Raw genomic sequence first — 72089 nt, forward strand, 5'->3', positions numbered from 1 at the left:
CTTTCAAAGTTTGTCAAGAAATACATGATTAGGCAAGCGATCTGCTCATGTGGTAAACAGAGTGCGCCGTTCATGACTAGACTGAAAACGGGCAGATCTACTTCAAGGAGTGTCTACAGAAGCGTCTGCTTCCTCTGTTGAAGCAACACGAGGGTCCTTCGATCTTCTGGCCGGATCTAGCTTCGTGTCACTATTCAAAGGATGCCCTGGTGTGGTACGAAGCCAACGGGGTTACTTTCGTTCCCGAGCACATGAACCCCCCCAACGCGCAATAACTAAGGCCCAATGAAAAAAAATGGGCTATTATGAAGCAGGTACTACGGAAGCATCCTAAGGAGGTCAAATCTGAGGAAGACATGAAGAAAAAGTGGGTTCCCGTACAGAAGAAGCTGCAGCGAGATGTTGCACAAAACTTTTTGAGTGGAGTTAAGCATAAGGTACGACGTTATGGTTATGGTATTGAAATGGAATGAAATAAATATGCCAAAAGCTTACTAATGGGTTATATTTTATTGTCTGAAAGTTTGAAAAGGATCGGTCAATTAGGTAATTTTCTACAGCGTTTCTTCCGTGACGCAATTTGTTTTGAGACACCCTTTATTCTAAAAATTTCATTTTAGACTAACTATTTTATTTCTATATGGGAAACTCTTCCTCCCTCTTCTACGATGGGATGCCATGGATTACCGCTCGGGGGTTTATCCTGAATGAAAAATTTCCAAACGACTTGAAAGTATATCTTCTTCTTCTTCAACTCTGTTCGAACTGTCATCGGACAGTTCTTGGTAAGGGCCGAGTGACTATGACTATAATGCCCTGTGGTGTTTTGTGGAAAGTATATCTTAGAGAGAATTATCTCTTGTACTATCAATCCTTTTTGTTTTGAAATTCAAACGCATGACAAAGTAATGGACATTCAAACATAGAGGTCACTTTTTTAGTCAAAAAAGTTAACTTGTCTAAAAAATATTAGAAGAATATTGTTGCATATATTGTTGCACATACGATGTATTCCGTGATATCACGTGATTTATAACACGTATGTAAGAACGCCACAATTCACTGATTAATCTGTTCCTTGCCCAAAAGATGAATTTGATTTCTGAACAAATCTCAGCATTTAGTGAAATTTATGACTTAGTAAGGACTGTATCGAAAAGTATTTAGCAACATCTATCCGTGAATTAAAATGAAATACGATTATTATTTCAATTTCTGTTTTCGGTTTATTGAAGATCAGTACGATTTGAAATAATAACATGGCTTACATCAGTCAAAATATTAGGTTCTAAAGAAAGAGCGCACTTTTCATGAAACCCCTCCCAGCAAGTTCTGCACACTAGCTTTTGTGCATTTTCTGGATGCTGCTGTTCAATTTTTCTTGCATTCCTCTATGCTTTGGGCAACTGTTCCTTCCCTCCTGAAGATCCTCTTCACAATCGACCTAACGTTCAATTGGTCAGATCTCTGGACAATTTGGTGGATTGATGTTTTTCTCGCCGAATTGGATATTATTGTCTGAAAGGCACTGTAGTACAGGCTTAGCGCAATGTACAGATGCCAAATTCGGTCAAAAGAGAGGGGGAGACTGATACTGTTTGTAGACGGGCCACAATATTTTTTACAATTATTCATCTTTGTAAATTTGAGCATTTATTGCACACTTTGTGAAGAAAATACGCATCGCAGACCACAAGTACAAATAGCATACCATACTAAAACCTTCTCTCCAAACTTTTCCAGCGCAATCGTACTGTCGGTATCGTCCACCACCTCGTCCGCCGATTTCGTGTAGAATTTCGGCCCTAGAAGCGCTTTTGAAACCTGTTTGACGTAAGTTTCGTCGTCCATATAGATGCACTTGGTGCCGTTGTCTAATATCCATCTATAGTTACCGTGCCCTTATTTAGGCTCGTGATTGTTGCTCTCTATTGTATTGTGATTGTTGGTTCTATTAATGCTGATCACGGCTTTGAAGGTTTAAACTTTGTCATACTTCCCATAATGAAGTGTCTACAAAGCTATAGGAAATTCAATCTAATTCAATTCAATTCAATGCGACATTTGAAAGGAATCGCTTATCCTTTCCAGTATATAAATCTGGCGACCGTCTTAACACAGACTAACAGACGTAACACTGAAGCCTCATTCCATCGCCAATAAAAACGTTCATTTCAAATTTTATCTTAAGCCAAGACTCAAACAACAGTCGCTGCGTGAGGACGCCACTCGCATACGCTGGCGCTATTGTCAGATAATATACAAGTAAATTTATAGCATTGCCAAATTTATAGCAACCTACTCTGGCGTAGCGCGAATACTGCACCAGGAGATGCTAGTGTTTTTTCCAAGTTTTAGGGGTGTCATTGAAACGATGTTTTGTTAGAAAATTTGTTCGAAGTGTTACGTCTGTTAGTCTGTGGTCTTAACGTATAAGGAATTATCGAACCACTAGCCTTACCGCAGCTTGTAAACTGTTCGAGATAATTGAGAGTGGTGTAATACTGTCTCACACTAAGAACTATATTTCAACGGTGCAGCACGGTTTCATGCTTGGTAGATCTGTTTGCATTAATTTATTGATGTTTATCGAATAAGGAGCACAAGAAGCTAAGAAGTTGATCTATATTATCTTGAAAGCAGCTTTTGATCGAATTGACCATGCAATTCGACGTCAGGGCCAGAATTTCAGTAAAAAAGCAAAGCCTCGGCTACATTTCGATTTCGAAACTTGACGTTCTGTGTTTACACGACAGATTTCACAACCAGCTGTAAAGATACGGTAAGATCGCGGGTCTAGTGCGACGATTCTATTGACTGTTACAACCTCTGCTAGTCGAAATTCGGATATACAGCGCCTGCCTTATTAGACCAGTGTCGTATCCCGAGGCTAGCCGAAGTCAACTGAACTTCTGTAAGAAAAAAATACTACTTTAGAAAACGAGAGAGCGCCACAATGCCACGCTAGGCTCTGCTCATATCATGTGTTTACCGTGATCTCGCTACAATCGAATGCTGCTCAATTGTTCATTTCCTAATTTGAAGAAAACACAAACAATCATTCTGCAGAAAATGTAACATACGGCCGCGAACTCCAATTATGTTTTCTTTAGTAACGTCATTTACTGTGCAGAAATGCCTGCGAACAAACTATGACTTCATTGCTGCTTTAAAGTGAAAGTATGGCAGTATATAGGCTTCGTCCAAGAGAATCGACTGCGCCTTATACCCTTTTCCATGTTGGGTATTTATACCCTTAGTTTGACCAACCAGGTCTAGGTGAACCCACTTAGTAATTCCATGATAAATAGTGCTCCGGGTTTGTTCAAACCTTGTTTACTTGTTATTTTTCTGAAAACTTTAGTTTCGTATTTTTTATTGTGTTATTTATTTTTATTTTCATTATTATTACTAGCTGATTACCCGATTTTACTCGGAGCCCCTTTGTCTCTCAATCACTTGTACAACTGTAGTAACGAAAATTCTCATAATGCGAGAAATGAATCATTTTTTCTTCATTTGAATGTGTCTACTCCCTTTTGTCAGTTTCCCTCCTGTTGTCCCCCAGCCACTTGTAAATCTATCTTCTTCTCGGTAACCCTTTAAATCGAGACAAAGCCTTTTTTACGTTTTTGGACCTCCCCCTTGTTAAAGGCCACCCTTTTCTCCCTTTCAGAAATCCAACCACTTGCACAACTGATATCGTTCCAAATGCCAAAGTAACGCACCCCTTTTCCATTTGAACCTTCCTCCCCCCCTTGTAAGAGGCCATCTTCTTCTTTTGTCAACTCTCCGTGTTGAGTCTTTTATGTCATGTGTTTGACAAATGACGTATGATGAAATTCAGACGTTCCGGAATTATGACGGAACATACAATCATAGTTACATTCCATGTCCCCTCCGCCTTTCCTGTCGGCTCCTTCCTAACCAGCTCCCCCTTCGGTCACGAAGTTAATCATGCATCGTTTTGCTCTCTACAAAAATTCCTGTAACAGAAACGAAACAAATGTTTCTTTCATATACCTCTTTTCGTTGGAATTTCTCACAGTCACTTGCACAACTGCATCGACCGGCAAATGCAAGAGGCGACCCCTTTTACTTATCTGGACCTCCTCCTTGCTGGAAAGCCCCCCCTTCAAGTGCTGATCAAGGCGTTATAGCCTCCCCCGTATTAGGGACCTGCCCCCTTTTTATCAACACTCCAGTGTTTATTCCTTTATGTCAAGGAACATGTATGCCAGGTTTGGTAGAGAACGGTCAACGGTTCTGGAGTTATGGCGGAACATTCAAATATACTCACGCTTACTTTCGTATACCTAAATATAGATAAACGTAGTGAGTTGGGGTGGCCCTAAAAATAATCGTGACTCTTACTTTTTCACAGACAAATAAACTTTTTTGAATTCTTGATGTTATGTAAAAGACTTTCAGATCAAATATAAAAACCGAGATCTTTTTGAGTATTATTTTGTGATATATTCATTCATTTGAATCCCATATTTTTCATAAAAAGCGCATTTAGGTTAGAATTTTAACTAAAAGCTCATTAACATACCTTTCATTTGCTGATGATTTTTGGGATCACCGTCAGAAGTCAGAAGGGCGGACCCTAAGTGTCAAATAAATTAAACAGGTCTAAAATTTTTAGAAAACGAACAAGTACACAAACTTTGACGTAATTCAGAGCATTTTTGCAATGAGTACACCTGTTCCCGGTTGATCAGATTGCGTTGATTTTTTGGTTAATCAATTGAGGATTGAAGCCTCATTGCCTAAAATTCTCATTGCCTAAAATCGTTACACTGTGCTCTGGTTCGACCGCTGCTTGAAAATTGTAGTATAGTTTGGTGTCCTCAGCAAATAACATGGATCCTGCGCATCGAACGAGGGCAAAGAAAATTCATCCGGCTTGCCTTGCGACATCTACCATGGCGCAATCCCGAGAACCTCCCGCCATACTCAGATCGATGCCGTTTACTTGATCTTGACTCATTAGACTACCGACGAAGACCCCAGCAAGCTGTATTCGTAGCTAAAGTCATCCATGGTGAAATCGATTCTCCCAGGCTTTTGTCACTACTGGATTTTCGTGCTTCACAACGGACTCTACGTTCTATTGGCATACTACAAGTTCCATTCCATCGTACTGTTTTTGGATATAATGAACCAGTTACCGCATGTATTAGAACCATTTTGAAAGTTGAAGAGTTATTTGAGTTCGATGATCCTTCGCATAAATTTTTGCAGAAGATAAAAGCCTCTAATCTGTTATAGTAATCAGACTTCATGTAGACATTAGTCAGATGAATTACAAATATAAACATAAAAGCAGATTTCAAATAATCAAATGTTATTTTTGAGCGCCCTAATAGAATTTCAAATATCAGTAAAAGAAATTTTTGCTGTTTAATTCTTCTATTATCATAGTTGCAGAGCAGAGTGTAACAACAGTAGAATTAAATGGATAGTTTCTTTTCCTGATATGAACCAGATTTGTTCATTTGCCATTTGAACAAACCTCGGAAGTTCCTGTTTTTCTTGTTAATAAACTTGACATTATATTTCAAAATGGTATCTCCAATACTTAAGAAATATTATAATTTTATTTTCGTATTCACCATATCGAGCCGACATATATAATCTAGACAAAAAATTTCGACACTCTATAAATATACACTAAAACACAGCCAGCACTGCGGGTGGTGGAGCATTTTCAAATCCACAAACCATAACATCAAACAGCATTACACCGAATAAGACATTCGCAAAAAAAACAGCTGCAACCAGAGAGAAAAACAGCCGCATCACCAAATCACCCACCCTTTTACACAAATGGTTGCGTTTTTATTGACAAATAATAAATATTATTACCAACGATACATTGATATATATTATTATAACCAACAATATACTAATACAATACTCGTTCAACGATAATTATTCCGTTAAAATTGCGTTTCCTATATACTTAATGGTCACTAAGAAAGACAACACCAGGAAAACTCTGTTCCGAAAAAGAAAAGGCACGCTAGAAAATACGGAACGATCGAATAATCAATCACGAGCCGAAAGCACTCCGAGGCGATTTAAAACTACACATGTCGGACTATTATAGGTTCGAGCAGAAGCAAACGTTGTTCTACCTAAAGAATGTGCCACTCTCAGAGCCGAACTCTCAAAACCGAGTATCGCTTCGCTCTCAACCAAAAGGAAGAGTGATCGAGTTGGTACGATCGACTCGAGATTGCTGTGTTGCTTCAATAAAGTTTACATTCAGGTGAGGTGATGTTAGTAAAGTGGTTAATCAGAGCATTGGTTTAATCATAGTACTGGAAGTTTAATCATAGTCATTGGAGAAATCGAAAATCACGATCAAGCGTGATGTGTATCTATCAGAAGCAGAACAAACCCCATTGTTCAGTGCATTTTTTGTGTGATGTTTTTCGAGAGGAACTTAAAAAGGAACACTTAAAAGGAAAAAAAGATCATAGACGTAATATGTACCGTCAAGCGTCGAAGTCCTACGTCAAGCCTGCGTTTTGTGTCCTGAGACACAAACCCTTCTACTTTTAAATTTGCAGGAAAAAATAGGGGGCATGTGTATAAAGTGGCACAGCTGGGCCATACGCCCTAGTTCGTGTCTTCCTAAACTAGCACAAAATAAAATGCAAAACTAATAAGAAACCTTAAAATTCGATGAAAACAGCCTACTATGCAAATATGACAGTTGTCACTGGCTGTCAACCCAAAAGTAAAATAAATTGTTTTTTTAACAGCTTCCGATGTAATTTTTTGCGTCGTTTCCGTAAGCTTTTTTGTGGTTCAAATCTGTAAATATCCTGTTGTTGCGATTCGATTGCGTGAAGTGAAGCCGTAAAACATTAAATAACAAAAGTCATTTTTGGGGAGGTCAAAGTAAATTTTATTGCAAACATTTGCAATAAAAGGTGGTGATTTTAAACAGCAAACCGCATATTTAATCTAAATTGAATTTACTACATGGTATCACATACTAATGAGATGAAAATATAAAAAATATGACAATCGAATTGTTTGCTAATACCACTATTTCACTATTTTTCATAAAACATTCCTATTTGGAACAGTGAGACACACAGACAATGCTCACGAAATGCGAATTTTTTTTAATTTTTGCGTTAAATTGTAAATCGATCCATATGAATATGAATTGTAAACGAATTCTGAAGTGTAACTTAAAAGTCAGATGACTAGCATTATTCCTTTATAATATGAATATTATATGTAGATATGAAAATAGTCGGAATTTTCAATCATAGCCAGCAATAATGTATCCTGTATACACACAATAAACAGTACGTCCTCTAAACTATTCTTTATAACCAAAAAATATGGTTTAAATTGAATTCAAATATGTGTCTCAGTATTCAATACTTGTTGTCTCACTCTTCCCACCTATTAAGGAACAGTGAGACAAAAATACACCTTCACATTTGTGGCTGTAACTAATTTAGCTATTAACCAATATGACTGAAACTTTTTCAACTAGACAACTAGAAAGATATACCTTTCAAACCTTTGTATTAGGGATGTCCACGTCTCCAACATCTCCCCTCTAATTCAGCTGGTAAGGGTGGAACCGTTGCGAAGCCCTTCGTGCACGGGAAGAGCGGTGAGGAACCTGAACAGCTGATTCACTTTCGGTTGCAGACATGAAGTCGGATGACGAACTTGACGACGAAGATCATGTTGATGAAGCTGGGACAACAGGTGCCTCAGCATGTGCTTTTGATGATTGCAAGCTTACTGGTGTTGACGGTGTTGTAGAATTGACACTATCGGGAATACTGGTATTCCAAGCATCTAGCAAGATACGATCGTTTACCAAAACATTATACATTACATGACCAACAAAGCAAAGCAAAGCCTAGGTGCTACATTCCATACAGCGCTTTCGGCAGAATGAAGCTGTAGCTGATATATCGTTCATGTTTCGCCGTTACCATTTTCCGCATAAGCAAACGACCTTTTGCTTCATCATGTAGTCGTGCCGCATCTTTCTCGAAAAGATCATCGTATCGAGTATACCAAGCAGCAAAAGTGATGTTTTCTTCCGGACTGTAGTGGAATTCTTTGATGTTATTCACCAGTGAATCGAGAATTATTTCAGGGTTTGGTGGGACCTGGACATGTATTGATGACACAACGTTCCTGAAGAATTCATGTTGCTGGTGCATTAGCTGCTGCAGTTGCTGTTGCATGAAGATATGCTGCTGCATCAATTACTGGAAGAACTGGGCAAACGTTGCATCTGGAGATTGCCGTCCAGGTGGAATTGCACCATTCTGTTGCATTGTGGGATGCTTTTGTGGGATGCACTGTTGCTTGAAATAGGCCTTGCTGCTGACTAAATTCCGATGGTTGCTGCTGCTGGTTGGGGTTATGTCTTGATGAACCCGCTTAATTGTCAACGTGAGGGAATTTTAACTGATGAATAAATTCCGCACTTAACTACTTGTCGTCACTGCTACGGTTCGCGTTCGGAGGTGACCGATAAGAATATAAAACACGACCCGTACATTAACAAATTAAAAACTTAATTTTATTAGACGTTGACGTGGTACAAACACGTACAAATGTGTCTCATTATTTGTAAAACGAAACAGGAATGTCCTGTTGTCAGCACTGGCTAGCATCAACTGATGACAGCTGTCACTGTGACCAGAGAGCTTGGCCGTAATGATGTAGAACAGACAAACAGACGAGACACTCGCGTTATTTCCATCGTCCAATCAAAAACCACTCATTTTTCAAAAAAGCATGTTTCGCAACATGGCTACACCGCGGTGCGCGAGTGTTGCTTCGAGTTTTCAGTATAAAACCATTCAAATGTAAAAACCCTGCAAATGCAAGCTACTCCGCGACATGCCTAACAGAGGGTGCTAGTGTGAAAGCAAAATGTGTAGGACGATGGTTTTTAAAGGATTTTCTTCTATGTGTCATGTCAGTTCGTCAGTGGATGTAGGGATGTCCACGTCTCCAACAATAAGGGTTACGAAAAAATTCCAAAATTTTAGTTTCCGCCCGTTAGTTTTCCTACAAATTTTCTGTAGTCAGCAATCATTTCTGACTTAAAATAGAGAAAATATTTTTTGTATCTGCTTATGTCCTAATGTCAGAATATTTTTTCATCACTAGAAAGTGCTTTTTAAATGAAGAAACTTTTCTGAAGCAACTATTATGATATGTCAGGTTTCGAAGCTATTACTTATGTCTCACTTATTTTGAATCCGTCCGGCTACCCCCCGTGACGTTATAACGCGAGCTTCAATCAGTTGTAACTTAGGTTCTACTTAACTTATCTTCATTCTTTAGGCACCGCTTTAAAAGTATTTTTGAGTACAAAGAGAATACGGATTATTAGATTGTTCGAATTTGTTCTTTCTGCGAAAACGAAAAAGTACACCTTTTTCGTGACGCTACACAACTCAAAAAAATGGCCCTATTTCATCCACTTGGAATACAAAATAACTGCAAAATTCGCTATGTGCCCGAAACGGTGCAGCCACCTTCCCAAGTTTGTTCTATTTGTGAAGTCTGTGCACAGGTTTGTTAAAGAGTGAAAAGGATAGACAAAACTTTGCACCAAATGAATATATGGTACTACCACCGCCTTAGCAGAACATCCGTTCATAGCAATGAGCCTATCATGTCAAAAAGAGTTGTACATATTCAACGATGGGTCATGCTTCCCAACTCTTGTATGAAGGGCCAAAAGGGAATTGGTCGGCAAGCAACATCACTTACACGTACCAGGGGTTTAGAGAATCTCCTTCCAAGAGCTAAGTCGCCTGAGTCAATCTTTGAATAAGCCGTTTTAATGCAGAATGACTCCAGCAGGTGGGGAGAAGAGCCCGCTCATTATCCACTATGTGTTGTTAATCGGGCCAAGATTAACCCTACGAAGTTGACTGTTTCACTCTCCCTAGGCACACCGCTTCAAACAAGTGCTCTGATGGTCCCTCCCTCTTCCCGATTCTAGTTTATTTATTTAATACAGGTATTATATTTAATTGTATTTTATAATATAAGTAGATAAGAAAATAAGTAACATTACCTTTTTAAGTCTGTACCTACACATTTGTTTTATTATGTGATACATCTACATCCAATATTAGTTTCTTGTACCAAGAACTCTGTTGCAATTGAGCCCTGTTAGCGTTGTAGACTTCCTCAGAGTGCTTGTAACCTGTTCATACTTGATCCTAAAAAGAAAGTGAAAAACAAAAGAGACCAGAAAACCAGGAGAAGGCACAGCGATGGTGACTTCCTATCCCCGTGACGATTCCAGCATTGTGTATTACCCCTTGGTTCTAGTGAATTCTGTACCTATAATGAAATATTTTACTTGTTATTGTTCTAACTCAGAATACTGATGACTTTTTCTATATATTTTTTTTTTGTTTGCTTTTTCAGCATTTTTGTTTGTTTGTTTTTTTTTTCTTGTGTTAGACAAAACTTTGCACCAAATCTTCACAAACTTTCCATATGGTAGTTCCATGAGAGTACAAGAGATCGATTTGTGCTTACATAGCGAATTTTGAATCCGTCCAGCTACCCGCCGTGACGTTATAACGCGAGCTTCAATCAGTTGTAACTTTGGTTCTACTTAACTTATCTTCATTCTTTAGGCACCGCTTTAAAAGTATTTTTGAGGACAAAGAGAATACGGATTATTAGATGGTTCGAATTTGTACTTTTCTGCGAAAACGAAAAAGTACACCTTTTTCGTGACGCTACACAACTCAAAAAATGGCCCTATTTCATCCACTTGGAATACAAAATAACTGCAAAATTCGCTATGTGCGCGAAACGGTGCTGCCACCTTCCCAAGTTTATTCTATTAGTGAAGTCTGTACACAGGTTTGTTAAAGAGTGAAAAGGATAGACAAAACTTTGCACCAAATCTTCACAAACTTTCCATATGGTAGTTCCATGAGAGTACAAGAGATCGATTTGTGCTTACATAGCGAATTACACAAGCCCCTGGCAGACAACCATGTTCTCGCCGCCAACATCTCGTGTGTGCGAAAATGAGATAGCAATTCAGCACTGCGTTTCACTCAACTGCCAGCAGTCTGATTTGGGCCCGCTGTCAAATTTTGAGCCCCGGACATGCTGTCGCTGACGTTTACTGCAGCTCGATATAGAGATGTCGATGGGGTGGAATTACATCCAAACTATTTTTGGAATGGATTCACCATATCTTCTTTTTTAAGTTGGGTTTAACGCACTGCAGCAGCATTTTTAAAAATATCTCGAAAAATCATTTATTTCTTGTAAATTTCATTTAGCTTCGATACACGTTTTATATAACTTCCGAAAATGCTAGATTATCAGTTTTATAGTAGTTTTGAAAGGTTCAAACATTGCCCAATCATGGAAAAATAATCAACAATGCTAAAAGCAACTTTTATAAAATGTCTGGTTGGTATACCGGCCTGCGGAATGTGTCTTATATACATTTTTTTCGTTTTTCTAGTCTACATGGAATAAACGTTTTACTATACGTTGCCTAACAGTCATACAAACGCATCTTCCACGCCCATATTCAGCACTGTGCTGTTTAACTACTCCAAAACCAACTGTATATTCATTGACCAGAGGTGTTTAGACATACTTCAAAAGCAGCTATATAGCATGTGCTGAATAAAAGCTGTCGGTAAAACGTTTAATAAGCAAAAATTGTTCCTTGGACGGCGATGAATTTGAGGCAGTCGACGAATTACCCTGGTCTACCGTCTACTTTGGCTCACTGGTAACGGCGGATAATGATACTAGTCGTGGAATGCAGAGGCATATTATCAGCAGATGTCATGCTTACTATGGGCTTTACAAGCAATTGCGGTTGAGCAAACTAAGCTCCCGTACGAAGACGCTAATTAGACCGGTTGTTCTCTACGGGCATGAAGCATAGACAATGCTCGACGAGGATCTGCGAGTGCTCGGAGTTTTCGAAAGACGACTATCAAGAATGAACTTCGGCGGCGTAGGAGAACGGAGCATGAAGGCAGAGGATGAACCATGAACTCGTACAGCTCTATGGGGAACCCAGTATCCAAAAGGTAGCTAAATCTGAACAGATACGATGGGGAGGGCATGTTGCAATAATGCCGGAGAACTATCCTACGAAGATGGTAAGGAATAAAACGACCAGGAGCGCATCCAGCAAGATTGTTAGACCAGGTGAAGCGAGATTTGGCGGAGAGTACTTAATGTCTGAGGAACTGGAGAAACCTTGTTCAACAGACTTTGTCTTAGGACGGCATGCCACTTAAGTCAGTAAGACCAGTCGAGCAAAGTGACACCCGACGTGACTTACATAATAAGGCCCTATGCTCCATTTTCTGTTCAATATCAACGTAACTGTTTTGAGGTATGCTTATATTAATGTACAGAAAACCCGAAATTGATTTGCTTTTAACTTTTTTAATTTCAATCTGTGTGTCAGCACATATGGGTGTACTACAAATTTAAAAACATTAAGATGATTTTCGATCGCATGTACATTTTAGCTCTTAGTTTTCTTAATTTTTTTGGAAGAGGACGTAAAATTTCCATCGTTTGAATCATCTTTTGTGCTAGTCTGACTTACTCCTTCTTGATGTACCTTTTTCTTATGAGCTGTTAGCTCCCAGTTTTGGTAAAACCGCGCGTCTCCACATAACTCACATGCAAATGGGCGCTCTCCTGTATGAATCCGACGAATATGCACTTGCAGTTTCGTGTTGCGCTGATAAATTTTGTCACAAAATTCACATTTGTACGGATGAATCCCCTCGTGGGCCAACTGATGCACATTGCGAGCAGAATAGGTACCAAACGCTATATCACATTTATTGCATTTGTAAGGTTTTTCTCGAGTATGTACTTTGCCATGATGAACTAAATGAGCCTTCGATTTAAATCGACTCGAACATATCTCACAAACAAACGGACGTTCATTAGAATGTGAAACCAAGTGAATATGTAGATCCGATTTTCGTAGAAAACTTTTAAAGCAGTTTGGTTCTGTACAAGCAAATTGTTTAGAATCGGAATGCAACAACCGGTGCGACAAAAGGGTACTACTGGTATAGAAAGATTTATTACATGTCTCACAAATGTATGTACGATCAGAATGAGTTTTCATGTGGTTAAGCAGTGACCCACGACAAGTAAATCGTGCACTGCATTGCTCGCAAGCATGATTTCTTTCTCGATATGCATACGTTTGATGAAAATGCAAACGTTTTTCGCTAACGAAACGTTTAAAACATATTTGACACTCGAACGGTTTGGCATTATTACGTATTTTCATTTTCTCGTGCACTTCTGATGAATGATGTTTTAGATCGTCTGTTGTTACAAAGCGCAATTCACATCCGCAACAGATAATGCCACCAATTTGCTGCGGCTCATCAACTTTTTGGACAACTACCTGTTCATCACATGATTCAGTTTCAATGGCATATTGGACTTCTTCACAAACATCCTGAGCTACCTCCAGGTATTCAGCGTATTCCTCATATTCTTCTTCTGCGGAAGGCTGTACTACGGTAATATTCTCGGATTGTGTCAAATGTATATCTAATGTATCGGAGGAAAGATTTTTCGGTGGGAGTTTGTCAACATCCTCTGAACTTTCAAACTTTTCACCATCTATTTGATCCACATTACATATTGATAAATTGATCTCTTGCTTGATCGTTGTATCTGCTTCCTGATCTGCGGTGTGCACGATTAGCATCTCCGCTTCGACCGCTGCTTGGCTATCATGCACTTGAACATCGGCGATTGGTTTTTGAGATCCAAAAATGCTCATTAATTTGTCGTTTTCGGCGACATCTCTAATTACATCGGAAGAAATATTGTTTAGCCCGGTTGCTGCTGAATCTCTAAAAGATATTTTCAATGCTTCTCTCTTAAAAAATGATTCAACTGCTTCCATTCTAAAATATATATAATTTTAGTATATATTAGTATGCAGTAAAATTTATCATACAGACTTGCGACGACTTTTCTCCAACAAGAGACGAAGCTGAGTATCGGAGTCTAGGCATTTTAATCTTATTTTGAAAGATTTTAGTACGTCTTCCGAACATTCTTTACAAATAAATCGTGGAAGTCCATCTCCTTTAGAAATCTAATATATTTTTGATTAGTGATAAAGAAAGCAAGGAAAAATAAAACCTACCTTTAAACCAGTAAGATCGTTTACCATATCCGCTATAGGAATTAGCTCCAACTTGGAGAACAACGATAAAAAGACATCAGCTTCCTCAACCAGACAGATCCGACAAACGTCCATGCCAAAGAATACAGCACGGAATTTATGCGTACAACTCTGAAAATAATGAAGTAATGCAGGTTGCAGTCAGAGATGCCATATTTTCTAAAAAAAATGTCTGCAACTGCTCGAAAACCGGAAAAATCGAGCAGTTTTCCGGCTACTCGAATTTTCTGGTTTGAAAATAATCTGCGAAAATCTGCACACTTTTTTAGGAAGTCTGTGAAAGTTTAACGAGCTTCGAACAAAAATCTGCAACAAAACAATAAAAGTCATAAAAACTGCAAATATCTGCAAATATCTGCAAATTTATAATGATCTGCAAGACCGTTCCAAAAATCTGCAATTTGCAGACAAATCTGCAAATCTGGTATCCCTGGTTGCAGTGGAACTATAGGATTGGGCGATACCGTATCGATACCCGCGATATCGATACTCGAAGGCCGATATTTCGATATATTTCATCGATACTTACGACGTCGATATTATGCTAAATCGATAATTTCATCCCGATACTATTTTGATAAAGCGGGATATGCAGCTGAAAAAATATAAGCTAAAACTCGGCCAGGAAATGCTAAAGAAAGCAATATTTTAAGGATTTTTTAACGCGTTGTTTTCTTTTCAGGTAGCTACACTCAGAAAAATAACCTGACAAAATTCATAAGATTTGCCTTATGAACGTTTGAAAAATCAATAATTTTCAATTTCATAAGGTACGTATGGAATTCATAACAGAACAATATGAATTTGGAAACATGTACTGTTACTTTTTGTACTTACACATTAAGGTAAATATAACTCATATGAATATAAAAAACATACTGGCACCACTTCGGCAAATTCGATGAATTTATAATATTACCTTATGAATTTTACTTTGTTATTTCTTCCCGGTGTCTGTCAACTGTCAGTCGGCCGCGGCCGGTCAAGTCAAGTTCAATTAAAACGCGCACGCGATTTGTTTTGGTTTTGTGTAAGAAAAAGTTAGTTTTTTGTGTTCGAGTGCGTTTCATTTATTTTCACCTGTTTCGGGATGGCCACTACTAAGGAAAAGGCCGCTGAAGTGGTTGAAAAGGTGAAAAATTGAATAAATTTAACAACGCCTTGCAACGCAATGGCGATAATTGTTTTTCCAAGCGAAAAAAGGTGCGAAGGAAGAAACTGTTCCCTTTGAAGGGCCTGAAGATAGTGCGTGACAAGAAGTTAAAAAAAGTTGTTGGTAGTGAACGGAAGGTGTTTCTGAAGTAAAACAAGAGCTACTTGTCGACTAAAGCTATCATCCGCAAGCGTGCGGGAAAACAGTGCTTCAGCAATTACAAGCGTAAGATCCGGAAAACGTTGAACTGGGGTATGGTTTTGATCCTATTGGCCGGTCGTCATAAGGGCAAGCGTATTGTCCTGCTGAAGGTTCATTCCGCAGAACCACATCATCAATAGCTACTTCCGTCGAGTGGTCAAGAAAAAGAACGTCCGCAATGAGACATCTAAAAAAAACTGCGGGTTTGGATGACGGCTGAGCCACAGGTAAGTTATTTAATTTATTTTTTTCAATTCGTTTATTTAATTAGGCTCATATGCGGAAACTTAAAGGAGCCGTGTTTCATTTTTTTACAGTATTAACATACTCGACTATTTAAGATATTTTGTTAGCAGGTGTGATCGTTACGTCCAATTTACTGGTGTTAGTAGGGTTTACAAGCTCAACATTGGATGGACAAAGAGTGATAGGTTTGGGATTTTTAATTTATTCATTTATTTCTCTTTTTGATGATCCTGTTACAACGGCTTCGTATGTAGTCATTGTTGTTCTCGTTGCTTTCGGATCATATCTCTAGTACATGACTTCATCATTATGTGGGGCGGGCAGTCTGAGAATTAGAGCGCAATATTTTAAATATTTGCATAGATATTTTTCAAATATATATATATATATATATATATATATATATATATATATATATATATATATATATATATATATATATATATATATATATATATATATATATATATATATATATATATATATATATATATATATATCCGGGTCACGTACGTGGGATCTCAGCTCGCCAGAATGTTTCGCAAAGGGACGTTAGGTTGTCTTCCTCGGGCCTGAAGAGAATCAGATAGCTTGGACCTAGCATCACAGAATTCGGCACACGACCAAACAACATGCTCGACGTCGTGGAAGCCATCGCCACAAAGGCAGTGGTTACTCTCTGGCAAGCCCAATACGAAAGAGATGCGTGTTTAACGTGTAGTGATTGGACATAAGTCTAGACATCACGCGAATGAAATCTCTACTTGCATTCAATCCCTTGAAACAATCTTAGGAATGATGGAATGTGGCCATCGTTCCAACTCGTCTATATTCCATGATGTTTGCCAACTAATTCGTTAGGGGCCATCCATATACCACGTGGACAGCTTAGAGGGGGGTGGGGGGTACGTGAATGTCCACGCTTGTCCACGGAAGGGGGGGAGGGGGTATAGAAAATGTCCACGTGGACATTTTTTGCAATAAATAGAACTTTCATTTGTGCCTTTTGAATTAATTACGACGTGTATTGTATTTTGCCTTACAATCAAATGCAGCTCGCCACGAAAAAGAAAACCCATTGACAACGTATTTGAAAAATAACTCGTCTTCCTAAAATTTCACGAACCACAACGCAGAGGTTTTGTGATGTGTTAAAGTCATCGACCAAGCTAAGGTACTCTGGTTGAACAGGAATTTAAGCAGATGAATCTTCAAGCGAAGATCAAGCTGGAACAGGCTTTCCTGTAGTCCATCATTTATTTTCAGTGGACAAGACCAGCATGGATAGAAGGACTAGATCTAGATAACATGCCTAGTTTAGCTTGCTTTTACGTAAGCTTTTTTCTTAATTTTTTTTATGTTACAGAATAACGCAAATGAAAACAGAATTAAGGACAGAATTTCACATAAGAAAAAAAAAGTCCACGTGGACAAACAATGGAGGGGGGTGGGGGTTGAGTCGATGTCCACGCTTGTCCACGGAGGGGGAGGGGGGTGTTGAAAATTGGCATTTTTGTGTCCACGTGGTATCTGAATGGCCCCTTATAAGCAATTGGTCTATTGTAAATAATGCCATCAATCGCACCCACCTTAGCTAAAGAATCAGCCTTCTCATTACCCGGCATGAAGTAATGAGAAGGGACCCAGACTAAGGTAACCTTAAATTTTGACGTAGGGCTACGTCTTTGTTTACTGTCCTGGGACTGGGTAGCACTTTGTGAAAACGAAAATAGAAGTGTAACGTTTGAATGAATGATTTCAAATGCTAATAACTGCAAAACTACTGAACGAAACTGAACAATTTATATGTCGTTGGATAGATAAAATGACCAGCAATTTTATAGGGGGTGAGAGAGCCATTTTAAGGAGAGCGTAAGAGGGGGGCTCCTACACAAATGAAACACAAATTTCCTCAAAACTCGAGAACTAATCAAGCAAATGGAACCAAATTTGGCATGTGGAGGTTTCAGAAGGCAGGATATTTTCTATGGTGTACTGAGACCTCTTCCCTTTTTAAGAGGGGGCTCCCATACAAATGAAATACAATTTTCCTCATAACTCTAGAACTAATCAAGCAAATGGAACCAAATTTGGCATGTGGGGGTTTTAGAAGGCTGATTTTTTTCTATGGTGTAATGGAACCAAAATTTGGCATGTGAGGAATTTTGGAGGCAGGATATTTTTCTATGGTGAATTATGACCTTTGCTTTCTTTAAGAAGGGTAGATCCCATACAAATGAAATACAAATTTCTTCATAACTCGAGAACTAATCAAGTAAATGGAATCAAATTTGGCATATGGGGGTTTTTGGAGGCATGAATTTATTTTGAATTTATTTCGTGGTGGTTTCAGACCCCTCACCCCTGTGATAGGAGAATAAGGACTCTCATGCAAATAAAACAGAAATTTTTGCGTATGTGCCATATTTTCTGCTATGTTACAAGCGGAAAGCTGTGAAAGTAAACTAGTAAAACCTTCTCGGAGCAAAAGACCTGTTGCCATTCATGTCAAAAGAGATGAACATTCGAATGGCACGTCATATTTGCGAAGAACGTGCTTTGGCTTTAATGTTATTTGTAACCAATGGCGAGATAAAGTCAGATTGTTAAAACATATCAAGCTACGCATCATCATATTCAAGACAATAATCTGTGGGCTGGTCATTTATTACGTCCACCTATTTTCAAAGCCACTATTGCATTCAATGAAGAATTGAATCTGAATATTTCGCTCTTCTCTTTTAAACATTCACTTAAACAATGGCACTCACAGATTCTTATAAACATACATCTGCCAGAAATGCAGTTTACATTAGTCTTTGATCTGATGATCTGATATAGTCCTACGTGACCCTTTTGTACAACCCTTAGGGCTGTATACCTTGTAGTTTTTTTATCAATTAAAGCACTCAAAACTCATTTTCTCCAAGAAATACGGGGAGTACTTTGCCATTTTCATCAATCGCAGAGCCTCTATGGCACTAAGGCTATCTGTGAAGATGAAGTAGTGGTCTGTGGGCATAGTTTCGATGATCCCAAGGGAGTATTGAATTGCAGCAAGTTCTGCGACATACACGGAAGCAGGAGCATCGAGTTTGTAGGAGGCAGTAAAATTTTCGTTGAAGACACCAAAGCCAGAGGACTCGTCGAGGCAGGATCTGTCAGTGTAAAACATTTTGTCGCTACTAACATTTTTAAACTTGTTGAAACAAATTTTGGGGATCTCCTGCGATCACAGTTAATCCGGGATACCGAAAGCCATTCTCTATGACCCATTTATCTAAGCGAATAATGATTACAGGGTGTGACAGAAATTTTTTTAATATACTTTGCAAGTGACCTAGTGTACGTTGTTAGTCGCACCTAGTACATCATTAAAACACATATGACATCATCCGAACACCCCCAAAATTTAAAGTTATTGCAGAAATACGTTTTTTTGCTAGGTGTACACATACTATCATGAATAACTCAATAATTTTCTAAGCAATTTTAAGTGTTTTATACATTTTTGGAAGGCTTAGAGGACAAGCTTTCAGGATATATACACATCCACTATGGTTCTACAAATTTAACTGCAAAAATGAAATTTTTCTCACTTTAGGGGTGCTTAAAGTGACCTTAAAAATGACCCGCATTTTTCAGCTCAACATCACTTGTTTTATATTCAATCCTAAGATGTTGGTCAAAATTTCAGCCAAATCGGTCAACATTTGCAAATTTAAGACCATTTTTAAGAGTTGTAGAATTTGTTGCTTCTCATATATCACCCGCCTAATCTTACATCGCGTACAAATGCGACGCATGTGTCGAGCGGTGCTCCAAAGAGTGCTCATCACTGTTTCTCTCGACAATCCGTTCACGAACTGGCGCCAATATCCTCGCTTTTTCGCTTTCATCAAGCTCTTCATCTGTCTCTCAAGTACAGTACTGGACAAAATAAAGTACGCACTTACCACATCTTGAAACTTTCATGCTTCTCTCATTATTTATAGTAGATAACTATTCACAGTGATCGAACAAAAATTAGCTTTATAGATATACTTTCAGAAGATGTTTTATACAGAGGCTTTATACTCCAGAGGTTTGACGATATATTTTTGAGCAATTTTAAGACGTTTGATCCTATACAAATTAATATTACTTAAAAACAAATATTGAATGTGAAATAAACAAACCGGTTAACATTTCGGATAAATGGCCTTCGTTGACCAAATCCATTTTTAAATCCCATTTCCTTCAGTCTTCTACGAACAGTTCGTTCGGAAATATTTAAATTCGTATTTTTTCGGATTACACGGCTGGTAGAGAACAGATCTTTAGCCACTTCTCGACGAATCAGGCGATCATCACTGGTTGTAGTCCTCCGCTTTCTTCCTCTTTCAGTCCGGTCTTTCGCGCTTCCAGGTTCCTCATATTTTTTCAATGTTTTTCGTACTCCTGCCTCACTAATTTCATATCTTCGAGCAATTTCTCTATTCGAGAAACCTTTCTTATGATTTTTAACGATAATTTTACGGATATCTTCACAAATTTGCTTTTTTGCCATCGTACCAGATAAAAACGCGCACCAGTAATGAAAAATCAATCACAAACAATTTGTTTTGACACTTCGCTGCAGTGTGATGATGAGGAAACTATTCGTATGCAGTCGGCGGCGTTGTGCAGTCATTATATTAGTAGTGCGTACTTTATTATGACCAACTAAAAAATTGACTTACAATAGCTATACAATAGCTTGATCAAAATAGCTAATGTTTATATTTAACGATACATAAATCGTTTAAAGCATTGAAAATGCTACAATTTGTCCAAATATACCGAGTTCATATGTTTGACAATAAAAAAGATACCGCGTGTTATATAGTATGAGAGCGGGTGCGTACTTTATATTGTCCAGTACTGTACCTTGTACTTCCTGAATAAATCCATTGAACCGTGTTTTCGAAAGGCCTTATACGCCAAGAACTTTTTCGCGTACAATTCCGAGCACTCTTTGTCCCACCAAATGGTGAAAGACCGCCTATTGAACGTTTTCCTAGGTATCGGCTTCGTCTAAGCTTGAGTCGCGGCGTCGAGGATCAAGCCAGCGAGAAAGTCGTATTCTTCCTCCGGAGGAAGTTCTTCGCGCGATTCGTTGTTTTTTGAGATTACGGTCGCGTAGTGTTTCCAATCGATATTTCGTGTCAGGTCATAAGTAACATTGATTGGATTCGCGGGTGGGTAGCCATATTAGTATATAAGGATTGGTAGATGATCACTACCGTGGGGATCATTGATTACCTTCCACTTGCAATCTAGTGCTAGTATTTAGAAGTGCCATGTCATAGTCGTCAATCAGGTTATTAATCAGGAAAGATCGGTGGTCATATAGCGACCCCCATTGAGTACAATGAGAATTAAAATCTCCCAAAATTAGCAAAGGTAAAAAATCCTGGGTGCTATTTCCGTTATCGAAATATGACCTTCTGTTTTTATACGACAGACTTCGCAACCAGCTGTTAGAATACAGGACAGCGCGGGGTCAGTGCTACGATCCTATTGACTCTAACAGCCTCTCCCAGCCGAGATTCGAACATACGACGACTGGCTTATTAGACCAGCGTCTTACCTCGAGGCAAACTGGGAGGTGAAAATTAGCAAAGGTGCGGGTAGCAATTCTGCAATATCAGAAAGTTGCTTCTGCCTAATCCACACCGATGGAGGGATGTATATTGAAGCGATACAAAGGTCCTTTCCTTTTATTCTAGCTTGAATGGCGACGACTTCAATATTCGAGTTCGAAGGGAGGTCTATGCGGAAGAACGAATAGCACTTCTTGATTCCTAATAGTACTCCTCCACTATATGATCCTCGATCTCGTCGGATGACGTCAAAATCGTGGAAGTTGAGATCAAATTGTAAGGCGCGAAACGCAGGGTGTCGTTGTTAACTTGTTGGTAGGAGTGTGGTGTAACCTTTTCGATCGATACTAATAATGCGACTTGAACAGATGGTTTTGCAGGAAGCCATTATTCTTAGGGACCGTGCAATAATTACGTAAGGCTTTTTTCCTCATTTTTGAACCCCCCCTCCCCCCTATATAAGATTTTGTAAGATTTTGGCCAATCCCCCCTCCCCCCGTACAAATTCTTAGTAAGATTTTTTGAAACATCAAAATTCAAGTTTTATTTAAAAAGATAGACATTGAAAGAATATTGAAACAGTCAACAAAGTTCAAACAAATTTATAAAAAAAACAAATAATATCAATTATCTATTGTAAATCCCTTAATCCCCTCACGAACAGAACGTATTTCAGCATTGAGGTTGTCAATAAATGTTGGTGTATGCTCAGAAACTCACTAGCGTTCACTTAATTCGCATTGATCCAATCTAAATCGTCTGAAAACGTGTCCTCGTCAAGTAGTATACAAAGAACTTCTTTGCCTCTTCTAGATGACACGCGACATGGTCTTATGTTGGAATTGGCACTGCGTTGCGTCTAATGTACAGATCTGTAATGACCGCGGTTTCCTTTGAAGCAAAATACTGACCCCACTCTGGCCACATACGGCAGGCAAGATATTTGGGAACAGAAGAACAATATATCCCAAGAAACATTTTTGTTGTATAGTAGCTTATCCTGCAGTTGTTCCATTGGTACAGCTATTCTCGTGATATCATAAGGGATTGCGGCTGCCTTGCGGGATTGAGATAGGAAATTGCAACGAAATATGTTGGAATGATCCCGGGCAATCTGTAGAAACGAATTTGGTGAATTTCACATCGTTCTGCATAAATAGTATGAGCGCCAAAGCGCAAGTGGATACAGTTTATACTGATTTGAAGGCCGCTTTTGATACCGTTAATCATACTATTCTTTTAAGCAAGTTGGAGAAACTTGGGTGTACCACAAGATTGTGCAGATGGTTGGAAACTTACCTTACGGATAGGCAACTCTTCGTTCAACTTGGCAACTGCCGGCCCGCCGTGTTTACAAATGGTTCTGGTGTGCCACAGGGTAGCAATTTTGGCCCATTGCTATTCTGTATCTACATAAATGATGCAGCGTTACTACTCAATGAAGATGGAAGGCTTTTCTTCGCTGATGATCTGAAAATCTATCTTGAAGTCAGAAGAATCGAGGACTGCAGAATGTTGCAGAAGCTTCTGGACTTGTTAAGTGACTGGTGCGTAAGGAATCAATTGTTACTGAGTGTGGAGAAATGTTGCGTCATCAGTTTCCATCGCACTAGAAGCGCAATAGAGTTCGATTACGAAATTTCCGGATCAAAATTGAATAGGGTAGAACAGGTGAAGGACCTTGGAGTATTACTTGACGAGAAACTCACCATGAAGTCCCACATTTCTGCCATCGTTGACAAGTCCAATCGTAGTCTTGGGTTCATATTTAAGATTGCTGGTGAATTCAATGACCCGATCTGCTTCAAAGCTCTCTATTGCTCTATTGTACGGTCAACGCTGAAATTTGCGAGCATCGTTTGGAACCCGCACGAGTTTATCTGGTCCGCCAGACTGGAAAACGTACAGCGAAAATTTGTTCGACATGCACTTCGTCACCTTCCGTGGAGGGATCAGCAAAACTTAACACCGTACGAAGACCGCTGTCGTCTGTTGGGTTTTAGCACGCTAAGTCGACGTAGAGAGGTTTCGCAATCGTTGTTTGGCTGCAAGCTTTTAACTGGCGAATATGATGCACCGGACATCCTATCGCAAATCGGACTCTACGCACCTTCAAGAGTCTTACGACCCAGAATGATTCTACAGGCAGACTTCTATACAACGCAATATGCTGCCAACTCTCCCATCGCTTCCATGATCAGACAATTCAACTGCTTTGCTGACCTTTTTATTTTTGACGAACCATCACGCATTTACCGCTAACGAATTCGTGCACTTGACATTGTAAATACTAACAATTAAGTAACTTTTAAGTATACATTTAGACCCAAATTGTCCTATGAATTATACGAATAAATTATAAATTATAAATAATAGCATAAACTGATGACATCAGAGACTCTGGAACAAGTAGGCCAACTGCTGTTTCCTTGAGTGGACAAGGCTAAAATACTCAGCAGGTTGCTATGCATTTCCTTGCAGCATGAAAGATTTCGACACTTCACAACTTACCTCATCAATTTAAAAAATTTTGTAACAAATAATATAAGTTGCTATTAAAAATGTGACTTTTTCATAATTTTTTCGTGTGTGAAAATCTTACTTAAGAAATGATTAAGCCCCCCTCCCCCCCAAATAAGATTTTGTAAGATTTCGCGGAACCCCCCCTCCCCCCATAATGCCTTACGTAATTAGTGCACGGCCCCTTACTTCTTACTTACTTATTTATTCTTATTCAGCTTTATTCTTACAGTCACCTCACCTAAATTTTTTGGCTAAGACCACAATTTGCGATTCTCAGAGTCACCTAGGTGACTGTACAAATCAAATGGGGCCGGTAAGGTGAGATGAAGGTGACTGTGAGAAAAAGTCGCGTGAGAGAATTGAAGTGAGGTGAGGAGAATGTGAGAATAGGGCCCAAGATCTGGTTCCACCTGGAGGCGTTTTTAATTTAGCTGCTGTACTTCGAGATGAATTACTGGAAAACGCCACTGAGACCGACTTTTAGATTATTTTCGTACCAAATTATGTCCTGATCATCAGGACTCCTGATGTGAGCTACATAGTTTGCTTCGACTGTCGGCTGTCATTTGATTCATCTAGTAGAACTTCTACCCACTGGGGAACTATCGGTGACGAACTGGTACTGGAGAATCTTGATGACAACGAAACAGTTATCGTTGATATTTTGCTACAGCGTCCGATTGATGGTGGTTACCGGAAAACGAAAGGCCGAAACAGGCGGAGTTGTATTGGTCAGTTGAATCGTGGTTGAATCCTAAATATACTTACTTTAGCAGCCGAGAGCCGGGGTGGTTCTTGCCGTATTAAGAATTCCTCTCCATTGTACTCGGTCCTGGGCTACTCGTCGCCAATTCGTTGCGCGTCTCGACACACGCAAGTCGGCTTCAACCTGGTCGAGTCATCTAGCACGTTAGGCCCCTCTATTCCTGGTGCCGGTGGAGTTCTTGAAGAGAACGGATTTCATTGCACAGTCGTCCGGATTCCTTGCGGTTGCGATTTGGCCGCCCCCTCGTAATCTCCCAACTCTCGTCAGGTGTACGATGGGAATCTCTCCAAGCAGTGCCTGTAGCTCATGATTCATACGCCTCCGTTTGTACTTCGCCAAAAATATTCCGCAACACCTTTCGTTCAAATACGGCAAGTGCACGTATGTCTTCGTAAGCAAAGTTACTGTCTCAAGTCCGTAAAGGACTACCGGTCTGATTAGCGTTTTGTACATCGTCAGCTTTATGCGGCGGGGTATGCTCCCGGATTGAAGCATCTTGCAGAGAGAAAAATAGGTTCGATTTCCAGCTTGAATGCGTCGTTGGGTCTCCTTACTCGTATTATTGTCGGCGGTGACCAGAGATCCCAAATATACGAACTCATCGACCACTTCCAGTTCATCACCATCAATAGTCACTATCCGTGGGAGGCAAACGTTGCCTTCTCTGGAGCCTCTTCCTACCATAGAATTGGTTTTCGACGCATTGATTTGTAACCCTATCCTCCTAGCCTCCGTTTTTAGTCTGACGCAGATTGCCTCCGCCGTCCCAAGGTTTCTAGTAATGATGTCGAGGTCGTCTGCGAAGGCTAGGAGTTGGTTACTCTTGCTGAAGATCGTTTCTGTCGTTTCGATGCCCGCTCGCTAGATCGCACTTTCAATAGCGATATTGAATAGCATACAGGACAGTCCATCCCTTTACCGCAACCCTCTACCCGATTCGAAAGGACTCGAGAGTGTCCCCGAAACGCGCACGTAACACATCACTCGCTCCAGAGTAGCTTTGATCAGCCGCGTCAGTTTGTCCGGAAAACCGTACTCTTGCAGTATCTGCCATAGCGGCGGCACATAGTGGCGTTGATCAACGTAATGCCGCGGTAATTACAGTAATCCTGCCGGTCGCCCTTTTTATAGATGGGACAGACTACACCTTCCATCCACTCCTCCGGTAGTTTCTCCTCCTCTCAAATCCTAGCTAGCGGTTCTTGGCCATTTTTGTAGAACTCTGCCGGGAGTCGGTCCTTTCAGGCGACTCTATTATTCTTCAGCTGACGGAATTTTTCGCCGGATCTCTTCAAGATCGGGAGCCGGCACGCTGCTAGCGTTTGTACGCACTCCCAGGTTAACTTCCATTGCGTCTCCTGCTACTATATCGCCGTTGAGGTGCTCATCGAAATACTGCTTCCACCTGTCGACCACCTCGCGCTCGTTTGTAATTAGATCCCCCACATGTCAGGTTTAGGTGTGTAGCCCTTACGAGTTTGGTTCACTGTCTCGTTAAACTTGCGCGTGTCATTAGCCCGGAATTCCATCTCATCACGATCTCTGTCATTCTGGTGCTTTTTCCTCCTCAGGATCGTGGTCAAATCATCCCGCGCTCGTCGATACTTGGCCAAATCTCTCTCGTGGATATGCTTAGATAGTTTTTCCAAGCTCATTTTTCCTCTCTATCGCTTGTTGGCATTCCCCGCCAAACCAATCATTTCGTGCACTCGAGGTTTCCACTCCTAGCACCGCGGTTGCGGCCTCGTTTACGGCCGAGGGTATCTTACTCCATCCGTTTCCGAGGGTCGAAGCATTTAGCTCCACAGAGGAAGGCAGAGCTTTATCCAGTGCGCGCGCGTAGTTTTCGGCAACTGACGGGTTGTTTAGCTGCCGAATGTTTAACCGAAAAGGGTGGCTTTGTCGCGACGTATAAACCGTCGTGTTGAGCGTACACGTGCACGTGCTACTAGGTAATGGTCCGAGTCGATATCCGCATCCTGTAAGGAGCGTACGTTGGTGATGTTCGAGAAAAAACAGCCCTGGATGAGAATATGGTCGATTTGGTTCGAAGTTCGTTGGTCAGGTGATCTCCAGGTGGCTTTGTAAATATCTTTGTGGGGAAAGAAAGTGCTTCTGGCCACTAAGCGTTGGGAAGCTGCAAAACTGATGCATCGCTGGCCGTTATCGTTCGTGTCGGTGTGCAGGTTATGGGTCCCGATCCCCGGTCTATACATTGCTTCCCTGCCGATTGTGGCGTTCACATCCTCGATGACGATCTTGATGTTCCGTCGTGAGCAGCTGTTGGACGTTGCCTCTAGTTTATTTTATTTATTTATTTACAAGTCTTCGACTAATTCGTACAGACTGTCCCTAGATATTACTTATTCTATGTTTAAAGGTTATTTTACTAATGTTAAAATCATAGCACTCTGAGATATTGTCAAACTCTCTACAGCAAACATTAAACGGATTATTTTGGGCATATTGAGTACGATACACAGGAAGCCGAAGGAAATGAGGCTGGCGAGTAGGCCTTGGAGGCACGTTGATTGGAACACTGCTCAGCAAGTCGGGGCAGTCGATATTATTGCCAAGAAGGTCGAAAACAAAAAGCCGTTGCAGCAGTGTCCTTCTAGTTGTCAGCGTCGGTAGATGGATAAGCGCGCATCGGTTTTCGTAATGCGGTAGGCGAACTGGATCGCGCCAGGGCAGGAGTCGTAGAGCATATCGAACAAAGTGGCGTTGGATTCGTTCGATTCGATTTACTTGCACAGCATGATAAGGAGCCCACACAAGCACTCCATACTCCAGTATGCTCCGTACAAGTGCACAATATAACGACTTTAGGCAGTAGACATCTTGGAATTGCTTCGTGTTTCGTTTGACGAACCCCAATACAGCATAGGCTTTGGCAGTAGTAGACGCAATGTGCTGTGTGAAACTCAATTTGCTGTCTAGTAGAATGCCCAGATCTTTCACTGTATTTACACGGTTGATACTTGCTGCAGACATTTTATAATCGAATGTTATAACGTTGCGTCTTTTTCTGCAGAAAGAGATAGCATTACATTTCTGTACATTCACTTCCATCCCGTTCAGCGAGCACCAGTTTACTAATGCGTCAATGTCAGCTTGGATTGCACAGCAGTCAACCGCTGACGTTACTACACGAAAAAATTTGAGATCATCTGCGAACATATATTTAGGAGACTGTATGGTGGTGCACAGATCGTTTACAAATAGTATAAACAGCAGTGGACCTAGATGGCTTCCCTGAGGCACACCCGATTCGATCTCAAACGGAAGTGAACTCGTTCCATCTAAGCGGACGTATGCAGTACGCTCGGTGAGATACGACAGTATCCATCGTGTTAGCCATTCGGGGAATCCAATTTTTTCTAATTTGGCCACCAATATGACATGCGGCACTTTATCGAAAGCCTTTGCAAAATCGATATAAACGGCATCGACTTGTTGTTGTTTATCAAGTGCACTGATCAGCGATGAAACGTAAGCCATCAGGTTGGTCGTCGTTGATCGTTTTTTAACGAACCCATGCTGCCATTCGGAAATAATGTGGTGAATCTCCGGATACAGCAAATCATGGACGAGGCTTTCAAATATCTTTGGTAGACTGCTCAGAATCGAAATAGCACGGTAATTAGTGACTTCATGAAGACTACCTGCTTTATGAATCGGCGTAATTGCAGCGGTCTTCCACACACTTGGAAAAACTCCTTCGGAGATCGATCAATTAAAAATAATACTCGCAGGAATTGCCAGCGTTTCAGCACAATTTTTAAAAAGTAGTGGTGGCAGGTAATCCGGTCCGGCGCCCTTAACTCCATCGATTAAACGCAGCTTCATCGTAACATCATTTAGCGGGAAGTTGAAAAGCGGCAAATTCAAATCGAAACACGGCAGACTATTCAAATACGCTTCAGACGAAGGTGGGCGGTTATTACTTTGCACGCTTCGAAAAAAGGATGAGAATAGATTTGCCGATTGCAAGTGCGACTCTGCTACATTGTCATTGTAACGAACACGATGAGGGACTCCAGTTGGCTGCTTCCTACTTTTCACGTAAGTCCAGAACGATTTGGGATCACTCGTTAAGTTTGCTTCCATCCGATGAATATAACAACGAAAGCAACGTGCATGCAAAGAGTTCAGTCGAAACATTAATCGGTAACAGACAATTCAAATTTTTATCGGGCATCCAACACAACTGCGGCAGATTGTAATCGCCAACGACCAATACCACATCACGATCAAGTGCTTGATCTATAATCTTCTGCACACATGCCGCATGTTGTTCATATAACACCGGTGCACTGTTCGGCGGGAGATAAATACAGCAAATAGTCATATTGAAATTTGGCAGTGAGATCCGAACAATAATCTGTTCCAACCGATCACAGTCAGCAATGCAAACAGCAGTACTATGAAGCTCATTCTTAACAGCTATCAATACACCGCCCCCGTGTTTGTATTTGCTCGTTAGGGAGTTACTATCACAACGGTAAATGGTGTAGTAAGTTGTAGTAGTTGCGCATAGAACGCTTCCTTCTCGTCGTCGGGTCTACCTTCGTGTGGACAATGCACGTTTATGATGGTGTAGTTGAAAAAACGGCCTTTTATCCTCAACACACACATCCTGTCATTGACCGCTTTCCTTTGAATCCTAAATATACTCGGGTTGAATGTCTTCGGTTGATGCTTGAACAAAACCTGCCGACTGATTCTGCTGGATAGACCGACACGGACGTGAGTTGATATAGGGTCTTTTTCTAATTCCCGTCGTAATGAGGAAAGCCATTCTAATTTTCATCATTTGCTGGATGGATTTAGTGAATACTCCAAAAGTTCTTGTACTGATTTGACTAAAACACACCTACCTTCCGATCCGTGAACTTTGAAATCACTGAAAAGCGACTATTAAAGCATATTATTGAAATTACGCAACTGACTTTATTGCTAAAATTCGTCGTACCGTTTTAAAATCCGTCCTACAAAATTTTTCATCGTCCGAACTAAAAATCACAACAATGTTTACGAAGCTAACGCGCATGTATTTGTGTAGGACGGCATGACAAATGTTATTCTACAAAATTTCTGCAGGTCAGGCAAGTTTTTCTGGCTGTAGAATAACAACAATGCCTTGCGTGAGTTATTTTCATTTATGAATGACGGAAATTAAAACGATTAGTCGACATTGTCTTCTTCGTCGCACGAAAAAACGTAAGAAATTTGGCTGGTAGGACTTCTTTAATGATAAAAAGCATTTAAATAGATCTCAGCTCACTTTGATTGATTGCGTATGATAGACAACTAACTAAAATATTAGGGAATAACTAGTTTTGCATTGTGTGCCATAAAAATGCTGATATTTTTAATAATTTGTGTTGGATAGGACGGGAATAGGCAATTACGACAATGTAGCAACATACCCTAGGTACCGAAATTCAGAAACAGCGCAATGCCAAAGGGGAAGTGGAGCAAGCAGAGGACAAAGCTTACGCATTGGCGTACTTTGGTACGGTAAAACGGTTTTCGAGCTTAAGATTCCAAAGATATGGGCAACTCGGTTGCAGAAATGCTCCCAACTCAAACCGGTGTGAGTAAAAATTCAATATTCTCAGCAGCTGGTAAGTCTATTAAACAATAATTTCTCACAGTCATATTTACGTTTACTAATGTACCTATCATTTGTACAACTTGAAACCACAGCCGTTTTTCGTGCACAAAATTGTCCCCAGCCATCTGTATAAACGGTATAAACCCTCCTCCAAAATTAACCTCCTATTAAGCTTGTGAAGCTAATGGAAAATTATGTTAAACTATCAAGGAGACTATGGCCTGTCTGAGGTGAGACCTAATTATGATGATTGATTATTGTATGGAAATGATGAACGATTGTACGTACAGCACCCAAGCGAATGTTTCTTTATTATGCCGCGGTGTCGTCTTACCAGGAGTTTTCATTTCGGAAAATCTATAGCCAAAACTCATTTATCATGCACTTTCCCTATTGATTACTACATGTCAACATTCTTTTCCGTTTTTCTTCCGTAGGAGACAATGAGGATGCTGCTGATGAGCAGCAAACATTACCACAGGAACACCAACCGAACTCCTCATCCGGTAGCGGCAGCAGCAGCATTTGGAGCACCAACACACAACACATTAGCACATCAAACGGCGTGCGTTGATAAACTGTCGTCCGCCATCGAATCAAATCGATCCGGAAGAGGATCCACCAGTAGCACAGCATCCCACCCACGAAGATTCTACACTGTCACCAAAGGAGGCAGCAAGAAGTAGGCGGATATCATCTGTAGCCTCCCCTCCGACAGCTCCAACCGCTTCGACAATGTTCGAATCGATGCCCGCCAGAGACTTGTCCCTTCCAGAAAAGGTGGAAATAAAAATCGAATCCGACCTACTGATTGAGAACCAACACGCTGCACCCAAAGCGGATAAGGAAGAAGCTAAGCTCCGCTCAGTTACCTAAGCTTAGACTAAATGTTGCGATAGCTTCTGACCCGGCAACTAGTCCGGTTGCGAAAGATATTAAAAACATCACCGCTGCAAACGACAGTCAGTTTAAAAAATCGATCTAATCGGACTTCCCCGGCACCGCTCCTCAACCACAGCCAGCTGCAGTCATTCGAAAGCCATGCAAGGCCCAAAACGTCACAATCGCAATCAACTTTCATTTGCCCCCTCGGATACTTCAACAACAGCAGCAACAGGTTCAGCAGCAGTAGCCCCCTCAGGTAGATCGGTACTGCTCTAATTGGGATATTCGATTCTCCAATACCAAGACTTACCGGACGCACAAGCAACACTATTGCAGCTCCTGGCACTGAGAAAGGTAAAACTAGACTAACCCATTCACGACCGATTCTAATTAGTTTTATACTTTTACAGTCAATCCAACAAAATCCACATTGGCGTTACCAACCAATCCTATCATTGTGATTCCCTAACTCGCTGATACGCGGTGCAAGCATCATCCCCGAATTGCTGAAGGTTTAAGGTTAAGGTTTAAGGCTAAAGCAGCGAACTAGAGTGAGAAAAAAGACGAAGCAAAATTTTCAATGGGAGTGCGCTTTTATTAGATGGTTTTGAATACTTTACTGTAGTGGTATATCATATTGGGTTGTTTTACACACAATGATGTACCTATTCGAAAAACTATGTTTTAGAGTTTATGTTTTAGCGTTATTTTAAATTCTTGATTCTTCGTTATTCTTGATCGCACTAACGCTGTTTGATGCTTGCGATACCCTAAGTTTAGCTAAGAGAAGGTTGAAAAATAAAGTCGCGTTACGAATATGCGTACATTTTTTCATAATGTATTTTTTTTATTTCTGTTGAATAATAACGACTGCTGAGCACAGTAAAAATAAAAATAAAGTTATTTAGGCAACTATATATTATCAATTGGCCCAAACAGGCATAACATGCTCTTTTTGTTTCGTTTTTGCGCTTTTGACTACAGCGCCTCAGCCTAACGGAATTCGAAAAAGTGGTGTAGGGCAATTGAGAATTAACCATTATTGACAATATTGCCAAAGAACGTATTTATAGCTTTTCATTTGTATTTTTAGCGCTATAGAGCGGTACATATGTGGTTGGTAACAAAAAGAGCGCTCTTTTCCCCACCAACCGGAAAGCAGTCCCGTCATAAATATAAAAGATTAAGCTATACGTTCTTTGGCAATTTGTCGATAATGACTAATTCTACAATTTCCCTATACACCACTTTTTCGAATTCCGTCTGGTTAAGGCGCTGTAGTCAAAAGAGCAAAATCAAAGCGAAAAGAGGGAGCCAAGCCTGGGCCAAATGGGAATATTCTTTTTTGTGGTGTATAAATTTCATAAGGCGATGTAATGAAATTTGATTTTCACTCAAGTGGTTTCATAAGGTAACGTAATGCATTTTTTTTTTGCGGTTGAGTAATTTCATAAGGTAATGTAATGAAATTTTCTTTTCCTTCGAGTGGTTTCATAAGGTGGTCGAATGAAATCCTTAAAAAAGCATTAAACTATTCATAAGGTTTTAGATAGAATTTCGGAGTGACGTTTCATGAAAGCCATAATCAAGTAGTTACGTTTTTGTTCCATAAGGTAACTTTATGAAAATTTTATTTTTGCCTTGTGGCAAATTTTCATAAGGAATTTTAATGACTTTCACTCTGAAATTTTCCTCACTGATAAGTGACTAAGCTTAATTTTCAAATTTACTTTAATGAATTGACCAAGGGGTCGGTCACTCGGTACAGCCGTTTTTATGTTAGGCGACTTGAAATGAGCCGAACTGTGCCGATGCTGTACCGTAAGTGCCGAACTGCAAGATTTGTTTAATTCGTTATAATCTTATAGATCTGGCAACCGTGCGAGATGATTTTGACACCTGGCAGTGCTCCCATTGCAAATGTAAAATTGAACCGGAGGTGCGCCGCTTGATATCTCTGAAGTACCGCGGCACAATGTGCTGAAGAGTGTCCGACCCCTTGGAATTGTTTCTTATGCAAAACCTTGAACAATGTCACTTAAATGTTTAACGGTTATTGAACAGTAAGTGCATACGATATGCGATTTTCAGCAATTCAAATCTGACCAAAGAGCACAGAAAGTAGTATTGGGCGTTGACGGCATTAACGAAGACTTTCCAGATTTTTACGCGCCATAATAGCGGTGAAAGTGGCAGAGGTGGGACAGAGATCAAGCAGAGCTAGAACCGGAAAGGGGCAACTCCCGGCGGAACTCTGCAGGAATGGCCAAGAACCGCCAGCAACGACACATCACTGAATAGTTTCAGGGGTTTGGGAGAGAGCTGCCGGACGAATGGATTGAGGGTGTGGTTTGTCCCATCTACAGAAAGGGCGATCGGATAGCTTGCTGTAATTACCGCAGCATAACGCTGGTCAAAACCATCAACAGATTTTGTTGCGTCGTCTATGGCGGCAGGAAAGTTCGTAGGGTAGCACCGGGTGGGCTTTATGGAGGCCCGTGCTACTACGGATCAAATTTTTACTCTTTGGCATATCATCTAGATGTGTCGGGAGTACAACCTATCATATTTTTGTGGATTCCGGGGCAGCATAAGATTCAGTCGGGCGCGAACAGCTGTGGTAGGCGGTGCGGTTTTCCGTACAAAGCGACGTGTCCGAAACAGAGCTGCACTGGAGCTAGTGATGTGTTGCGTGCGTGTTTTGGGGGCACTCTCTTTGCTCAAGATGTCTTTTATTGATTAATTTTTTTGAATCTTTTTTTTTGAGTAGAATTTCCTAATCCCAGAATAACGCTTTAAATAGTATCGATAAGTCTAATATCGATGGCTCACGAGCGATATATCGACGGTATCGATAAAGCGGCGGATTTGATATTGATATTCAATAATCGATACTTTCGTGAATTTTGTCCAATCCTGAGTGGAACGACTGGAACGACTAAATGCACAGCAACTGCAATCTGCAAGGAAACAGCCAAAGATCTGCAATTAGTGTTTGTCATTTATTTAAAAAAAAATTGCAGCCATTGCAGTGCTTCGTAATAGAGAATATTATCAGTCGCTTTTCTTCTTCAAACAATATTGTCAATTGCAAGGAAAATTGTACCATCCAAAGTGTGATATCGCTCATAAAAGTGCTATTTTGCATTAAATCGTTTCAGTATCTTCGGCGCACTTTTTCGTTATCTTCCAAGCAATAAGTGCGCCGAAGATACCAAAACGATTTAATGCAAAATAGCACTTTTATGAGCGATTGCGCACTTTGAATGGTACAATTTTCCTTGCAATTGACAATATCAATCAAATTGTTTCCATGCTATTTTCTATTTTCAGAATATTTTGAACAAAAATTGTGTGATAAAATCTAAAAACATCACATGTTATGCTGCAAACATGTTTGTTACATTAATGCAATTTTTTATTCCAAAGTTTTTCGAAACTTTAGCATCACTGGAACTGGATACGAGCACAGCAGCTCTGACAGCTTTTGGTAAACTAAAACATAGCACAGACTAACAGACGTAACACTCAAGTCTCATTCCATCGTCAATGAAAACAATCATTTCAAATTTTCACTTAAACCAAGACTCAAACAACAGTCGCTGTGCGAAAACACCGCCCGCTTGCTCTGGCGCTGTTGTCAAATAATATACAAGTAAATTTATACACTCCAAATAATCCACATTTCGAATATGTTATTTCAATCGACCTTTTTGCGTGCGTAATGGCGGCTAGTGGGTACAATTTTGGGAGAACGTTAGCATGCCTTTGGCAACTTTATTCACATCACGTTGATATTGCCAGCCTTGATTGTTGCTGTGAGCGTGAGCAGAGTTCCTAAAAGCAAATAAACATTGTCGAAAAGGTGGATTATTGCGCTCTTCGCACTCAATTGGACTGCACAGTTATACCAGAGACAGACATACAATTGTACCAGCGTTATACCTGTACAATCGTATGTCTGTTACCGTGTACAACGATAGAATCACACAAGCAAAGTGGTACAACGGTGGTTTCTGTACCTACCTCTTTCACCGTTGTACGAAGCTACAACTGCTCGATTTTTACTGCGCGCAGCGCCAATGACTACTAGTTGTGATAACAAAAACTAAGCAACAACTAACAATAGAGCTTTCCATTTAGCGAACTGATAGGTTATATATTTGGTTCTTTGTTTTAAGTGTCTAAACAACAACGTTTATTTTTAGCTTCTGAGGTAGATATACAAACATCTAGCTTGGTAGTACAGGTTCAACTGCGTTAATAAGAGTAAGTTGATGGAGTGACGAGGCCCTGCTCTAGCTTTATACATGTGTATGTGTGTTAACAAACCCTACGACAGTGCATGTTTGCTTTGAATCAAGACCACAGATAAAGAGATAAATGATTACTATTACACGCTTCTTTTTTAAATTAATAAAGCCATTGTCCATAACGTTGTGGAGATTTTATAGAACGGCCACTACGACTGATGCGACATTTATTTTGTGATTCGTTCAAGGAAAGATCATGTGAATTTGGTGGTGATTGGGGCAAACTGGCGGTAACGTTGAGGTCATGAGCTGGGGCAGTGTCAATGGGAGACTCAGGGTTAGTGACCAGAGCAGGAGCCATTGCTCTTGACGGAGTATCTTTAGTTCCGTCATAATGAATCGGAGTTGGAGACTGATTAGGAACGACTGACGATCCATCTATTACTTCTTGTCGAGGAATCTGATAGTGGTACATATTGAAAGAATTAGTTTCAGGTTGTTCCTGCTTCTGAGAATATCCTGTGAGGTGATCTTCGATTGATATATCTCGTTCATCGGTACCTTCATTTGTAGTGAGCTTCATAAACCTTCGATTTCTTCTGAAATGATTTCCAAATCCATCTCGAACTATATATGAACGTCCGTTAACGTCACGCGTGACCGTTCCATATTGCCAGTCTTTGGAACGTTTTTTAAATATTATTTTATCTCCCACATGAAGCGGCGGTAAAGGTCTTGCAGTTTTATCATAGTTCTTCTTTTGAACGGCGCGTTTTAGTTCAAACTTTTCATGAATGACGTTTTCTGCTACATTTTGACGAATTAAAAGAGATTCTTCTACAGGTAAGCGCGTTTTGAGCTGTCTTCCGAAAAATAGTTGACTAGGCGATAACTGCATACTAGCTACTGGAGTAGTATTGTATTCAAGGAGACGATACTGAAACTGATCTACTTCACCTAGATCGTAACATCGTTTCAATATATTTTTCGCTATTGCCACAGCTTTCTCAGCTAACCCGTTACTTTGCGGATACCGTGGGCTAGAGAATATAAATCTGATATTGTTCTCGTTTCCATATCTTTCACACTGCAATGAATCAAAAGGAATGTTGTCGCTTCGAATTTCAGTAGGGTATCCATAAGCATTGAAAAACCTATCGAACAACAAGCACACACTCCGCATAGTTTTATCATGAAGACGATCAGAACATATAAATCCTGAGTAGGCGTCGATCAACACCAGCCAATCTCTACCACCATACTCGTAGATATCCGTTGACACCTTTTGGAATGGATATTCTGGTGATTCGTCCTGTTTAAGTGGTTCTTTTGGATTATTGCGTTGAAATTTCTCACAAGTTGTACACTTTTTAACCATCTCCAAGATGTCACTGGTAATTCCCGGCCAGAAGAACTGCATCCTTGCTCTAGCTAGAGTTTTCTCTATTCCCAGGTGCGGACCGTGAAGCCACTTACAAATCAAATTTTGTAACTTTGTCGGTATGACCAATCGGTGATCTTTAAATAGTAAACCATTCTCGTAATGAAGTTCATTTCGATATTTATAAAACATTTGACTGAGATCATCTAGCTTATGATACGATGGCCAACCTTGTTCAACATACTGCACAATGCGCCTGTACCGTTCATCATGGCTCAAAGCGTCCACATAAAGATTCAAGTTATCCTCTGACATACAGGCACGCTTCACGAGAGAATGAACTACACCTTCCATTTGAGCATCCGATTCTCCAATCTCAGGTAAAGGAGCTCTTGACAGGCAGTCTGCAACAAGCATATTCTTTCCCGCAGTATAAACAATTGACAAACCAGGATATTTCAGCAGTTTAAGAAACATTCGTTGCAGTCGAGCAGATACTTCATCAATGTCCCTTCCGATTAGGGTCTCAAGAGGCTTGTGATCAGACTGGACTTTAAATTCACGGCCATATAGAAAATAATGGAAGCGTGAACATGCAAACACCACAGCGAGTAGCTCTTTTTCGATTTGAGCCCATTTTTGCTCACTACGGGAAAGGGTTCTTGAAGCAAATGCCACTGGCCCATGATCTTGAAGTAGAACACATCCAAGCCCATCCTTAGAACTGTCGGTTTGCACTGTACATGGCTTTGCTGGATCAAATATCGCAAGAACTGGAGCTTTCGTTATTGACGAGAGAAGGTCTTCTAATTCTATATCGTGTTGAGAAGTCCACGCCCATTCAGTACCATGGTGGGTCAGCTTACGAAGATTTGCCGTACGTTGAGATAGATTGGGGATATACTTTGCAAGATATTTCAACAAGCCAAGCAGCCGCGATACTTCTGCGACGCATTTTGGCTTCGGCATTTGCGTAATCGCTCTAATATCTTTGTCCAAAGGCTGTACCCTGCCCTCACCGATTATACTTCCCATGAATTTCACTTGTGGTGATCGAAATTGCAATTTAGCGGAATTAAATTTCACGTTATTCTGGCGAGCGCGATCAACAACTACAGAAAGGATTCTATCATGGTCCGATTTATCAACACCAGCTATAGCCAAGTCGTCGAAGTAAACTTCAACTCCCTCTATATCACCAAATATCTGAACCATTTTTCGTTGGAACATTTCAGGAGCGTTATTTAATCCGAACGGGACACGATTCCACCGAAAACGACCAAATGGTGTCATGAAGGTGGTCAATTCGGAACTTTTCGTATCCAGTTCCATCTGCCAAAAACCGTTACTTAAATCGAGAACAGAAAACACTCGTTTGCCAGACAATCGACTGAATAGATCTTCTTGTGTAGGGATGAGAAAGTGTTCACGTTTTATGCATCTGTTTAGTGGTTTAGGATCAAGACAAATACGCAGCTTCCCATTTGGTTTCTCCACAATCTGCATATTACTTACCCAGTCCGTAGGATAATGAACTGGTGTAATTATCCCTTGCGTCTGCATATATTGCAATTCTGTCCGCAGACGATCATGGAGAGCAAGTGGAATTCGCTTTTTATAGTGGATTATTGGAACTGAATTATCTTTGAGAACGATGCTGCATTTACCTGGGATTTTACCCAATCCTTCGAAAACATCATAAAATAACTTGACAAATTCCTCCCGACTTGCTGGAAACTCCGAAATGGTATTCAGTCGCTTAATAAGCCCAAAAGACACGCACGATGACAACCCAAGCAATGGTTCATAATTACCATCAACAACCAGAAACTCTGCCACCCGTTTGCTTTTGTCACATGTATCAATACAAAAAAGTTTTACTTTTCCAAAAATTTGAATTGTATTTGCACTGTAATCAAGGACAGGAGTATTCTCGGAATCATGAATCTGAATATTAAGTTTTCGGACAACACTGATAGGGATACAGTTAACGTCGGACCCGGTATCTAATTTGAACCTGACAGGACAACCATTGACGAGATATACTTTCGTCCACCTGTCTACTCTTCTGTTAGATAATGATTCATGGACATTGGCGCTTATGCTAAAGGAATCAGTTTGAGAATTAAGACAAAAATCGTTACTACATGCACTGCCGTCCTTTTCTAAACATAAATCCTTACCTGCGTCACTCCAATTAATAGAGTACACTGCTTTTTCTGATGCGAATCTGGATTGCGTCCTAGGTCCCTTGACGTTTTCAGCATCCTTTGATGTTCTCTTACGGCAGCATTTCTTGAAATGGCCCACGTCGCCGCACGCAAAACATTCCACGCGCACAGCTGGGCAACTGCGACGATGATTACGCACGTACTGCTGACCGCAATTGTAGCACCTATTATTGCGAGTGATGGCAGCCACTTCTTGAAGTCTCTCATTCGGTTTTATCTCCTCCTCCTTTATGTCGACTGTTTTTACTTCCATCACGACGTCCTTTCTGTCCAGCAGCGACCGATTTTCCGTAGCAGCTTCAAAAATTTTACACGTCTCCACTACTTTTGCCAGTGACTCATCTTTTCCGTCCAGAAGTTTTAGTTGTAGTTTTTTATCGTGCACCCCAATTATAATTTTGTCACGAAGCATACGATCGGCATACGGAACTTGGCAAGCAGAACAGTTGAATTCACAAAACTGACTTTGGGTGCGCAACTCTGTCTCGAAGTCCGTAAAAGATTGTCTTTCCTTCTGCATTATCAAATTAAATTTGAACGCTTCCATCGTAACGTTTCTACGCGGTAAACAATATTCATCGAATGCAGCAATCACTTCTACAAGTGTGCGTGTAGTGTTTTCATGAGCATCAACATACCTTTCTTCGTCACCGCCTTCGTTTTCCAATCGTTCATCGTCGTCCTGTCCGAACATGTTCTCGATGGTTCCACTGTTAGGATATAGTGTATTAAAAATCTCCACTCCCCGCGGTCCAATCAGCCAGAGAAACGTTGCTATTTTATTCTTTTCGCTCTCCTTAATCTTGTTATTCGCACGTAAATATATTGCAAAGGCCTGCTTCCATGTAGGCCATTCTTTCGCCAGGTTAGCTCCATCAAGCGGCTGGGGCAATCGAAGGTCGAATGCAGACGCCATTTTAATTAAGTCAGCCAGAATTTTCTCCTACGCGGTGTGTTGTAGCTATATCTGATCGAATATGCTATTCGATTCCGTTTTACATTGACACACGATAGCACTTTCCTTCTGACACCATGTTTTAAGTGTCTAAACAACAACGTTTATTTTTAGCTTCTGAGGTAGATATACAAACATCTAGCTTGGTAGTACAGGTTCAACTGCGTTAATAAGAGTAAGTTGATGGAGTGACGAGGCCCTGCTCTAGCTTTATACATGTGTATGTGTGTTAACAAACCCTACGACAGTGCATGTTTGCTTTGAATCAAGACCACAGATAAAGAGATAAATGATTACTATTACATTCTTGGCGCAGATGATGCTAATCACGAAAATAAATCCGTTAGCATTTGAAAACACATTGGAAAACAGTGAAGACTGAAAATAATTGGTGATTCTCTATCGAGGATATGTAAACTTTACAACTGACTCTATGTACTTTTGTTTCATGCGGTATAAAATCAAACATTAACATTTTTCTGCCATAAAGTTAATTAATTCGAATATTTTCGCTTACCTTAACGTAGATAAACAAATTTCTTCCAATATTTCGCTATCTAAAATCCTGACAATTGAAAGGATTAATCAAAAACTGCATTTTATTTCAGCTTTTTTCAAAAATGTATGGAGTTTGACAGCGATTTTACTTCTCTTCACTTTTTTTATGCAGCGCCTCTAAGCGGGCGATAGCTTTTCAAAAACGCCTATTGTATGCCTGTCTAGGGCTAGGACAGGACGTGCCAACTGGCTTCTTATTCTTCTTCTTATTATTACCGCCATCCCGATTGAATATTCTTTGTTACACTCTGCACCACTGTTGCCTGAAGGAATTGATAATGGCTGGCCCCCTCACCTATGTAATTAGTCGCATTGCGCTACCCCCGATGTCATTTGTGTAACCGTTGATACTTTTTCATTCTCCATTGTATAACCGAACGATACAAACACGTACATTAAACAGTTTTATTTTCTTTTCGCAAGTTAGAGTTTTATTTCTCTCCGGTGATATTCCACGTTGTGTCCAGGGTTGCCACATGCACAGATTATTCTGTGTTTAACAGATATTTAAAAGATATCGCCTGTACAGAATCTGTATGCATAGAATACAGATTTTCGCCAAATTACACAGATTAAACAGATTTTGAGCTTGTACATGAGAGTGAAAGATACGGAAATAGTCAGCAAAATGACGCTCCATCTCTTTCACTCTCATTGTTTTGCATCGGACAGATTTTTGCACAGATATTTTTCCTCGCTGTACAGATTGTCAGATTTTTCCAACAAAAAACACAGAATTATATGTGGCTTCCCTGCAGACAGCAGAGAGTTGCGGTTATATCTCCCTCACTGGACTCGGCAAACTGGTAAAACGCAGCGCAGCGACAGCAGCAGCAGCCGATCATTGTTTGGTGTAGAGTGCGCAGAACGCGTTGGTACCGGAGCATCGATCTATTATCTGCTATATTAGAATATTTGGTTGCGGGAGCGGAAGAGCTTGAATTAATGGAAAATGCTCTGTCCGGTAACCATTGTCACCATTGCCCTGGGAGGTGTTGTTTCAAACATTCAAGCCATTCTGCTGGCCGGATTTTCAACCTCATAAATTACCACAACCCGTCCTTTTTAGGACGAACGAATTTGTTAATGAAGAGATGAAAATTTTCTGTATACTAAATTTCTTTAATTAAATTTCCAAATGTCGCTGATTCTTTAAATCATGAAGAAATTCTTCTGATTTGATCTATAAAACGTTAAATATGTGGTAACTCACCATGCGGTCTTCTAACTCATGACGTTGCTTTAATTTTATTTTTGCTAAAAATCAGAGGGATTGTGTACAAGACACGACCGCATATATAGGTGACGCAGGACTACGTAAGTCTCTTTGTAGTGATAGTAGCATGTATTCATGCTTGTAATCATTCGATTCTTCATGTATACATGCTATATGCAACATATATACATGCTACATGCGTTGTATGTAACATTTATCAAAGTAGTAACATTGCATACGTTCAATTCTCAACAGATTGTGCATTTGAAAACAATTTAACAAAATCAAGAACACAAACAATTACTTTCCTGCTACCTTACTGAAACTAAAGATTGTTTTTATTATCCATGGTTTCCCACGTTGAAAGGATTTTACCAATTCAATCCCATCAACAGCACATCTTTTCACTACACTTCTAATGAAACGGCAAGCATGCGTATTCATACAGAGCCGTATTATAACCGAACACTACAGCTGTAGCACGTTTTTCCAACACAGATATCAAGTTCGCCGAGGTTTAATCGTCACGCAGTAAAGAATTTGCGATCTGTTGTAACAACGAATTTGTGTCATTTTTTCTGGCACACTTCCCTAACACAGACATCAGATTGGACTAGGTTTAATCGCGTTCGTAAGAAATCTGTTGGCACGAGGGGACTTTGTCACTCTCTCTGGCATACTTCCCAAGCAAGGACATCAAAATGGTCTAGGTTGAAGCGAGGTGTTAAGAAATCTTGTTGGAATGCGGAAGCTTTGTCACTTGTTTTGGCTTACTTCCCAAGCACAGATATCAAATTGATATAGGTTTAGATCATCGTAAAGAATCTTCCAACCAATCACGAAGCGAGAATTGGGTCCTAAAATTTGTGATAAAAAGATGATTTTTTTAGAAGGAACGATAAAGCTTCCCATTATGACTACCAGAGTATAGTTTTTTCTTTTTTAAAAAGATGCAGAGCACTAAAAAATTAAAAAACAAAAATATTGTAATTTATTCTCCCTTGACATTAGAGATCTTCCTTGACATAACGAAAATAACACGTTTCTGGCAACAATGATAACTTTTTCTCACTGGCAACTCTGGTTTGACATTAGAGCAGCTGATCGTTTTGACAGTTACAGCTTCGCAGTTGTCTCTTGTGCTTGTCTGCGTTTTGCTGGTCGTGAGGAAGTGGAACATCAAATTTGTATTAGTTATCGGATAAAAGTTTTGATTCGGGCAATGTATTCCAATCCATCGATTCACGGTGCTAGACTTTGTCCAAATCTAGTTTGCGCTAAGAATGACTAAACGATGTCAAACTGATGGCCAACAGTATAATCTCGGTACAATCGACCCCGCAGAACAGTATGAAAAAAAAAACGCCAACCGAAACTGGCACCGTATTATCAATCAGATTGGTATGTTCTGCTACTCCGATGTGAATCAGCAGTAGGGCGAACGGCAGACCAAAAATTTCTGTGCGTTTCTAACCAAACACGGTCGCATCTCGATGGCGGGTGTTGCATCCGAAAACTGAAGCCATCCACGCAGTGACCAGTGCAGTCACTACGCTTATTGCTGATTTTGACAAAGGCCTTAATTAAACTGAGATGACCGGAACCGGAAAATGAGCTGTAAACTCAGAAAATGTTTTAGGTCGCGATTGCCAAGCCATTTCCTGACTTTTCAACTTTTGACTTGTTGACACACTATCACATGAGCGTGAAGGTAAACAAAAAGTTTTCCGTGACATTTCAAGACATACTATGGTTTCTTTTTATAATTCGTGTTGTCTAGACACCGCTTGACACAACCATGCACAACTATAGTTTGTCTATATAAGGTTGCCCAAATGTTTATTTTTTGTTCAAAGATTCACAAAATTAAAAAAAAGGTCTTTAACTGGAATAGTCTAAAAATATAAAATTGAATATCAAAATATGTGTTCCTATCCCTAACCTCATCGATTCAAGCTAAAAACGACATAGGGCTTTAGGACCCAATTCTGGTAAAACATAGGTTCATTATTTTCAATTTTTCAATAGTTCAACATCAAGAATCCATACTTTTCTTCATTTGGGTCAATTCTTGAAAGATTTTCCGATCGATTGGTGTAAGAATATTGAAAATCGGTCGGAAAACCGCTGAGCTATTAGCGCTCAAAACCTTTCATTTTTCGTGACGCTCGCATTTTTTGATTTTTTGGAATGACACCCTATCTCAAAACTTGCCGTAAGACGTAGTCCTACGTCAAAAAAATTGCCTTCCCACGCCAATACTTCCCTAACACGGATGACAGAAATATATAGGAGAAGAGGTATGAATTAAATTCCCTTTGAATCAAAGGGTTTGATTGCATTTAATTTACGCTCTATAGAATCCGCTCGAAAATCGTTGAGCTTCAGCTGTTCTTCCCCGGAATAAGACAACGAAGACATCCAAATTCACTAAGCGAGACGCCAATAAACCGAAGAGTTAACGGATCCTCGTTGCAAGCCGTCTAGAAGTATATCGCCGCCAGCTACAATTGTGACGTTTCAAGGTTGGACACATTCGTGAAAAAGGCTTTGAAGTTAGTTTTCAACAAGAGAAAGCTGGTCCAAACAAAGAACTGGCGCTTCCGGTTCGTTCGCCTACCAAACTTACTAGCGAGAAGCAAGATTACTAAGTCAATGAAGACCATAACAAAGGCATCGAAAACTCCAAAGCCAAAAGAAGTTCTAACGGAGAATGCTGTCCGAAAAAAGCTGCTGCCAAGCAGTAAATTTCTTCGATTTGTATTACTAACAGCTGGTAGAAAACAATCAGTTCTTTTAAGAACTACTGAATAAGTATATGAAGCAGTTGAATTGATTTTGCGAACGGCATCATTTTCGCGTTGTTTGGGTTACAAATAATAATGAGAGTTACGATTTTATCTCCCTGTCCGGACGCGGCAAAGGTGGTAAAACTCGGCAGCAGCCGATTATTGTTTGGTGTGGAGTGGAAATTACGCCGACCGTGTTGGATTCAAAACATCGATGTATTTAAAACAAAGCTGCCAGACTGGTGCAGTATTTTGCTTACGAATGATTAAATTGAAACTTTCATTCTTTACTTTGCTTGTTTATTATATAACTGCGAAAATAGTAAAACTTCTGCGACCTTGCCATTTCCAGCACACCACAGACGACCTTCATAGCGTAATGGCGAATTGCTGTAAATTACGGCATCACGAAACAAAATACAGATGCCAGCGGTCCAGTGCCAGTCCAGGCAGAATCGTAATCGTGTTCCCAACCTTCCTTAGCAAAACAGCAGCGTGTCCATGATGTAGTCGAAACTCGAAACAAATCGTATCACATACACATGTGTTTAAAGCTGCCTAGCGGAACCTGGGATGCCAGATTTTTGCAAAAAATAATCTGCATCTACCCGAAACTGTTCGAAATAATTCCCCAAATCTGCACCAACATGCATCACATGTAAGAACACAATTATTCTTTAATGCGCAACTTGAGTATCTATATATGAAATTCATAGAAATATCACCGGCTTTAGCATTGGGAGACGAATTGCACTACATTCGTAGTCCTACTTCAAGCCTGTGCCCGTGCCACTAGGCATGAACCCTTGTACTTTTTTGCCTTCCTCGGTACATGTTACTGATGATATTACGTCAGACCAAGGGTCTGTCAGCCGGCTCGCTTTGCAAACGTCAGGTCAGGGGTCTGTCAGCCAACCTTTATTAACAGGGGAGTGCCGTGTTGCAACACAAACGTTCACGAAGCTCCAGTGATTCGACACATTGCTGTAGAAATTTCATACGAACTTGCAATTCTCTCATTACGCTGTCAGTTGCTAGAAAAGCTTCTTTAATTATCAGGATTTCCTCCCGGAATGTAGCGTTTACATTATGTGCTACCGACAAGTCATTACGAATATGTTCGATCCTTGCGCTTTCTTTTGCCCGAAACAAATGTTGGAGATGCTGTGGCGGATGCGAATCTATCATTGAATCGCGCATATGAGCAGGTGAAGCCAGTATAGCTGATGCCCACATTGACCATACCATTTCATGAGCGTCTCAATATTTGCAATGATTTTCACGAAGGGTTTTGGAAAGCTTTACTACTAAGTGTGAGAATACTTGTGCAAAAGCAACTGAATTTCCTTCTTCTTCCAACTCTGTAGAATGGAGACTATCTAACTGAGTGTATCTCCGATTCTGTTTCTCGTAAAAAATTGCAAACTTGGAAAAGTCTTCTTCATCAGGATTCTCTTTTTCTGACCAAACTGGAACTGTACTCCCGTCTGCTAGTTTTGAAAATAGAACTTCACGAAGCAAATGCGATTTTGCGAGTTGCCACAACTTATGTTTAAAATCGGCTATTGAGTTTCCACTAATATCCCAATAAGCAACATGTTCTCCAGAGGACTGTCCTTTAAACTCTCTAATAAGAATGAAAAAACGACAAGCAAACAGATCAGTCACCTTAGATGCTGCTGTTTGCTCTTGCAATTTCACTGCCAATTGACGTTCCTCATTCTGCATATCAGAAACATCTTCATCATCTGAATAACAATAATCTTGATCCACATGTCTTGTTTCTGTATCGATCCATTCATACACTCAGCGAAATTTACATAAGATTTTCATAGGAAATACTTATGTTTTTTTGCCAAAGCAAAATACAGTGGACCCCCGTTCGTTTGAACGATTCCTCATGCAAACTAACGGGGTTAGTTTTTAATTTGAACAACTGGTAACCCTAAATATGCTGGAACTTGTGTGAACTGGTTGCCCTGCTCTTTGTTATTGTTTTGGTGGTTTGATTCAGTTGGCAGTTGCAAGCAGCGAATATTTCATTCTCCGATCGGATTTCTACCATAACCGTTGGGAAAACGCAATGTGAAACAGATTAAACACGCTAGATATCGTGTTTAAGTGCATTGTTTGCATAAGCAAATGATGTCATAGCGAGTATGACGTTTGAACCATTTTTAATTTGCACGTCGTGCAAACCAACGGGGTTCAAATTAAAAAGTGTTCAGATTAAAAACGGTCAAACGAACGGGGGTCCACGGTACTATGTTAATCATACGATTTTATAATGATAATCAATCGAACCACGCTTATGGTTTTCATACATCCTGTATCGAAGAACATAGCGATTTCTTATGAAATTTCATATTTTTTCAAATGCATATCATACGATTTTTTGATGAAAATCAATCGAACCAAGCTTATGATTTTCATACATCGTGCATCGAAAAACATACAGATTTCTTATGAAAATTAACATTTTCTCAAATGCAAATCATACGATTACGATATGAAATGTTAACATATGTCGTATGGAAATTATAGCGGCCCTGTATAACTTTCATAAAAAAGACCAATAATTTTCATACGAAAACTATATGATTAATGGAAGAATTTTCTTATGAATTTTAATACTTTTTATATGGTTTTTTATAGTACACACCATGAATTGTGTATTTATGAATCCCGCACTACGCTCGCCGAACGTGGTGATAGGGAACACAACAGTTATCGTTCTTACATCAAAAATTATCTATTTACCGACCCATTTTGGATGTAATGTTGCCAATCTAGGCAAGGAAACATTGTACCCAAAATCGGCTGGGAACAAGATAATTTTTAATGTCATCAGAACGATAGTTGTCGTGTCCCCTATATAACCGCGTTCAGCGAGCTTGGTGTGGGATTAATAAATACCTAATTCATAGCGTGTATTATATGCACCCGTGAAGCATTTTTTCTTGTTCTTACGTTAAAACGATGTAAATACATAAACTGTAAGTCTATTTATAATTCATATATTTATTTTTTTAATTTTTGTATTTATTTTTCCTTTTAAAGTAACAATATCTCAATTTAGGATCTAATTAAATTTCTATTGCTGATTTCAATCCGTTTGGTGCTTTAGTTGGAGTTAGCACAGTGTTCAAACCAAGAAGAACTTGTAGCCGCAAGTCTGAAAGAATTAATGAAAAATATTTAAATTTTATATATGTATTAGCTATTTGATAAAATAAGGCACCATCAAAATTTAAAAGTACTTTTGTCCAAATTTTATGTACCTTATTTTTATCGGAAAATTTTAAACCCGTATTTTTTTATAAATAGTTTGCAAGGGTGGTGTCCTCGAAGAAGTTTATTAATAAAATAATAACAATAGGGTAACCTTGAATTCAGCGAATACGAACTTTTTTTTAAACAATTAAAAAAAATCTTCCAGAATGTTGGAGAACATACTAAAATAAACAACTTTGCTGAATATAGTAGGGGAGAGTAGTCAACAGTGAGACAACAGGAACAGTGAGTCAACGGGATTAGTTACGTCATAAAACATTCAAGATCCATGACATTTTCATGGAAAGTGAAGTTTTTGAACCTACATCGCATAATGTAGTTTGAGAAAAAATTGTTGATTTTTTTATATATCTATACCTATAAAAATGGATTTCTGTCTGTCTGTCCTGTGTTCCTTATAGAATCAAAAACTACTGAACCAATCGGCGTGAAAATTTGCATGTAGAGGTTTTTGGGGCCAGGAAAGGTTTTAGTGATGGTTAGAGACCCCTCCCCCCACTAAGAGGGGGGGCTCCCATACAAATGAAACACAAATTTCTGCATAACTCGAGAACTAATCAAGCAAATAGAACCAAATTTGGCATGTGGGTGTTTTCGGTGACAAGAATTTATTCTAGGGTAATTTGAGACCCCTCCCCTCTTTATAAGGGGAATTATAACTCCTCTCCCCTTTAAGAGGGGGGGTTTCCATACAAATTTCCTCATAACTCGAGAACTAATCAAGCAAATGGAACCAAATTTGGCATGTGGGAGATTTTGGAGTCTTGAATTTATTTTACGATAGTTAGAGACCTCTCACCCCTGTGGTAGGGGGATGGACTCTCATACAAATAAAACAGAAATTTTTGCGAAACTCAAAAACTAATCGAACTCGAGAAATTCGAGACTCTTCCATAAAACATTAGTCAATACAAGACCACAAAAACTATCTATAGTAACACTAGATCATTCAGGACGAGACGGTCGCGAGTGTTGCCGGTGACCCGCCGTCGGAAGCGCCGTCCACTGGGGGGCTTGCAAAACTCGAGATTGTGACAAAGATCATCCGAGATTCATGATTATGTACAACACAGGTTAATTTGTGGCAATACGAAGTTTGTCGGGTCAGCTAGTCATAAAATAAATTCAAGACTCCAAAATCTCCCACATGCCAAATTTGGTTCCATTTGCTCGTTTAGTTCTCGAGTTGTGAGGAAATTTGGGGAGAGGTCTTAATATACCATAGAAATAATTTCTGCCTCCAAAAACCCCCACATGCCAAATTTGGTTCCATTTGCTTGATTAGTTCCCGAGTTATGAGGAAACTTGTATTTCATTTGTATGGGAGCCCCCCCCCCCCCCCCTTCTTAACCTTCCTAGTGCATTGGGGTCGTTTTCGACCCATCGGCATGCTTACAAAGGTTGATACTCAGTAACGGAACGAGCTAGACTTGAAATTTTCTGACTTTTCCTAACTTTGGAAAACTAACATTCTTAGGGAGTTTCAGCTTTCAGCGACATCTAGAAGAGCCACAGCAAAAAAAGTTACACATGCATTATCGAAAACGTCGAAAACGACCCAAGTTTTGAAATTGCTCTCACTCATCTATTTTCACGTCCTCTAACCGCACCGTCCGCTAATTGCACGATAGTGCAACTAAAAGACAGTTATCTGTCAAAACCCACGTGGGCTCCTAGGTGGTTGCTATAAACAAAAATGCAGCGTTGCCGAATAAAAACACTCTCTCTCTCTGTATAACGTAGACATATCACAAACAAATTAATTCAAATTCTGCTAAACATTGACGAATTGAACACATATTCATTATGCTTTTGGTTCGTTTGTTAAGATTTGAATGTTCTTCCCAGAACCAAGCGCAGGCGTGAGCGCATGTGAAGAGTTCTTTACGGTGATAACGCATCACGCTTTACAATAAATATTGGCAGCCATCGTGCATTTAAAAACGAAATTCGCTAGTCGCATCGCTTCATTCGTGCAATTAGCGAACGAGTGCTGTATGCCCAATACCTGGCACCCAAGGCCACTTCTACGTCGGTTCCGGAACACCCACTACCAGGACCCGGGGGACATTTTTATACTTTTTGGCTTGATAAAATAAGACTAGTGGAAGTACAATGGGGACATTTCTGGACCCGAATGGCCACTTCACCATCGGTTCCGGAACAATCGGTACCCGGTTTTTGAGGACAATTTTGAATTTTAGAATGATTTATATTGCGACACGTCAAATTTCATCACATTGATAACATAAGACTATTGAAAGTATAATAAAGACATTTTGTAGGCAAACGGCCACATCAGCATCGGTCCTAGAACATCCTGTAACCAGTTTTTGGGGACATTTTTATATTTTAGGATAACTCATAATGCGACATATAAAATCACATCGGCTTAATAAAATAAGACTGAAAGTAAAACAGTGTCATTTAGAAGCCAAATGGCAACTTTACCATCGGTTCTGGAACATCCGGTGCCAGTTTCTGGGGACATTTTTGGATTTTGCGGTACCTCAAATCACATCGCGTTGATAAAATAACTGTGGAAGTACAATGGGGTGGCAGTCGCATATAATCCGGTACCCGGTATTTATATTAAACCTTAAAACGGGGTAACTCGGGCAGATGAATTACCCTGGAACCCAAAAATGTCGCCAAAAACCGGGTACCGGATAGTCCGAAACCGATGGTGAAACGGTAATTTTGGCTGGAAATTTTATTGGTACACTGGCATTAGTGTTATTTTATCAAGCCAATGTGATTTACTCTTAAATGCCTTTGGACACTTTACTTTTTGTTCTTACAAAGTATAAAAATTACCTTTTTGCCGACCGGTTTCGGGTAAGTAGTTACCCATCTACGGGGCCGAGTCTTGGACTCTAACTCCTACTTACCCTACTTACCCGTTCGGGTAACTACTTACCCGAAACCGGTCAGCAAAAAGGTAATTTTTATACTTTGTAAGAAAAAAAAAGTAAAGTGTCCAAAGGTGTCCAGAGTCATTCTAGTTCTTACGTTAGCACGACTACGTAATTGAAGTCCAATGTGATTTGATGTGCCGCAAAATGAATTATCTCAAAATATAAAAATGTTCCCCGGGACCTGGTAGTGGGTGTTCCGGAACCGACGCAGAAGTGGCCATTAGTCAACAAATATTCCCTAACATACCTTGGGTGCCAGTTTTTGGCCATAGTTTTCAAACGAGGTAAAGAAAACGAAATTCGGATTGAAAATGGATGAATGAGAGCAATTTCAAAACTTGGGTCGTTTTCGATCCCAATGCATAATGTGTAACTTTTTTCTAATGCATTAGGAACGTTAACGAATGGAGAGGTCATAATTCGCCATAGAAAAAACTGCAAGGTATACAACCCTAAGGGTTATACGAAAGGATGACGTAGGACTATATCAGATCATTAGATCAGAGACTAATGTAAACTGCATTTCAGGCATATGTATGTTTATAAGAATCTGTGAGTGCCATTAAGAGCAAAAGTGAAATATTCAGATTAAATTCTTCATTGAATGCAATGGTGGCTTTGACAATACGTGGACGGGGGTTCATAAGTACAACGCCTGCAACCATTAGGATATAGAATTTTTTTTAAAATCACTTGTGTGCATCGTAAAAGTTGAAATTGTAATGAATGACCAGCCTACAGATTATTGTAATAAATATGATTATGCGTAGCTTGACATATTCCAATAATCTTACTTTAACTCTCTTGTGGCCTTTAAAAGGGCCATTGGTTACAAGTAACATTAAAGCCAAAGTACGTTCATCGTAAATATGACGTACCATTCGAATGTCCTTCTTTTTTAACATGAATGGCAATAGGTACGTAAGGTAACGGCGTCGATTCACTATCTTTTGCTTCGAGAAGGTTGAACTAGTTTACTTTCACACGTTACCGCTTTTTACATAGCAGAAAATATGGCACATACGCAAAAATTTCTGTTTTATTTGTATGAGAGTCCTTATCCTGGGTGAGGGGTCTCAAACCATCATAAAATAAATTCATGCCTCTAAGAACCCCCACATGCCAAATTTGGTTCCATTTGCTTAATTAGTTCTCGAGTTATGAGGAAAATTGTATTTTATTTGTATGGAAGCCCCACCTCCTAAACAGGGGAGGGGTCATAATTCATCATAGAAACAATTCTTGCCTTCTGAATAGTGATGTCCGAAATTTTCAATTATTCGATTACCGATTAATCGGCGAGCGTTGTCTGCACTAATCGATTAATTCAACTATTCGTGCTAGTGGTATTCGATTAGAAATATTCGAATATTTTTTTCATTTATTCGATTAATCGAACGATTATGAACGATTAGCGGGCATTATTCGGGGATTATTCGCATTCATATTATTTCCTTTGAACTATTCGATTAATTCAACTACTCGTGCTGGCAGTATTCGATTAAAAATTATTCGAATATTTTTATAGTTATTCGATTAGTTGAATTAATCGAACGATTAACGGACATCACTACTTCTGAAACCTCCACATGCCAAATTTGGTTCCATTTGCTTGGTTAGTTCTAGAGTCATGAGAAAATTTGTGTTTCATTTGTATGGAAGCCCCCCCCCCCCAGATAACACAAAATCGTAATGGGAAGTTTACATTAAAACGTTTTCATGTCAATTTAGCATTGGAATTGCATAATGATTAGAGTATGTCAAATCGAAATGAATAATAAGTTGTTTTGCAGTCGTGCGTGTCTTCATATACAATTCATGACTGTGAATTATAAAGCAGGATAGACAATTGCAATATTTGATTATATCTTAATCATATATTCAGGAGTATTTAGTTGCGTGTTATAAAAACTGCGCAAAATAAAATTACAAATAGCTGTCAAAATTTTGGCACGTATATCGCCTCCACTTTGGTACATATATGTTCTTATATGGCGTGAAATATAACTTTTTCGTTCAGATATGATCTTGTATACCCCAGTTGCAATCGAGATATACAAACCAAATGATTTACTGGGCCCCTTCCCCTTAGAAAGGGGAAACGGTCTCAGTACACCATAGAAAAAAAACTCCAAGGTATGCAGTCCTAAGGGTTGTACGAAATGGTGACGTAGGACTATATCAGATCATCAGATCAAAGACTAATGTAAACTTCATTTCTAGCATATGTATGTTTATAAGAATCTGAGTGTGCCATTGTTTAAGTGACTGTTTAAAAGACAAGAGCGAAATATTTAGATTCAATTCCTCATTTAATGCAATGTTGGCTTTGAAAATACGTGGACGGGGGTTAATAAGTACAACGAAACCCCTACATTCTAAATTTGGTTTTGAGGAAATTTGTATTTCATTTGTACGGGAGTCCCCCCCTTAGAAGGAGAAGAGGTCTCAGTACACCATAGAAAAAAATCCTGCCTTCTGAAATCCCCACATGCCAAATTTGGTTCCATTTGCTTGATTAGTTCTCGAGTTTTGAGGAAACTTGTGTTTCGTTTGTATAGGAGCCCCCCCCCCCTCTTACGCTCCCCTTAAAATTGCTCTCTTAGTTTCGTTCAGTTTCAGTTTCGTTCAGAAGTTTAGTAGTTATTAGCATTGGAAATCTCATTCAAACGTTACACTTTTATTTTCGTTTTCACAAAGTGCTACCCAGTCCCAGTATAGTAAACAAAGACGTAGTCCTACGTCAAAATCCTGACTTCTGAAACCTCCACATGCCAAATTTGGTTACATTTGCTGGATTAGTTCTCGAGTTTTGAGGAAATTTGTGTTTCATTTGTATAAGAGCCCCCCCCCCCCCTACGCCCTCCTTAAAATTGCTCTCTTAAAATTGCTCCTCCATAAAATTGCTGGTCATTTTATCTATCCAACGACATATAAATTGTTCAGTTTCAGACAGTAGTTCAGAAGATATTACATTTTGAAATCTTTCATTCAAAAGTTACACCTCTATTTTCGTTTTCAGAAAGTGCTACCCAGTCCCAGTATAGTAAACAAAGACGTAGTCCTACGTCAAAATTCTTCCCTGCAAAAATCCCCACATACCAAATTTGGTTCCGTTTGCTAGATTAGTTTTTGAGATATACAGAAATTTGTATTTCATTTGTATGGGAACCGCCTCCTAAAGGAGAGCGTCCTAAAGGTTCAAACACGCGTGATTGATTTCTGGGATTTCAAAAGCAGTTTTGCGTCTGTTCGAACGCAATGGTAAATTTTCATGAACATATCTTGTGTTTTGAGCATGAAAACTGCTTTTAAATCCCAGAAATTAATTACGCGTGCTTGAGCCTTAAAAGCTCGATGCTCCTGCATCCATGGATGTCGCAGAACTGTTGTAATTCAATACTATCACCGGATAGTCGCAATTATGCCTACAAGCTACTACTTCATCTTAACAGATAGTTACAGTATTATTGAGACTCTACGATCGATGAAGATGATAAAGCCCTCCCTGTATTTCCTGTGAAAAAATACGAGCTTTTGATCGCTTTAACAGATAAAAAATATCAAGTGCATCCCTTGTCATTATTCCATAGTGGCAATGAGAAAACTAATTAAATTTCTAACACGTTCCCAGTTTTCCCTAGTGGCGAATGTTACACTAGAGTTAAAATAACTCACTTCAACCCCACAACATAATACAACAGATAAAAAAGTGCCTCATTTCTTAAAACAAACTATAAATCGTCATCTAAAAACCTTGAAAACTATGTCAATAAAAGCCCAGCTAATTAAAGCAAATCAGGTCACTCCCTCAGAGTGTCTCTCTAAATATATATAAACAAAATAAAAAAAATATGGCTCGTTACAATTTCTGCAATTGAGTCTTAAGAAAATAGATAACTTAATAAACATAATTCTTTACCTATGTAGCACCGAGCAGCAACTAGTTCCATTTTCATCGTGCCATGTTGCGTAATCCGAATAAAATCAGGAATTTTTTAAGGAAGTGTCGGTTACTTTAATCGTTTTCCTGCAAAGTAATTTAAACCATTTTAAACAATGCGTTAGATAAATGAGTTCCTAAACTTACGTAATACAAAGCAAGCTCCTCCGTACCGTTTGTTTTTGTTATTCCGAAGGTTCGATCAGTTAGCGGGTTGCGGGAATACCGGCTTCTCTAGCCGCAAACACATCACGATAACAACTACGACCGGTAACAAGTTCCCAAACGTCGTATGATTTGCCGGATCTTCCCGATCGTTCCGAAACAGGTTTAGGAAAAGCAGCTCGTAGTATCATACAAACTGCACCAATAGCAACTATAACAGAAAATGGTAATGAAACACGACGTGCCGGAAAAATATAATCCAAAGGCAGGAAACAACTTACCGGCAGATCAACTTTTCCATTGCATTAATAGTGCCGAGAAACAATTAGCTAGCTAAACATTATCCACTCGTTCCATATTGTGTCCCGCAACACGCCGACCGCAAACAAAATGCGAAAAAGATTAAATTCGCAACGTAATATTAAAAATTCAAACATTTAAATAACGCGCACAATCAAAATCAAAATTCAAAACAAACGAAACACGAAAACTTTTGACAGCCGACGATCGTTACACGATAAAACAAGACAAAACGAAAAAGTTATAAACAACCCAAAAATGGGTAATCAACCTGTATTACATACGTCACACGTATGAAATTCAAAATGAACTATTGTGTTTTTCTTCCTCCAGCTTATGAAGTTCTTTATTTTTCGTATGACAATCATACGTTTCGTATGAACGCGAAATTATATTCCATTTACCTGATTCATACGATCCATGTTATGAAAATCCTATGTGAATTTCGCTGAGTGTAATCAATTCCGTCATTCGTCATATCATCGGCGGAGCCGGACAGATTCCCTTCCATCTTCGCTTCTAGTCCTAAAATTCATATTACTTACTGTTAGTGTTATTTAGATGGTCGAGTAAGTAAAGTACGTACCTCTGTAGCAGATTGCACCTTGATTTATTTAAATTACTGACGACTTAAATATAAAATTGCACAGATTAAAAAACTTGTTTTCGCTCACTATAAACACTTTGTTTACATAAAACTCGTCTGTGGTCTGTCAGAGTCGTTTGCAGGGATGCCGAGTCTGCGAATTTGCTAACGATCTCAAAGTTTTTGTTTTTGTACAAAAATTAAAATCGTTCCTAAGTCCAGAAATAGAGCAGAGACATTTCGTTTTGAAATACTTTTTCAAAATAAAACGATATACATGTCTCTTGATTAAAAGTAACTGAATATTATTATGAACTCTAACTGTGTGCAATTGGTTCAAAACTTGGTTAAAAAAAGTGTTTAAAGTTGTGTGACAAATATAAATGGCATCAATGTTCGAAATAGAGTGCGAAATTTTGAGAGTGCGAAATTAAAATCATGTGAGTCTAAGTAGAGAAAAATTTCGCAATATATATAATAGATTGTACTTACCATTTGACCTTTAAAGGATTTCAGATGTGAGAATGTATCAATTATTATTTTTGTACCCTTGTATTATTTCAGTAGCAGCTGGTGCAGAGGAAAATACTCTGCCATCTTCTGCTTTATCTTGTGAAATGTCTCGAAGGTGGCTGTTTCTAAAGCTAAATTATTTGCTTTGGTGATCATATCAGTCGGCACAGCGTCTGCCGAGTTTTTACAACCGATACGTTGGAATTTTTTCAACGATTTTGGTAATTGCTTTATCAGGTACCGAACCCGGTGATAAATGTATCCAGAGTGTGATCCTTTTTCATTGCCACTGTTTGTCCAAAAGAACGCCGACTGAAAAAAATAAAAAATGAAAAGTAAATTTTTAATCAAAGCGCTGTCAGATCCTATCGGAGCGTTAATGTTGACTCGCACCACTACCTAGTGATGGTTAAGATGCGTTCAAAACTCTCCGGCCGAAAGATACAAACAAAAGAAGATGCAGCTAAACCAAATCTTCCGGAACAAAAAGCGCTACCTGGAAAAGCAGGAAAATGCAGAGTTGAAACGACTGCATCGTTGTCAGAAAACGCGAAAGTTCTACCAGAAACTGAACGGATCCCGCAAAGGCTTTGTGCCGCGAGCCGAAATGTGTCGAGATAAGACTGGCAGTATTCTGACGGATGATCGTGAGGTGATCGATAGGTGGAAACAACACTTCGACGAACACCTGAATGGCACCCAGGCGGAGAACCATGCCGACAGGGAAAACTATTTCGACGGAGCAACAAACGAGGAAGAGGTGTCAGCCCCAACGATTAGCGAAGTTTGTGGCGCGTGCGATTCCGTGTGAACGGTTTTTCCGCTCTGCGAAGGAACTCAAACAATCGGCTTAAGCGCCACCTCCGTAGAGGGCCGATTATCGTGTTTTGCCCGGGCAGTTCGGCTTCAGGGCGGATTCTGGATAACGTACGGACAACAGGGCCAACAAAATATTTTTAAACAACCTGTAAGAAATTTCCGTTACGAATGCTATAAAACTTTCACCCTTAAATTGTTTTCGTTCTTGAATTCGTTGCCTTATGCCCTGATCCTGGTTTGGGTTACCGAAACGATAACGGATTCTCTCTTCGAAATCATCCCAATCTCTAAATTCATCTTCATAGGTAAAAAACCAATCCGATGCTAACCCTTCTAAAATTAATTGAATGTCCCGTAGTAGGCCTGAATTCGAAACTCCCTCGCGGTGAGCAATTTTTTTCAATTTGTATAAGAAGTTTTCAACAGAGACTGATTTTCATTCCCACGAAAACGACAACTTCCCATTTTCAATTGTACGATAATACCTCTGTCCTCGATCACCGTGACCTCTAGGTGACCTAGAAACATCTGATCTTTCGCTTCCGGTGTCTGCCCTTTCTAAGTCTCTAAACTGGTTAACTCTCCTATATCCACTTCTATCATTCTGATTACCCTCCAACGAATCATCCGATTCCGAATCGTTGGGAATTCTTTGCTGCCCACATTTACTATTATTCCATGCTATGTTTTCTTCTTTCGAAACTGCTTTATTATTTCCTAAATTTAGCTGCAATCGACATAATTGCGATTGTAATTCAGCTATCTGTTGCTGCAACTCTTCATAAGATGGTCTGGGTTTTTCAGACGCTTGAATGGAAAGAGTTTGATTACTAACTTTATATTTTTCTTTCCTCTTTTTAGGAACTGCACCCAAGGAATTACTTATGCCGCCACCTGTCGCCTCATCTGGAAGATTTATTTCTAACTGCTTATTATTTTCTGGTGCAACAACCTCGTCTTCAGGCTCCGAACTTTTTTCTCCGCCTGAGGAACATTTATCTTCCGCTATTTGTATATTTGTAACAGTTCCATTACCCTTTTAAACATATCTTTGCGCATTTGCTCACCACTCTCGCTAGATGCTTCTCCCCTTTAAATTCTAAGCAAATAGTGTCTAAGCCTGGACACCAATTTCACGTTTGACCCTTCTTGGAAAGCTATTTTGATCTGAGCAATACGATTTCGAATCACATTTACTTCTTGTTCAAATTTATACGGAGGACAGCAGTTTTTCCCTTCCTTTTGATCCATCAAAAATAAGCGGCGCAAAAGTCTCAACTTTGTTTGCGTATCATGTGGCGCGTGCGATTCCGCGCAAACTAACTAGCTTTCTAGTTGCAATTAACTAAGGGGAAAAAGAACTTCCAATAATTAACTAAGACTTTAAACTCTTCACGTTTATTACCTAATATTCAAATATTCGCGATCACGCACGGAACAAACTTTCGCACTGCCACTTAAATCCACGAACCAGGTCAAATTGATTTTGTAGTTGAATAAGACCCTCAGTTAAATAGTGATTTTTAATCTTTGGGACATTTGAAAACTGGGGAACATTATCTAACCGGAGCAAGATAGCGACATTTCCAATCAACAGATTGTTTTAGAAAAGAATTCTTTGTTCTTCCGGACTAGCATCTTTTTTCCGTTTAGATCTTTTAAAACCTGATTTAATCCACCTAGTGGTGAAAGGAACCTTTGTTATACGGTCTTACTTGCTAATTGAGATAGAAATCTAAACGTCTTCGGAAAATAATTCATCTATTGGTTAAGAATGCGTGGTGCGTTTGTTTACATAAAATTTTTGGAAACTGAATAAGTTTGCAAACTTTGAACGAAATAGAAGTACCGTAAAACGGGGTAACATTGGTCAGTTCAGGAAAGTTGGCAGTAGTGGTTTATTTCACTTATTTATGCGAATGGTCCATTTGATCAATATTACCCCGGTGATCAATGTTAGCCCGTTTTATAGCACTTATAAATTTTGATAGTTCCTTTTCTTATGAAATTGCTGAGTAAGTTGTTACTAATGTGCGTAAGTGCAAGTAAAAGTAAGTTGTAAGAAGAAATATTATTCTTTAACATATACAATGCGTAGTGAAGGTCTAGTTTATGGGTTTTTGAACTATGCATAATTTCCTGTCATGCCATTCTATCTGATTCACATTAATAAAGTTTTCGTGAATAAATTTCATCAATTTTTATTAACCTTCGGTTACTCACGCTGTTGTATTTTGTACAACATGTGCAGTTTTCAAGCCATATTGTTATAAAGTTATAAATCGTTGTTTAACTAACTTACATTCTTCAATAAACTTGTTATGAGCGAAATGTCAGAATTATTCAATGCATTAATACTTTAAATTGTTAGGAAAACAGATCAGCATAAACCGACATCACAGGAAAGAAGCAAGCAGCATGTCAGGTGTACCACAATTGGCTTCAACTGGAATTTTCTCTCGTTTCTTCATATGGAAAAATGGTGTCTGTATGCAGCAAAACTATCAGCAAATGTAAAATGTTTAACATGTATCCATCTGTTGGTAGTCGAGTAATTCGGGGTCAAAAGCAGGGTATCTTTTATAATCAAAGTTCTACAGTTCCTAAACAAGCAAACATAGAGGTATACTATTTTTAGCAAAGTTGTGTATTTTTACTGTTTGTACAACTTTGTAATAAACGAAAAAGTCATACAACAATTACAAAAAGAGCTAAAATAGACACTGATTTTACAAATGCATATACAATAAATAAGATTTCTCTGTCTTCGCTGAAGCTGAAGAGATAGAAGGTTACTGTCTTCAGCAAAATTCCTTGTAATACTATGCTCTAAAACTTTGCAGAACATATCAATGTGTTATATTGAAACTGAAGAAAAACAATTTTTTTATTTCACTTTTAGGGGGATTAATCAAAATTTAAATTCTATCAGACGATAGAGCATTCAATTTCAAGAAACTCTCCCAAAGGTTTGATAAACTTTAAACCAAGTTTTCCTAGTCAAAACTCTAGTACGCACGTTTTCTTTGGTTTGGGCTATTGTGCGCGCGACTAACCGTGTTACAAAAGTTGGCGCGAGTGTTCGAGGGTTAATATCTTTTGACCGGTAAAACCAATTCTTATGAAATTTTGTATATATATTCATAGTGTCAGAACCTCTCGTTTGATATAAAAATAATTGAAATTAGGTAAATTATCTTGGTTAAAATCATTATAAATAATTGTTAATTTTGGTGTGGTGTATACGATTGCTCATAACTTTTAAATTAAACGTCCAATCAAAAAACCATTCAATAGTGATCTATTCGGCTATATTACCTGCCAAATGAAACTAATAGCGCATAAATCGGTTTGGCCATCTCTGAGAAACAGGCGATCATTTGAACCTTGTCAAAACTGGTTTTTTAAGGCTAACTTTTAAACCACTTGTTTGTTTTCAATAAAACGTGGCACAAAGTTTAGCAATAGTAAGAGCTTTCATTTGGTACTAAGATCGTTGAAATTGGTTGTGTGGTTCCGGCAAAAATCGTGTCACGTAGTTTTCACATTTTTGCTTATAACTTTTAATCGAATAGTCGGACCACGAAATCTAGCGAACAGCAATATTCTTCACTATAATACCTTTCAAACAAAAGTAATAGCAGACAAATCGGTTCAGCCATCTCTGAGAAATAGGCGATAGAAAATAAGCAGCGCACACACACACACACATACACACACACACACACACACACACACACACACACACACACACACACACACACACACACACACACACACACACACACACACACACACACACACACACACACACACACACACACACACACACACACACACACACACACACACACACACACACACACACACACACACACACACACACACACACACACACACACACACACACACACACACACACACACACACACACACACACACACACACACACACACACACAGACATTGCTCAATTCGTCGAACCCTATCGATTGGTATATGTGACTCGGCCCTCCGGGCCTTAGATCAACTTCGTGTTTTTCGACCAATTCCTAAACCTTTGTTATATAGTATAACAAAGGTAAAAATATGGCCATCTCACTTAGAACCGATCCTCAGAATTCCCCCTCTAAGCGAACTTTTGCCAGACGAAGAAAATATCGTGAAATTACGAAGCAAGCGGCCGGCTTATCTAATTGCTCTCACCGATTAAGATTCACGCATGATTATTCGGAGAGTTAGTGCGCACAGCGGCTGCACACTGCGTGCTTATGCGTTCGCTATACACCTTTTCGCGTGCGTAATGGCGGCTGATGAGTACAACTTTCGGAAAATATTAGCAAGCCTTTGGCAACTTTTTTCACGTCAAGTTAACATTTCCACCCTTGATTGTTGTGGTAGAATTATCAAGCGTACGTGAGCGGAGTTCCAAAAAGCAAATAAACATTTTCGAAAAGTGCACCCACTAGCCGCCATTAAGCGCGCGAAAAGGTCGATAAAAAAGGTTCGTGTACAAGATATTTACTTGCATGCATGCGTCTTGTGCTGATTTAAACAACTTATACAAATTTCGTGATGGAAGTTAGTATTAATTATACTACTACAATAGTGAACCAGAATATTTATACGATTTTGGTGAAGTATACGAATTATATAAGAAAATAGAAATTGTAACTCTAAATTGCTAAGGAGTTTACTAAAAAATTATATTTATACTATTTATATATTTGAGAATTGTGACCATGTTACAAGTTAAGGAGGCCATTATGCAGCTAAAGAACAAGTCAGCTGGAAAAGATGGCATCGGAGCGGAGCTTATTAAAATGTGACAAGAAAAGCTGGCCGTTTGTATGCAACGGCTAATTTTTCGAATTTGGGATACGGAACAGCTACGGAAGCGGAATGATGGGGTTATCTGCCCGATCTATAAAAAGGGCGACAAGTTGGACTGTGAAAACTATCGAGCGATCACCGTTGTCAATGCCGCCTATAAAGTGCATTCCCAAATCATTTTCCGCTGTCTATCACCAATTGCGAACAGAGTTGTGGGTACTTATCAAGCCGGCTTTGTCGAAAGTCGATCTACAACGGGTCAGGTATTTACACTGTGACAAATTCTCCAAAAGGGTCGTGAATGCAGAGTTCCAACGCACCATTTGTTCGTTGACTTCAAAGCCGCATACTATGATACAATGAAAATCATGGACATCAAATTCATCAAACTAACTCAATCTACAATGGATGGTGCTGTGTCCAGATTTCGGGAAGATTGTCAAGTTCATTCAAATCACACAGAGTCACACTACTAATGAATTGAAAAGAAAAATGCCAAAAACGTTTGGCTAGCTAATGACTCCGGCAACTGATTCATGCAAAGCAGATATGTCAAAATGCATTAATATCGCCGTAAACAACGAAAGAGAGGAGACACGAAGGTAATCTCCCATTTGCAGATACGTCGAAATCAAAAAGTACCCGAGATTTGTTCAATACAATGAGTAGAACTGCTGCCACAAATGAGAAAACCATCCACGCAAAGCGAAACAGGCCAAAAATAAAGAGAAATATATAGAAACATTAGTTTCTCATTGAGCGAAAAAGCAACTGCGCGGGAATTCCAATGTTGCCATATCTATCATCCAATATCGTCATATGCAGCATTTTTAGCACTGGTGCTGCTGTGAGAAGTCTAAACAGTTTTTTTGTGTCCAAACCATGGGCAGCCAAAATATTTTGTTAGAAGGTAGAACCACAGACAAACAGACATAACACTCGTTTTCCATTCATCGTACCGATTAAACCGTCATTTCAAATTTGGGCTTAGTTGGGAATGTCTCCGTTTTGGTCAAAGTGGCGCTTTTTGACGAAAGAAGGGGAATTCCCCATAAAAAATAGGTACTACTTCGAGGGATACCCATGTTGCTATTTGATATTTGGGAATGTCGATTATAGATGGTGCTAGTGTTCAGGCTAAATGTGAGGTACGATAATTTTTGTTGATTTTTCTTCCAAGAGTTATGTCTGTTTGTCTGTGGTAGAACATTAATGTGAAGGTTGCTGAGCAATCGCAGTCAGTAAAAAAGAGAAAACTTATAGCAAAACGGAATTCGCGACTGAGTAAAGTGTGAATTTTTCTCTTCTCTTTTTTTATTCTGAGGAGGAATCATCCCTGCAGGCGGGACACGATCTTCAACAAATCTAGTCAATTCGTCTGCTTTGCCGATAACATGGATAGTATTAGCAGAACATCTGTTGCGGTAGCTGAACAGTGCACCAGAATAAAGCGCGACGTAGAAAAGATTGGGTTAAAGGTAAATACGTCTAAAACAAAGTACATATTCGCCATCGGAACCGAGGCCGACCGACGCCGCTTGGGCAGTAGTGTATTGATCGACGGCGATACGTTTGAGATAGTCGGCGAATTTGTCGGCCTTGGCTCACTGATAACGGCGGACAATGATACCAGATTCCGGTTTCTACGTTCCGGTTTCTACGGAGATGGAACTGTTATGTGAGTGATTCATTGATTGACTAAGTGCAGGGGCTTGCGATGGGTGCCATGTTTTTGTTGCCAACATCTCAGTACATCTCGACAATGTTGGCAGCAAATTTACCTGTCAGGCGGGCGCTCTTTCTGCAATAGCGCCCTTCGTTAAGTCGACTGTCAAACACTGTTCGTTAAGCTAGGGATAGCACCCCGCTGGTGAATACCCCTATTGTATTGTGCTTTGCAGCTGTACCTGGATTAATCCAGTTTATTTTCTCTAATGCCAATGTATATGACAAAAGAAAACAGCAACATTGCAGTTGTCAGTCTTTCTCTTTCTTACTCACAGCATTCGCATTGTTGCACTTTTTGTGCCAGTCGCACTTTTAATTGCCGGATATCTAATTATAATATTGTATGTACGTTACTAATAATATGAATATATAATATGAATATATAATAAGAATAAAAATCTGGTTTTCAACAGTTAGAGTTATGTTGGAGGCTGCACGCCTAATGATGTTATTTGTCACCAAGATATGGCCAAAGTCGTTTGAAAAAACTTACCCGTTAACAGCTCTAATGTCTCCGGATCAACAATTTGTCTGATTTTTTCCATTTTTCACGTAAAAAACAGCAATCAACTACTTTTAAAAAAGTTTGCAAATCGCAGCGTCGAATACAAACGTCTAAATTTTCACGAAAAAAAGCTGATGCCGTAAGAACTGTCTAAGTGTACGCAATTTTGAGTAGTTTTTGCACAGTGACAGTATTCAATAGAGCTTTCCAGTTATGTGTGTATTGGTGCTTGAAAATGAGGCAAACAACAACAGTAAACAAAAGAGATGCATTCCTTTGTCACCAAGGTACAGAATGAATTTCGTCTTCCGCTGGCTTAAATACAGTGGACCCCCGTTCGTTTGAACGATTCCTCATGCAAACTAACGGGGTTAGTTTTTAATTTGAACAACTGGTAACCCTAAATATGCTGAAACTTGTGTGAACTGGCTGCCCTGCTCTTTGTTATTGTTTTGGTAGTTTGATTCAGTTGGCAGTTGCGAGCAGCGAATATTCATTCTCCGATCGGATTTCTACCATAATCGTTAGGAAAACGCAATGTGAAACAGAATAAACACGCTAGATCAGCACAAACAAATCATGTTTATGTGCATTGTCTGCATAAGCAAATGATGTCATAATGAGTATGACGTTTCAACCATTTTTAATTTGCACGTCGTGCAAACCAACGGGGTTCAAATTAAAAAGTGTTCAGATTAAAAACGGTCAAACGAACGGGGGTCCACGGTACCAGCAAATTTTCAAAATATGTGCTTGGATTTGGAACAGGATGGAAAATTTGACTGAAATATGTGCTCTGCAGTGTGGCAAACGGAGAAACACAACAAGTAATCACTATTTTTCAGGTTTGTTCCTCCAGCATCAGCTGTTCCCCAAAATGAGGTAAACATCATGTATATACACGCGTATTTCGTGTTCGCTAGTGTGGGTGCTTGAGCTGTCAGAAAGCTCTATTCTACTCATTTTTTGACAGCCCCATACAACGGTTAAAAAATGAGTAGTTTCAACTCAGTCACGGAGTAGCCCTGGCTAAGCGCGTATAGACTAAGGGGTTTCCAGTAAGGTGTATAAGTGCGTAGTAATCAGAGATTACTTTTGTAACCATTTACGAATTAATTAGGTAATCAATGGTTGTTGCTTGATTTGCCGAATCTGGTCGGCTACGAAGGAGTTTGTCGGAGAACGTGGTTTCCGACGACACTTGGTGGATTTGTAGAGATTTTCGGACAAGTAACTTGAGACGTCTGCACGGGTTTAGTTTTAACTTGCGAATAATTATTTAATTTCAGCCTTTCTATTACATCGGTAAGGTGAGTGTCTGAGAGTGTTTGCGTTCTTCTATTTCCGTTTAACTGTCACGAATGAGTGTGGTGTGAAGGCTATACGCCTTTTCGATCAATGTAAGTATAATTTTAAGGTAAGTAATAATTGTATATAATTTTCATTTCAGGTTTATGATTTTCAGCAAAAGTATTTAACGTTCCAGCAAAGGTAAGTAAGTTCCAGAACATCCCGGCCCCCGTTGAAGCAAAACCTTCAACAGCCAGTGGTAGAGATTGGTTGGGTGGTACCAGTTTCAGATGCTCCATATGTTGTTGTTGGAGCAATTTTCAGGTTGTCATCAACAGGCAGTAAACAGAGCTCCGTTGTAGCCCGCCGACGAATGCCGAATTGTGTCCGAACGTCTACAACCCTGGTAATTTCATCTTTGTTCGGATAAACAGCCGTGACACGTCCAAAAAGCCAGTGTTTGGGTGGAGCATTGTCATCCTTTACAAGAACCACGGCACCGACCTTGAATTCGGTAGGAACCTTTCGCCACTTTGATGGCCGCTGATGGAGCAACGATATGTACTCCTTAGACCAACGTTTCCACAGATCGTTGATGGCACGTTGGGTTGCCTGGAAGTGGGAGAGCCTGTTTAATTGAACGCTAGCATAATCTGGTTCGGGAAGACGGAAAATTGGTTCTCCAATGAGGAAATGGGCAGGAGTTAGTGCCGATATATCTTCAGGATGGTTGGAGATAGGAGTTAACGGTCGGGAATTTAGAAAACTCTCAGCCTGGGCGATAGCAGTACGGAGATCGTCAAGCTGGTACGGCGATGAACTAAATGATGTTTAAAGGATTTCACCGCCGCCTCCCACAATCCGCCGCAGTGCGGAGCTCTTGGTGGTATAAACTGGAAGTCGATTCCCTTTTCTAGGCATTCAGTCGCCCATTGATTGGACTTCAGCTGTTCGTGGAACTGTCGTCTCATTTCTTTGATTTCGCGAAACGCACCGATAAACGCGGTACTGTTGTCGCAGTGTATTACGCGCACGCGCCCGACACGGCTCACGAAGCGTCTTAACGAATTGACGCACGCGGTTGCTGATAACCCGGCGACGATGTCCAGCACCACGGCTTTAACGGCGAAGCAGACGTACACTGCGACCCACACCTTGTTCGCCGCACCCCTACCTGCGAGTTGACGAACGAGAAACTGCCCACAGTAATCTAGCCCTGTATGCTCGAAGACTTTAGCTGGAGTTATGCATGTAGACGGTAGTGGCGCCATATACTGGTTACTAGCTTTCGGGCGGCAACGGAAACACTTAACGCATTGGTTGACTGTTCTTCGAGCTAAATCTCTGCCACGAATTGGCCAAAAGCGCTGCTTGATGGTTGCGAGCAGTTGAGTCGGTCCTGCATGCAGCATTTGATGGTGAATTGATCTCGCAATTAGCCGTGTGAGATGATGATCTGCCGGCAGTAAAATCGGATAGCGGCTGTCATACGATCCTGGCAGATTGACCAAACGGCCATTTAAGCGAAGAAGACCACTGGCGTCCAGAAACACATCAAGATTTTTGAGAGACGATTGGAACTGAGCGTCCTTAAGCGAATTGAATCCACGACGTTTTTGGTTCAGGTATTGTAACTCAGCTTGAAAAGAGGTACGCTGTGCAAGGCGAATAAGCGATTTCATCGCATTGTCGTATTCGAGTACAGTTAGTCTGGCTAAGTTGCGATTTTGCTCAGGTAGTTTACAATTGTTTATGAACCGCATGCAATAGGCGGTAATCCTAAGCAAGTGGGCTAGCTCTGAGTAAGAGTGTATAAGCGATTCATCTGTACCGGAGGAATGAAGTGCGACAGTCGCCTTTTGTTCCGTCGATAGTTGTTCCGTTGTGCGTGGTGACATGAGAAAAGATGGAGCTGGCCAATCTTCCGGCGGAAGTAAAAGAAAAGACGATCCATGCCACCAGAGTGATGCATGTAACAGCTGCTTGGGCTCTGCGCCCCTTGAAATGATATCAGCCGGATTGTCGGTAGTAGAGACGTGACGCCATTGAGAACCTTGAGAAAGCCGTTGAATTTCTGCTACTCGGTTTGTCCAAAACGTAGGATTCCCAGCAAACTTTGTTGTTTGAAGGACGGTGTTCATAGGTTGACTTCGAAGACAGGCAGCGCAGAGTTCGAGACGAGGAATGGTTAGACCATCAACTGGTGCCACACGAGACTTAGCAATCAACAGGTTGCTCGCTATCGCACGTCCGTCGTCATATGAGACAACATAGATACAGCATCCGTATCCTTTTTCTGATGCATCCGTGAAGCAATGCAGCTTGTACGAGATCGTTGAGGAACCAAGAACCCATCTGGGTACACGCAACGCCTTGATATCGTTGATCGATGTACGGAAAGATAACCACGTTGATTGGAGCCTTTCAGGAAGCTCGTCATCCCAATTCAAATCTTCCATTCAAAGTTGTTGGACAAACATCTTAGCACTAGCCACGATTGGCCCAACGAGACCTAATGGGTCGAATAGTGAGAAGATACTCTAAATAAAATGCGCAGAACCTACATGTGTGGTGTACAAAAACGAAGTGTCTTTTATTTAAATCAAAAACGGTTACATATGTCAATACCAAAGTATATAGTATAAAGGTTGTTCATTATGGAATGCACGTTAAATCAATTGTGATCAGATTGATCTCAACACCCTTCCTCAAGCTAATCACTATTGAATGCCCAAGTTCAAACAATGTTTCTTAAATGTCACTGGCGGAAGGCCTTTAGTCAATAAATCCGCTGGTTGGTCACCGCTCGATTTGAATCGCACGGCGACTCTCTGCTTCTGAACGCACTCCTTAATGAACTGGAGTCTCACATCTGTGTGCTTCAGCTTCCTAGACGACGCTTCCGATTCAGCGATTGCGATCGCCGATTGATTGTCTTCGTAGATGACGACAGCCTGATTGCCACGTAAACCCAACTCCTTGAAAAGCTTAACGATCCACAGTGCTTCGCAGATACAGTCGACTAAAGCACTACACTCCGATTCGGTAGACGAGAGTGCAATCGTCCTTTGCTTCCTCGAACTCCAAGATGTCGTTGACCCGTATATCTGAAAGACATAGCCAGAAACTGAATGGCGATCACCAGTATCTGTCGCCCAGTTTGCGTCCGCAAAACCGACTATCTGCTCCGCTGAATCCTGCCGGTTGTAGATCAAGCCATACTGCATAGTCCCTTTAAGGTACCGTAGTATCCTTTTCAGATGTGACCAATGCTCTAGTGACGGGTTACACTGGAACTGACTAAAGTATTGCACAGCCGAACTCAGATCAGGACGCGATGTAACCGTAAGGTAGGTTAAACACCCTATCAATTCTCGGTACGGTTTATCGATGTTTTGCTGTTCCGTCGGTCTCTATAGTTGCAAGGTAGCACACATAGGAGTCGATGCCGGTTTGCACGAATCCATTCCAAAACGACGAAGTGTTGCTGCAGTATAGCCTGGTTGACTCAGCTTCATTTCACCTTTGCTCACATTTCGTTCGATCCTGATCCCTAAGAACACCTGTGCTTCACCGAGATCCACCATACGGAACTCACAGTGCAGCATATCCTTCACATTTTGCACTTGACCTAAATCCTTGCAGATAATAAGGACATCATCTACGTAGAGCAAAAGATAAACCGGATCTTCCTTACTGTTCATCACGTACAAACAACTGTCTTCTGAACAACGCCGAAACCCGACTCTAGCCGCAAACTCGTTGAACCTTTCGTTCCAAGCCTTCGAGGCCTGTTTCAGCCCGTAAATTGATTTGCTCAGCTTGCATACCTTATTCCCCTCCTCAAATCCTTTGGGCTGCCGCATGAATATTTCCTCAGTTAGGCGTCCATTGAGGAACGCGGCCTTTACGTCCATTTGGTGAACGATAAGATTCTGTTGGTTCGCTAAAGCAAGCATCATACGAACGGTAGACATCCTAATGACGGGAGAATACGTTTCACTAAAGTCAAACCCATATCGTTGAGTAAAGCCCTTAGCTACCAACCTCGCTTTCCTTTTAACGACTGATCCATCAGGATCCATTTTTAGACGGAAAACCCACTTACAGTCAACTGCCTTGCGGCCACTGGGGAGATCGACTAACTTCCACGTTTGATTCTCGGCTAACGCATTCAGCTCATCGCTTATGGCCTCCTTCCATTCAGGCCAATCGGGTTGCAGCTTCAACTCCTCGATGGTCTCCGGAACGTTTCCCACATAACTTTCTGCATTGAGTGCAAAAGCAACGCAAGAATAATCACTCAATCTGGTCGGTGGATTTCGAACACGCTGACTTCGGCGAATCTCTAGAGGATCTTCTTCGTACCTATCCAGCTCCACTTCATCCTGACAATCATTGAATTCTTCTTCTTCATACATGTCAACTTCATCTAACGGCTCCGCCTCAGGTTCCGCCGAGTTCGACAATGGTAGCTCGGCCGAAGAATCAGATGGGCTCATTGAACCACCCAAACTAGTTGTCGAAGGATCGATTAGAGAACCTACCAATGGCCCGGCCAATTCAACACTGGAACCGCTGCATTTCGAAACAGGTATCTGAACCTCTACTTTGCTAGACACCAACGGCAGCTCCTCCACCACCACATCTCGAGCGATGAAAATTTTATTACCATCCCACAGACGATAACCGTTCACAGCGTATCCGACGAAATAACAGCTCTTAGTTCTAGACTCCAGCTTATTCCGTTTCTCCTTTGGAACAAAACTGAAAGCTCTAGCACCGAATATGCGAAACTTCGAGACATCAGGCTTGTGGCCGTACCACATTTCGTATGGTGTCTTGTTGGTTGTTAATGCCGTCGTCGGACTGCGATTGATCACGTACACCGCCGCTAAAACTGCCTCACACCATAATGACTTCGACATTCCAGCATCCGCAACCATGGCCCTTGCTTTGTCCATCACTGTGCGGTTGAGCCTTTCACTGACACCGTTTTATTGAGGAGTGTATGGAACGGTGTACTCAAGCTGTATTCCCCGTACGCGGCAGAAATCACGAAAAGCTACACCTATGTATTCACCTCCATTGTCGCAACGGAGACGAGAAATACGACTGTCAAAGTGTGATTCTGCCATTGCTGCGTACGTTTCGAAGGCATCAGGCACCTCATCTTTAGTACTCAGGATGTATATAGCAGTGAAATGTGTATAATCATCCGTAAAGGAAACGAAATATCGCTTACCGTTATAAGCAGCCGGTGTCATAGCTCCGCACACATCGCTGTGGATCAACTCGAGGGGACGGGTGCTCCGAGGCAAGGGCATCTGCGTGAATGGTTTTCTCGTTTGCTTCCCTTTGAGGCAGGGTTCACAGACCGCACGTTCCTTTAATTCACTTTGTTTTAGCTGCATACCTTTAACCATTTCACAGTCCACCATCTTCATAAGTCCACTTTTTCCGATGTGACCGAAACACCTGTGCCATAGCTCTTCGTTGCTAATGGCATTTTGCGACACAAGAGCAGCCGGCTCTTTCACTCGCGACACTTCCACATTCAGCTCGTAAAGCTTATCCTTTCGTTTCCCAGTGCAAACAATCTCACCGTTTCGCAAAATCTCGGCACTGTTTTTCTTGAAAAACACTTCCATCCCCAACTGTCCAACGCGTTGAATCGAAAACAGATTGTAACGCAGTCCCGACACGTAAAGAACTTCGCTGACAACACAGTTCACCCGTTTGCTTCCGACTTTCGTCACTATGTCAACAAAACCCGAGTGATTGCTTTCAAGCATCTGTCCAGAAGCCACTTTAATTAACACTGGCTTGTCTAGTTTCTTCACGTCGCGTAACCAGTCAATCGTTCCAACCATATGGTCAGAAGCACGGGAATCGAGAATCCACGAAACGTCACCTTGCCGCGAATCGTTTACATTATCGCCGACCGAACGAGACACAAACACAGTATCCGCTTCGCTTACGTAAGCTTTTCCTTTTGGCACGCTCTTTTTCGGCATCTGTTCGCGATCATTCGGGCACTCCGCGCGTTTGTGTCCGACTTTCCCGCACGAAAAACACTTGAATTTCTTCTTGTTTTTCTTTTCTTTTCCAGCAAAAGCTGTCGAGTCCGCACCAGCTTCAACGTCACTGCTATTTACACGTTTAACGCTTTCGCTGAGCAACCGCGCCCGCACAAAATCCAGGGTACACTGTTCGTCCGATAGTGTTTCGAGCACTGTTACCAAGTTGCCATACGAAGACGGCATCGATTCTAACAAAAAGAACACAACAAGCCGTTCGTCCAACCTAATGCATGCCGAATCCAACTCACGAACAGTTTTATCAAACAGCAGCAGATGCTGCTCCATCGTGCCAGTCTCGTATTTCAGTGCCAGTAACTTTTTCAGCAGGAAAAACTGTCCGGAAATCCCTTTACGGGCAAACGCATTCTGCAAAGCTTGCCAAATTTCCACCGAATTCCGCTTCTGCTTGACATATTCAAGCTGCGAATCTGAGATGTTCCGAATTAGCACCGACTTGC

At 40.2% G+C, this 72089-nt stretch overlaps 1 protein-coding gene and 1 long non-coding RNA gene across 3 annotated transcripts; both read right to left on the reverse strand.

Annotated features, from left to right (window-relative positions):
* Positions 1-12462: 12462 nt before the first annotated feature.
* Positions 12463-14329, reverse strand: LOC128743282 (zinc finger protein 239-like). Its single transcript, XM_053839826.1, has 3 exons — positions 14216-14329; positions 14028-14164; positions 12463-13970 (listed from the first exon to the last, which is right to left on the reverse strand). The coding sequence occupies exons 1-3, from the start codon at positions 14327-14329 to the stop codon at positions 12551-12553; spliced, it is 1671 nt and encodes a 556-aa protein (XP_053695801.1). The 3' UTR covers positions 12463-12550.
* A 1753-nt stretch (positions 14330-16082) lies between these two features.
* LOC128743403 (uncharacterized) lies at positions 16083-55925 on the reverse strand. 2 transcript variants are annotated; one of them, XR_008412297.1, is made up of 3 exons: positions 55862-55925; positions 55680-55800; positions 16083-16179 (listed from the first exon to the last, which is right to left on the reverse strand). It is a non-coding gene; the product is annotated as an uncharacterized LOC128743403 (long non-coding RNA). The 2 variants fall into 2 exon arrangements; XR_008412296.1 differs by lacking the exon at positions 16083-16179 and adding an exon at positions 34106-34232.
* Positions 55926-72089: the final 16164 nt, after the last annotated feature.

This window comes from Sabethes cyaneus, chromosome 3, assembly GCF_943734655.1.
Source record: "Sabethes cyaneus chromosome 3, idSabCyanKW18_F2, whole genome shotgun sequence".
In the NCBI taxonomy this organism is placed as follows: domain Eukaryota; kingdom Metazoa; phylum Arthropoda; class Insecta; order Diptera; family Culicidae; genus Sabethes; species Sabethes cyaneus.

Coding starts and splice junctions, on each gene's coding strand:
- LOC128743282 (XM_053839826.1), bottom strand. CDS start 14,329: ATGGACGTTTGTCGGATCTGTCTGGTTGAGGAAGCTGATGTCTTTTTA. Junction 14,165..14,215: donor ACGATCTTACTGGTTTAAAG/GTAGGTTTTATT, acceptor AAAATATATTAG/ATTTCTAAAGGAGATGGACT. Junction 13,971..14,027: donor TTGGAGAAAAGTCGTCGCAA/GTCTGTATGATA, acceptor TATATATTTTAG/AATGGAAGCAGTTGAATCAT.